General features: G+C 42.5%; 1 protein-coding gene across 1 annotated transcript; it reads right to left on the bottom strand.

Annotated features, from left to right (window-relative positions):
- Positions 1–7633: 7633 nt before the first annotated feature.
- LOC118966147 (low affinity immunoglobulin gamma Fc region receptor III-A-like) lies at positions 7634–59483 on the bottom strand. The gene is made up of 6 exons (XM_090185657.1): positions 59390–59483; positions 29370–29414; positions 26581–26856; positions 25660–25902; positions 11564–11704; positions 7634–8223 (listed from the first exon to the last, which is right to left on the bottom strand). Exons 1-6 carry the CDS (start codon positions 59481–59483, stop codon positions 8195–8197), a joined length of 828 nt encoding a protein of 275 aa, XP_090041783.1. The 3' UTR covers positions 7634–8194.
- Positions 59484–60948: the final 1465 nt, after the last annotated feature.

Below are 60948 nucleotides of genomic sequence, written 5' to 3' on the forward strand. Positions count from 1 at the left end.
AGTAGGATAAGGGTACGGCTAAAAACTATACGAACTGGCCGTCTAGCACGTTCAGAACAGAGAGTAAAAGGAGCAGGTTTCTGGGCACGATAGCATAGATTCAAGGCATAGTGTACAGACAAAGGTAAGGTAGGATGTGAGTACATTGGAGGTAAACCTAGGTATTGAGTAATGAAGAGAGATATTTAGTCTCTGGAGATGTTTAAACCAGGTGATGTCATCGCATATGTAGGAGGTGGAACAACATGGTTGGTTAAGGCATATTGAGCAGGGCTAGAGGCTCTACAGTTAAATAAGACAGTAATCACTAACCAGGACAGTAATGGACAAGGCATATTGATATTAGAGAGAGGCATGCGTAGTCAAGTGAACATATGGGTCCAGTGAATGGTTGGGCTGGCTGGGGACACATCGATTCAGACAGTTAGCAGGCCGATGCTAACAAGCTAACAGTTAGTAGGCTGGGGCTAAACAAGCTAGCAGCTAGTAGACCGGGGCAAGCTATCAGTTAGCAGGCCAGGTTAGCAAGCACGCAGTTAGCATGGGCTAGCAGTTACAGACCGGGCAGGTAAGCTAGCAGTTAGCAGGCCAGGCCGGCAGCTAGCAGTTAGTAGACCGGGGCAAGCTAGCAGTTAGCAGGCCCGGGTTAGCAAGCAGTTAGCAGGGGGCAAGCAGTTAGCAAGGGCTAGCAGTTAGCAGACCGGTTTAGCAAGCAAGCAGTTAGCAAGGGCTGGCAATTAGCAGACCGGGGAGGCAAGTTAGCAGTTAGCAGACCGGGCCCGGCAAGCTAGCAGTTAGCCAACCGGGTTAGCAAGCAAGCAGATAGCAGGGGCTAGAAACTTAGCCTTTGGGGGACATCGTGATGGGGATAAGTCTGTTCTTGCCTCTTCGTGCGGTGACGTCGATAGACCAGTCGTGGAATTAGTAGGGTTCCAAGTAGCTCTAGGTAGCTAGCAGGCCTAGCAGGTTAGCATAACGGGCCTTCAGCGGGCGTCGCGCCTGAGGGGCCTGTTGGGAGTCCTTGGGCAGATTATGTCGGTATTCCAGTTGTAGGGGATCTGCGGGGTTCCATGCCCCGTACCGGCTGTAGAAGGGGCCCGGATATTGTAGACCAGGAGTATACTTCGGTGGTAGCACAGGAGTATACTTCGGTGGTGGCACAGGAGCCCTGGCCGGGCTAGCTTCAAGCTAATTGGTGCTTGCTCTGGGATGGAAACGCTAGCCAGGAGTCGTCATCCGGTATTGCGGTTAGCTAGTTGTGAAGACCCAGATGAAAATGGTCAATTTGCGGTAGGAATCCGGGGATTAAAATAACAGGTCCGTTATGCTCTGGTTAGAGTCACGTTGTTCGAACTGACGAGAGCTTTCCGAGCTGAAGGTGCTGACCGCTAGCAATGGTTTGCTGACTGATAGCTGGTAGTTAGCTGGCTAGCTTCAGTTGAGGGATTCCAGATCCGAAGTAAATATAAATACTTTAGGAAAAAAAAGCAGATCCACACCACATTGGGTGAGGCGGGTTGCAGGAGAGTATTTAGATTTTGAGGTTTATGGAAATATTTTAAAGGACATGCAAAAAAATTGATGCAAAACGATATATACAAGGGACACGACAGGAAAAAGACGTCTGACTGCTACGCCATCTTGGATTCGAAAACGAGATGGCAGTGCTCCATGTGTTGTATCATGATCTGTCCACTAGATGGCAATGCTCCATGTGTTGTATCCTGACTTGTCCACTAGATGGCAGTGCTCCATTTGTTGTATCCTGATGTGTCCACTAGATGGCAGTGCTCCATTTGTTGTATCCTGATTTGTCCACTATATTGCAGTGCTCCATGTGTTCTGACTTGTCCACTAGATGGCAGTGTTCCATGTGTTGTATCCTGATATGTCCACTAGATGGCAGTGTTCCATGTGTTGTATCCTGATATGTCCACTAGATGGCAGTGCTCCATGTGTTCTGACTTGTCCACTAGATGGCAGTGCTCCATGTGTTGTATCCTGATATGTCCACTAGATGGCAGTGCTCCATGTGTTCTGACTTGTCCACTAGATGGCAGTGCTCCATGTGTTGTATCCTGATCTGTCCACTAGACGGCAGTGTTCCATATGTTGTATCCTGATCTGTCCACTAGATGGCAGTGCTCCATGTGTTGTATCCTGATATGTCCACTAGATGGCAGTGTTCCATGTGTCCACTAGATGGTAGTGATACATGTGTCCACTAGATGGCAGTGTTCCATGTGTTGTAATGGTGTAATACTGAACACTGTGATACATCGATTACATTCCCTGGCTGCAGACATGAATGAAACTTTAAATCGAAGTTGTGCCTAACCACAGATCTAGGATCAGATTCCTCTACCTCCAATCCCGATGCCATGCTATCAAATCAAATAACAGTGTATTTGTCACATGCTCCGAATACAACAGGTGTCGACCTTGACCCTGAAAAGTTTACTTACAAGCCCCTAACCAACAATGTAGTTCAAGAAATAGAGTTAAGAAAATATTTACTAAATAAACTAAAGTAAAAAAGAAAATATAAAGTAACACAATAAAATTACATAACAATAACGAGGCAGGGGGTGCCGGTACCAAGTCAATATGTGGAGATACAGGTTAGACCAGGTAATTTATACTGTAGGTAGGGGTAAAGTGACTATGATATATAGATAATAAACAGTAGTACAGGTTAGACCAGGTAATTTGTACTGTAGGTAGGGGTAAAGAGACTATGATATAGATAATATACAGTAGTACAGGTTAGACCAGGTAATTTATACTGTAGGTAGGGGTAAAGTGACTATGATATATAGATAATATACAGTGGTACAGGTTAGACCAGGTAATGTATACTGTAGGTAGGGGTAAAGTGACTATGATATATAGATAATATACAGTGGTACAGGTTAGACCAGGTAATTTATACTGTAGGTAGGGGTAAAGAGACTATGATATATAGATAATATACAGTGGTACAGGTTAGACCAGGTAATTTATACTGTAGGTAGGGGTAAAGAGACTATGATATAGATAATAAACAGTAGTACAGGTTAGACCAGGTAATTTGTACTGTAGGTAGGGGTAAAGATAATATGCAGCAGTGCAAAACAAATGTAAATGTCCGGGTGGCAATTTTATAAATTTTTCAGCAGTCTTATAGCTTGGGGGTAAAAGCTGTTAAAAGAAGCCTTTTGGACCCAGACTTGGTGCTCCGGTACTGCTTGTCATGTGGTAACATGGAGAACAGTCTAAGACTTGATGACTGGAGTCTCAACCCATTTTATGGGCTTTCCTCTGACAACGGCTGGTATATAGGTCCTGGATGGCAGGAAGCTTGCTTCCCCAGTGATGTACTGCGCCATACGCACTACCCTCTGTAGTGCCTTGCTGTCGCAGGCCGATCAGCTGCCATACTAGGTAATGATGCAACCAGTCAGGATGCACCCGCTGCACTACAGCCCCGTCGATGTTAATGAGGGCCTGTTCTGCCCTACTTTTCCTGTAGTCTACGATCCTCTCCTTTGTCTTGCTCACATTGAGGGGAGCTTGTTGTCTTGGCACTATACTGCAGGTCTCTGACCTCTTCCCTATAGGCTGTCTCATCGTCGTCGGTGATCAGGCCTACCACCGTTGTGTCGTCAGCAAACTTAATGATGGTGTTGGAGACCTGCGTGGACAATCAGTTGTGGGTGAACAGGGAGTACAGGAGGGGACTAAGCATGCACCGCTGTGGGTTCCCGGGGTTGAGGATCACTAAGCTAAGGACCCGGGGACTAAACACTTCCCTCTAAAACTGGATCCTGGACTTCCTGACGGGCCACACCCAGGTGGTAAGGGTAGGCAACAACACATCTGCCACGCGCGGCACTATGGTGTTGAACACTGAGCTGTAGTCAATGAACAGCATTCTCACATAGGTGTTCATTTTGTCCAGGTGGGAAAGGGCAGTGTGGTGTGCGATTGAGATTGCGTCATCTGTGGATCTGTTGGGGCGATATTCCAATTTGGGTAGGTATAGGGTTTCCGGGATGATGGTGTTGATGTGAGCCATGACCAGCTTTTCAAAGCACTTCATGGCTACATGAGTGCTACTGGGCGGTAGTCTTTTAGGCAGGTTACCTTCGCATTCTTGGGCACAGGGACGATGGTGGTCTGCTTGAAACGTGGGTATTACAGACATGGTCAAGGAGAGGATGTACAAAAACACACAATAGCACAATTGGTTAGGGGACTGTAAAATGGCAGCCATTCTCCTCTCCTCTCTTGACACCGACAACAGTGTCTGTTCAGTGTTTATGGAAACAGTGTTGATTGTTGTGTTGTGACAAGGTAGGGGTGGTATACAGAAGATATCCCTATCTGGTAAAAGACCAAGTCCATATTATGGAAAGAACAGCTCAAATAAGCAAAAAGAAACAACAGTCCATCATTACTTGAAGACATTAAAACCTCTAGTGACTCCCCATCACGCACGAGGGAGCGTAATCGTCGACTGACACTAATTAGCATAATGCAACGGACATACATATTCCTAGAAAATATTCCTATTCATGAAAATCACAAGTGAAATATATTGAGACACAGCTTAGCCTTTTGTTAATCACCCCGTCATCTCAGATTTTCAAAATATGCTTTACAGCCAAAGCTAGACAAGCATTTGTGTAAGTTTATCGATAGCCTAGCATAGCATTTTGTCCAGCTAGCAGCAGGTAACTTGGTCACGGATATCAGAAAAGCAATCAAATTAAATCGTTTACCTTTGATGAGCTTCAGAGTTTTTCACTCACGAGACTCCCAGTTAGATAGCCAATGTTCCTTTCTTCCAAAAATATTATTTTTGTAGGCGAAATAGCTCCGTTTGTTCTTCACGTTTGGCTGAGAAATCAACCGTAAATTGCAGTCTCAAAAACGCTGAAAAATATTTCAAATTAGCTCCATAATATCGACAGAAACATGGCAAACGTTGTTTATAACAATCCTCAAGGTGTTTTTGAAATATCTATTCGATAATATATCCACCGGGACAATTAGCTTTTCAGGAGGACCGATTGGAATAATGGCTACCTCTGTATTTTACGCGAGAATCTCTCTGGGAGCATCAGGTGACCACTTGCGCAATGTCGCCCCTTACGGGTATTCTTCAACATAAATGCGTAACACTACGTCACAATGCTGTAGACACCTTGGGGAATACAGAGAAAAAGTAATCTGGTTGATAGCCCATTCACTGCTCAATAGGGACACATTGGAATGCAGCTTTCAAAACATGAGGCACTTCCGGGTGGATTTTTCTCAGGCTTTCGCCTGCAACATCAGTTCTGTTATACTCACAGACAGTTTTTTTTACAGTTTTGGAAACTTTAGAGTGATTTCTATCTCAAACTGTCAATTATATGCATATTCTAGCATCTTGTCCTGACAAAATATCCCATTCACTACGGGCATGTTATTTTTCCAAAAATGAAAATACTGCCCCCTAGTCACAAAAGGTTATTAAAGTTTTTTTATCTTAGCACCACCTGGCGCACTAGCCAAAATACAGAGGAGGGTCCTACCTATCTACCCACTACTGACCTATCTTAGCACCACCTGGCGCGCTAACCAAAATACAGGGGAGGGTCCTACCTATCTACCCACTACTTACCTATCTTAGCACCACCTGGCGCGCTAGCCAAAATACAGAGGAGGGTCCTACCTATCTACCCACTACTTACCTATCTTAGCACCGCCTGGCGCGCTAACCAAAATACAGGGGAGGGTCCGGCCAGGTCTTACCTTGTGACAGAGTACATACTACGGGTATATGTATGCCCGTAGGCCTCTTGCCTAAGCACTCCCAAGGTGCCTTCCCCCTTTGGGAACAAATGAAACGGAATAATACACACTTAAAGTGAACAATTTCGATAATCAAAAACAAAGAGTCCTATTGGCACACACATACCTCAGAAGGACCTGCTACAAAATAACTTACAGACCAACAACAAAACACAGCTCAAAACAAAGCTCTCTCTCCTAACAAAGGAACACTGGCTTTTCAAGCTGCAGAAGGAGTCCTCATTGTAATAGAAACTCTATTGGCGAGAGGGCGGGGTTAGAGCTACAATCAACAGGGAGGACCAATCAGCTGCTTGGAATCCAGAAAGCCATTTCCTGAAACGCACACATACACAAAAACTACAAACCCAAAACACAGAAACTGGGGAAAGTAACAATTGATCATATAAAATAAATGTTGTGGATTAGCTAGATAGTTGAGCAGTATGGCACAAATGACTGGGGATGTAGGTGAAACCTGGAATGGAGTATTTAGAATGCCCTGGGGGCTGTAGGGGAAACCTGGAATGGAGTATTTAGAAGATACTCAAGACCCTGGGGGCTGTAGGGGAAACCTGGAATGGAGCATTTAGAAGATACTCAAGGCCCTGGGGGCTGTAGGGGGAACCTGGAATGGAGTATTTAGAATGCCCTGGGGGCTGTAGGGGAAACCTGGAATGGAGTATTTAGAAGATACTCAAGGCCCTGGGGGCTGTAGGGGGAACCTGGAATGGAGCATTTAGAAGATACTCAAGGCCCTGGGGGCTGTAGGGGGAACCTGGAATGGAGTATTTAGAACGCCCTGGGGGCTGTAGGGGAAACCTGGAATGGAGTATTTAGAAGATACTCAAGACCCTGGGGGCTGTAGGGGGAACCTGGAATGGAGTATTTAGAAGATACTCAAGGCCCTGGGGGCTGTAGGGGGAACCTGGAATGGAGTATTTAGAAGATACTCAAGGCCCTGGGGGCTGTAGGGGGAACCTGGAATGGAGTATTTAGAAGATACTCAAGGCCCTGGGGGCTGTAGGGAAACCTGGAATGGAGCATTTAGAAGATACTCAAGGCCCTGGGGGCTGTAGGGGGAACCTGGAATGGAGTATTTAGAATGCCCTGGGGGCTGTAGGGGGAACCTGGAATGGAGCATTTAGAAGATACTCAAGACCCTGGGGGCTGTAGGGGAAACCTGGAATGGAGTATTTAGAAGATACTCAAGGCCCTGGTGGCTGTAGGGGAAACCTGGAATGGAGTATTTAGAAGATACTAAAGGCCCTGGGGGCTGTAGGGGAAACCTGGAATGGAGCATTTAGAAGATACTCAAGGCCCTGGGGGCTGTAGGGGAAACCTGGAATGGATCATTTAGAAGATACTCAAGGCCCTGGGGGCTGTAGGGGGAACCTCGAATGGAGTATTTAGAAAATACTCAAGGCCCTGGGGGCTGTAGGGAAACCTGGAATGGAGCATTTAGAAGATACTCAAGGCCCTGGGGGCTGTAGGGGACACCTGGAATGGAGCATTTAGAAGATACTCAAGGCCCTGGGGGCTGTAGGGGGAACCTGGAATGGAGCATTTAGAAGATACTCAAGGCCCTGGGGGCTGTAGGGGGAACCTGGAATGGAGCATTTAGAAGATACTCAAGGCCCTGGTGGCTGCAGGGGGAACCTGGAATGGAGCATTTAGAAGATACTCAAGGCCCTGGGGGCTGTAGGGGGAAACTGGAATGGAGCATTTAGAAGATAAATAAAGGAAGTGAATGAAATGAAAAATAAAGTGGTTGTGATGTCATTCAGAACTGATTAAAAAACAGGCTACATGATTGAGGAAAATCATTATTTTAATTCTATATGCTACCAAGACAAAAGCAATATCTTACCAGGATTATTCATTGAAAAATAATGATTTTGCACTATAAAACAAAAGCCTACATTAGTTATGTTTAAACAAAATAAAGTAAATAATTGTAATAATTGAATTCTCCTCTCCTGTATGTTTTCTATCTCTGTAACATGTAAAGGTATAACATTATACTGAACCTGTAACAATAATGCCTGAACCTCAACACCTATCAGTTGATCTGTATAGACATGAAAAGTTAAGGCATTTACAATGTATCAACCATAAGGCTATAGAGTATATGACCAGTATATGACTGATGTTGAAGGACAGCTGCTGAATGAATAATACAACACACATTATATTAAAACACATTCCAATCAGAATAATACATGTATCAGTTAATAGATCACATTTGATCAAATGCCACTATTGTTCCAGCAGGTGGAGCTACAATGTAACAACATACAGCATTGTGACTCACAGTTCTATATTAGAATTCCATGAGTTCCATTCTGATGGTTGTTATGGTGATCAGGTGATCTCAGCCTCTCTTTTCTTCAACACGATCACCTGTTCAACACAGAAGTCGTTCATCAGTGTGGCCATGTATTTACTTATCCAATACAGTAACATTTAGATATTTAAATCATATATAATGATTTACTAGTCAATACTGTGTTACTTAGAATTCAATCAAAATCTCTTCCAATGGGGGTCCTGCTTATGTCCAGTTCTCCGTTATCAATACCAGGGCAATTTACTAATTATCAATATCAGGGCATTTACCATTTATCAATACCAGGGATATTTACTATGTATCAATACCTGGGCAATTTACTCCTTGTCAATACCAGGGCAAATGACGAATTATCAATAGCAGGGCTATTTAACATTTATCAATAACAGGGGAATTAACTATTTATCAATACCAGGGCTATTTACCATTTATCAATACCAGGGCCATTTACTATTTATGAATACCAGGACTATTTACTATTTATCAATACCAGGGAGTACAGTTATCAACACTAAACATGGTTCAATCAGAGATACAGTTATCAACACTTCACAACATGGTTCAATCAGAGCTACAGTTATCACCACTTTAAACATGGTTCAATCAGAGATACAGTTATCAACACTTTACAACATGGTTCAATCAGAGATACAGTTATCAACACATTACAACATGGTTCAATCAGAGATACAGTTATCAACACTTTACAACATGGTTCAATCAGAGATACAGTTATCAACACTTTACAACATGGTTCAATCAGAGATACAGTTATCAACACATTACAACATGGTTCAATCAGAGCTACAGTTATCAACACTCTACAACATGGTTCAATCAGAGATACAGTTATCAACACTTTACAACATGGTTCAATCAGAGCTACAGTTATCAACACTTTACAACATGGTTCAATCAGAGATACAGTTATCAACACTCTACAACATGGTTCAATCAGAGATACAGTTATCAACACTTTACAACATGGTTCAATCAGAGATACAGTTATCAACACATTACAACATGGTTCAATCAGAGATACAGTTATCAACACTCTACAACATGGTTCAATCAGAGATACAGTTATCAACATGGTTCAATCAGAGATACAGTTATCAACATGGTTCTATCAGAGATACAGTTATCAGCATGGTTCAATCAGAGATACAGTTATCAACACTTTACAACATGGTTCAATCAGAGATACAGCATGGTTCAATCAGAGATACAGTTATCCACACTTTAAACATGGTTCAATCAGAGATACAGTTATCAACACTTTACAACATGGTTCAATCAGAGATACAGTTATCAACACTTTAAACATGGTTCAATCAGAGATACAGTTATCAACACTTTACAACATGGTTCAATCAGAGATACAGTTATCAACACTTTACAACATGGTTCAATCAGAGCTACAGTTATCAGTCAACATTGATAGGACCATGAGTAAGTCAACTGTGATAGGACCATTAGTCAGTCAACATTGATAGGACCATTAGTCAGTCAACATTGATAGGACCATTAGTCAGTCAACATTGATAGGACCATGAGTAAGTCAACATTGATAGGACCATTAGTCAGTCAACATTGATAGGACCATGAGTAAGTCAACATTGATAGGACCATGAGTCAGTCAACTGTGATAGGACCATTAGTCAGTCAACATTGATAGGACCATGAGTAAGTCAACATTGATAGGACCATTAGTCAGTCAACATTGATAGGACCATGAGTAAGTCAACATTGATAGGACCATTAGTCAGTCAACTGTGATAGGACCATTAGTCAGTCAACATTGATAGGACCATTAGTCAGTCAACATTGATAGGACCATGAGTAAGTCAACATTGATAGGACCATTAGTCAGTCAACATTGATAGGACCATTAGTCAGTCAACATTGATAGGACCATTAGACAGTCAACATTGATAGGACCATTAGTCAGTCAACATTGATAGGTCCATTAGTCAGTCAACATTGATAGGACCATTAGTCATACAACATTGATATGACCATTAGTCAGTCAACATTGATAGGACCATTAGTCAGTCAACATTGATATGACCATTAGTCAGTCAACATTGATATGACCATCAGTCAGTCAACATTGATAGGACCATTAGTCAGTCAACATTGATAGGACCATTAGTCAGTCAACATTGATAGGACCATTAGTCAGTCAACATTGATAGGACCATTAGTCAGTCAACATTGATAGGACCATTAGTCAGTCAACAGTGATAGGACCATTAGTCAGTCAACATTGATAGGACCATTAGTCAGTCAACATTGATAGGACCATTAGTCAGTCAACATTGATAGGACCATTAGTCAGTCAACATTGATAGGACCATTAGTCAGTCAACATTGATAGGACCATTAGTCAGTCAACATTGATAGGACCATTAGTCAGTCAACATTGATAGGACCATTAGTCAGTCAACATTGATAGGACCATTAGTCAGTCAACATTGATAGGACCATTAGTCAGTCAACATTGATAGGACCATTAGTCAGTCAACAGTGATAGGACCATTAGTCAGTCAACATTGATAGGACCAAAGAGTTAATCAATGTGATTTTTCCATAAATAGACAAGTATTTTCCTCTCCATGGTTGCAGAATTGTTTCTATTTTTGTTAACTATCGATTTAAATGAATTGTGGTCAGTTAATTTAATTTTTGTAGGTGTGAATACCAAGTATGTCTACTTCACCATCCACCCATTTTATTGGTAAACTACAAGGTGGTGTAAACACTGTATTTTAATGATCCAATACATAATACGATACAATACATACAATATAATACATACTTGTCATAATTAGGTTTTAGTCCAGAGAGGCTAGAAAAGTGACCAAGATCTTCAATGAGACTGTGCAGGGATCCAGATTGGGGACTAGACTCATCAACATACATTGAGACTCTGCAGGGATCCAGACTAGAGTCATCAACATACATTGAGACTCTGCAGGGATCCAGCCTAGAGTCATCAACATACATTGAGACTCTGCAGGGATCCAGACTCATCAACATACATTGAGACTCTGCAGGGATCCAGACTAGACTCATCAACATACATTGAGACTCTGCAGGGATCCAGACTAGACTCATAAACATACATTGAGACTCTGCAGGGATCCAGACTAGACTCATCAACATACATTGAGACTCTGCAGGGATCCATTCTAGACTCATCAACATACATTGAGACTCTGCAGGGATCCAGACTAGACTCATCAACATGCATTGCCACTTTTGTTTTTCCCCCTGGATTTCCCTTGTTGTTCTTGTTGGATCTAATTTTAATAGCCAGCATTTCAATGGCCATAATAATATAATTCTGATTTACAAATGAGGCAATCCTGTATAAACTCAGGATCTCACCTTGAGCACTGCTCCTGCAGCCTTTCACCAGCAGTATGATGGTCACCAGCAGGTAGGGAGACCCCACCAGTAGACTACACAGCAGCCTGGGTAGAGACATGGACAACACTGGGACTGCTGGAGATGGAATGGGAGTTGGAACTGCAGTTGGAGAAAGAAAACAATTTAACACTGGAGATGGTGCTGGGCAGAGAGATGGACAACACTGGAGATGGTGCTGGGCAGAGACATGGACAACACTGGGATGGTGCTGGGCAGAGAGATGGACAACACTGGGATGGTGCTGGGCAGAGACATGGACAACACTGGGATGGTGCTGGGCAGAGAGATGGACAACACTGGGATGGTGCTGGGCAGAGAGATGGACAACACTGGGATGGTGCTGGGTAGAGACATGGACAACACTGGAGATGGTGCTGGTAGAGACATGGACAACACTGGAGATGGTGCTGGTAGAGACATGGACAACACTGGAGATGGTGCTGGTAGAGACATGGACAACACTGGAGATGGTGCTGGTAGAGACATGGACAACACTGGGATGGTGCTGGGCAGAGACATGGACAACACTGGAGATGGTGCTGGGCAGAGACATGGACAACACTGGAGATGGTGCTGGTAGAGACATGGACAACACTGGGATGGTGCTGGGCAGAGACATGGACAACACTGGAGATGGTGCTGGGCAGAGAGATGGACAACACTGGGATGGTGCTGGGCAGAGAGATGGACAACAATGGGATGGTGCTGGGCAGAGACATGGACAACACTGGGATGATGCTGGCCAGAGACATGGACAACACTGGGATGGTGCTGGGCAGAGACATGGACAACAATGGGATGGTGCTGGGCAGAGACATGGACAACACTGGGATGGTGCTGGGCAGAGACATGGACAACACTGGGATGGTGCTGGGCAGAGACATGGACAACACTGGAGATGGTGCTGGGCAGAGATGGACAACACTGGGATGGTGCTGGGCAAAGACATGGACAACACTGGGATGTTGCTGGGCAGAGAGATGGACAACACTGGGATGTTGCTGGGCAGAGACATGGACAACACTGGAGATGGTGCTGGAGAGAGACATGGACAACACTGGAGATGGTGCTGGAGAGAGACATAGACAACACTGGGATGGTGCTGGGCAGAGACATGGACAACAGTGGAGATGATGCTGGTAGAGACATGGACAACACTGGAGATGGTATTGGTAGAGACATGGACAACACTGGGATGGTGCTGGGCAGAGACATGGACAACACTGGGATGGTGCTGGGTAGAGACATGGACAACACTGGGATGGTGCTGGGTAGAGACATGGACAACACTGGGATGGTGCTGGAGAGAGACATGGACAACACTGGGGATGGTGCTGGGCAGAGAGATGGACAACACTGGGATGGTGCTGGGCAAAGACATGGACAACACTGGGATGTTGCTGGGCAGAGAGATGGACAACACTGGGATGGTGCTGGGCAGAGACATGGACAACACTGGAGATGGTGCTGGAGAGAGACATGGACAACACTGGAGATGGTGCTGGAGAGAGACATAGACAACACTGGGATGGTGCTGGGCAGAGACATGGACAACAGTGGAGATGGTGCTGGGGGGAGACATGGACAACACTGGGATGGTGCTGGGGGGAGACATGGACAACACTGGGATGGTGCTGGGCAGAGACATGGACAACACTGGGACTGCTGGAGATGGAATGGGAGTTGGAACTGCAGTTGGAGGAAGATTGAATAAACCCCCAGTGCAATCAGCTAACATGCAATCAATGGAAAATAAAATTGACGACCTACGAGGAAGATGAAACTACCAACGGGACATTAAAACTGTAATATCTCATGCTTCATTGAGTCGTGGCTGAACGACGACATGACCAACATACAGCGGGATGGTTATACGCTGTATCAGCAGGATAGAACAGCAGAGTCTGGTAAGACAAGGGGGGAGGGGTCGGACTATGTATATTTGTAAACAACAGCTGGTGTACGATATCTAAGGAAGTCTCGAGGTTTTGCTCGCCTGAGGTAGAGTATCTCATGATAAGCTGTAGACCACACTATCTACCTAGAGAGTTTACATCTGTATCTGTCTACATACCAGCACAGACCGATGCACTAAGACCACACTCAATGACTTGTATTACACCATAAGCAAAGAATATGCTCATCCAGAGGCGGCACTCCTAGTGGCCGGGGACTTTAATGCAGGGAAACTTAAATCTGTTTTACCTAATTTCTATCAGCATGTTAAATGTGCAACCAGAGGGGAAAAAACTCTAGACTACCTTTACTCCACACACAGAGACGCGTATAAAGCTCTCCCTCGCCCTCCATTTGGCAAATCTGACCATAATTCTATCCTCCTGACTCCTGCTTACAAGCAAAAATTAAAGCAGGAAGCACCAGTGACATGGTCAATAAAAAAGTGGTCAGATGAAGCAGATGCTAAGCCACAGGACGTTTTTGCTAGCACAGACTGGAATATGTTCCCGGGATTCTTCCGATGGCATTGAGGAGTACACCACATCAGTCATTGGCTTCATCAATAAGTGCATCGAGGACGTCGTCGTCACAGTGACTGTACATACATAACCCAACCAGAAGCCATATAGGCAACATTCGCACTCAGCTAAAGGGTAGAGCTGCCGCTTTCAAGGAGCGGGACTCTAACCCGGAAGCTTATAAGAACTCCCTCTATGCCCTCCGACAAACCATTAAACAGGCAAAGCAACAATACAGGACTAAGATCGAATCTGTACTACACCATCTCCTACGCTCGTAGGATGTGGCAGGGCTTGATAACCATTACAGAGGGCAGCACTGCCGAGAGCTGCCCAGTGACACGAGCCAACCAGACGAGCTAAATCACTTCTATGCTCACTTCAAGGCAAATAGCACTGAAACCCACATGAGAGCACCAGCCGTTCCGGATGACTGTGTGATCACACTCTCCTTAGCCGATGTGAGTAAGACCTTCAAACAGGTCAACATTCACAAAGCCGCAGGGCCAGACAGATTACCAGGACGTGTACTGCGAGCATGCGCTGACCAACTGGCAAGTGTCTTCACTGACATTTTCATCCTCTCCCTGTCCGAGTCTGTAATACCAGCATGTTTTAAGCAGACCACCGTAGTCCCTGTGCCCAAGATCACTAATGTAACCTGCCTAAATGACTACGGGGCGGCAGGGTAGCCTAGTGGTTAGAACTAGGCTACCCGAAAGGTTGCAAGTTCGAATCCCCGAGCTGACAAGGTACAAATCTGTGGTTCTGTCCCTGAACAGGCAGTTAACCCACTGTTCCTAGGCCGTCATTCAAAATAAGAATTTGTTCTTAACTGACTTGCCTAGTTAAATAAAGGTAAAATTAAAAATTAAAAAACAGACCCGTAGCACTCACGTCTGTAGCCATGGAGTGCTTTGAAAGGCTAGTGGCTCACATCAACACCATTATCCCAGAAACCCTAGACCCACTCCAATTTGCATACCACCCAAACAGATCAACAGATGATGCAATCTCTATTGCACTCCACACTGCCCTTTCCCACCTGAACAAAAGGAACACCTATGCGAGAATGCTATTCATTGACTACAGCTCCGCGTTCAATACCATAGTGTCCTCAAAGCTCATCACTAAGCTAAGGACCCTAGGACTAAACACCTCCCTCTGCAAATGGATCCTGGACTTCCTGACGGGCAGCCCCCAGGTGGTAAGGTTAGGTAACAACACATTTTCCACGCTGATCCTCAACACAGGGGCCCCTCAGGGGTGCGTGCTCAGTCTCCTCCTGTACTCACTATACATTCATGACCACACGGCCAGGCACGACTTCAACACCAACATTAAGTTTGCCGATGACACAACAGTGGTAGGCTTGATCACCGACAATGACGAGACATCCTAGGGAGGAGGTCAGAGACCTGGCCATGTGGTGCCAGGACAACAAACTCTCCCTCAACGTGAACAAGACAAAGGAGATGATTGTGGACTACAGGAAAAGAGGACCGAGCACGCCCTCATTCTCATTGAAAGGGATGTAGTGGAGCAGGTCGAGAGCTTCAAGTGTCAACATAACAAAAAAAATAACATGGTCCAAGCACACCAAGATAGTCATGAAGAGGGCCCAACAAAACCTATTCCCACTCAGGTGATTTGGCATGGGTCCTCAGATCCTAAAAAGGTTCTACAGCTTCACCACCGAGAGCATGGTTGCATCACTGCAACTGCTCGGCATCTGACCGTAAGGACTCTGTACCGGTACCCCATGTATATAGCCTCCACATTGACTCTGTACCGGTACCCCCTGTATATAGCCTCCACATTGACTCTGTACCGGTATTCCCTGTATATAGACTCCACATTGACTCTGTACCGGTATCCCCTGTATATAGCCTCCACGTTGACTCTGTACCGGTATCCCCTGTATATAGCCTCCACACTGACTCTGTACCGGTACACCCTGTATATAGCCTCCACATTGACTCTGTACTGGTACCCCCTCCCCTGTATATAGCCTCCACATTGACTCTGTACCATAATAACCTGTTTATAGCCTCCACATTGACTCTGTACCAGTACCCCCTGTATATAGCCTCCACATTGACTCTGTACTGGTACCCCTCCCCTGTATATAGCCTCCACATTGACTCTGTACCGGTATCCCCTGTATATAGCCTCCACACTGACTCTGTACCGGTACCCCCTGTATATAGCCTCCACATTGACTCTGTACCGGTATTCCCTGTATATAGACTCCACATTGACTCTGTACCGGTATCCCCTGTATATAGCCTCCACGTTGACTCTGTACCGGTATCCCCTGTATATAGCCTCCACACTGACTCTGTACCGGTACACCCTGTATATAGCCTCCACATTGACTCTGTACTGGTACCCCCTCCACTGTATATAGCCTCCACATTGACTCTGTACCATAATAACCTGTATATAGCCTCCACATTGACTCTGTACCAGTACCCCCTGTATATAGCCTCCACATTGACTCTGTACCGGTACCCGATGTATATAGCCTCCACATTGACTCTGTACCGGAACCCCCTGTATATAGCCTCCACATTGACTCTATACTGGTTCCCCCTGTTTATAGTATCCACATTGACTCTGTACTGGTACCCCCTGTATATAGCCTCCAAAATGACTCTGTACCGGTACCCCCTGTATATAGCCTCCTTATTGACTCTGTACCGGTACCCCTGTATATAGCCTCCACATTGACTCTGTACCAGTACCCCCTGTATATAGCCTCCACATTGACTCTGTACCGGTACCCCCTGTATATAGCCTCCACATTGACTCTGTACCGGTACCCCCTGTATATAGCCTCCACATTGACTCTGTACCATAATAACCTCTATAAAGCCTCCACATTGACTCTGTACCAGTACCCCCTGTATATAGCCTCCACATTGACTCTGTACTGGTACCCCTCCCCTGTATATAGCCTCCACATTGACTCTGTACCGGTATCCCCTGTATATAGCCTCCACGTTGACTCTGTACCGGTATCCCCTGTATATAGCCTCCACACTGACTCTGTACCGGTACACCCTGTATATAGCCTCCACATTGACTCTGTACTGGTACCCCCTCCCCTGTATATAGCCTCCACATTGACTCTGTACCATAATAACCTGTATATAGCCTCCACATTGACTCTGTACCAGTACCCCCTGTATATAGCCTCCACATTGACTCTGTACCGGTACAAGATGTATATAGCCTCCACATTGACTCTGTACCGGAACCCCCTGTATATAGTATCCACATTGACTCTGTACTGGTACCCCCTGTATATAGCCTCCAAAATGACTCTGTACCGGTACCCCCTGTATATAGCATCCTTATTGACTCTGTACCGGTACCCCCTGTATATAGCCTCCACATTGACTCTGTACCAGTACCCCCTGTATATAGCCTCCACATTGACTCTGTACCGGTACCCCCTGTATATAGCCTCCACATTGACTCTGTACCGGTACCCCCTGTATATAGCCTCCACATTGACTCTGTACCATAATAACCTCTATAAAGCCTCCACATTGACTCTGTACCGGTACCCCCTGTATATAGCCTCCATATTGACTCTGTACCGGTACCCCCTGTATATAGTCTCCACACTGTCTGTGTACCGGTACCAACCTGTATATAGCCTCCACATTGACTCTGTACCAGTACCAACATGTATATAGTCTCCACATTTACTCTGTAACAGTACCCCCTGTATATAGCCTCCACATTGACTCTGTACCGGTACCCCCTGTATATAGCCTCCACATTGACTCTGTATCGGTACCCCCTGTATATAGCCTCCACATTGTCTCTGTACCGGTACCCCCTGTATATAGCCTCCACATTGTCTCTGTACCGGTACCCCCTGTATATAGCCTCCAAATTCACTCTGTACCGGTACCCCCTGTATATAGCCTCCACATTGTCTCTGTACCAGTACCCCCTGTATATAGCCTCCACACTGACTCTGTAACGGTACCCCCCTGTATATAGCCTCCACATTGACTCTGTACCGGTACCCCCTGTATGTAGTCTTCACATTGACTCTGTACTGTAACACCCTGTATATAGCCTCCACACTGACTCTGTACCGGTACCCCCTGTATATAGCCTCCACATTGACTCTGTACCGGTACCCCCTGTATATAGCTTCCACATTGACTCTGTACTGGTACCCCCTGTATATAGCCTCCATATTGACTCTGTACCGGTACCCCCTGTATATAGCCTCCACATTGACTCTTTACCGGTACCCCCTGTATATAGCTTCCACATTGACTCTGTACTGGTACCCTTGTATATAGTCTCCACATTTACTCTGTAACAGTACCCCCTGTATATAGCCTCCACATTGACTCTGTACCGGTACCCCCTGTATATAGCCTCCACATTGACTCTGTATCGGTACCCCCTGTATATAGCCTCCACATTGTCTCTGTACCGGTACCCCCTGTATATAGCCTCCACATTGTCTCTGTACCAGTACCCCCTGTATATAGCCTCCACACTGACTCTGTACCGGTACCCCCCTGTATATAGCCTCCACATTGACTCTGTACCGGTACCCCCTGTATGTAGTCTTCACATTGACTCTGTACTGTAACACCCTGTATATAGCCTCCACACTGACTCTGTACCGGTACCCCCTGTATATAGCCTCCACATTGAATCTGTACCGGTACCCCCTGTATATAGCTTCCACATTGACTCTGTACTGGTACCCCCTGTATATAGCCTCCATATTGACTCTGTACCGGTACCCCCTGTATATAGCCTCCACATTGACTCTGTACCGGTACCCCCTGTATATAGCTTCCACATTGACTCTGTACTGGTACCCTTGTATATAGCCTCCACATTGACTCTGTACCGGTACCCCCTGTATATAGCCTCCACAATGACTCTGTACCGGTACCCCATGTATATAGCCTCCACATTGACTCTGTACTGTAATACCCTTTATATAGCCTCCACAATGACTCTGTACCAGTACCAACCTGTATATAGCCTCCACATTGACTCTGTACCAGTACCAACCTGTATATAGCCTCCACATTGACTCAGTACCAGTACCCCCTGTATATAGCTTCCACATTGACTCTGTACTGGTACCCCCTGTATATAGCCTCCACATTGCCTCTGTACCGGTACCCCCTGTATATAGCCTCCACACTGACTCTGTACCGGTACCCCCTGTATATAGCCTCCACATTGAATCTGTACCGGTACCCCCTGTATATAGCTTCCACATTGACTCTGTACTGGTACCCCCTGTATATAGTCTCCACATTGACTCTGTACCGGTACCCCCTGTATATAGCCTCCACATTGACTCTGTACCAGTACCCCCTGTATATAGCCTCCACATTAACTCTGTACAGGTACCCCCTGTATATAGTCTCCACATTGACTCTGTACTGGTACCCCCTGTATATAGCCTCCACATTGACTCTGTACCAGTACCCCCTGTATATAGCCTCCACAATGACTCTGTACCGGTACCAACCTGTACATAGCCTCCACATTGACTCTGTACCAGTAACCCCTGTATATAGCTTCCACATTGACTCTGTACCGGTACCCCCTGCATATAGCCTCCACATTGACTCTGTACCGGTACCCCCTGTATATTGCCTCCACATTGCCTCTGTACCGGTACCCCCTGTATATAGCCTCCACATTGACTCTGTACCGGTACCCCATGTATATAGCCTCCACATTGACTCTGTACTGTAATACCCTGTATATAGCCTCCACATTGACTCTGTACCGGTACCCCCTGTATATAGCCTCCACCTTGACTCTGTACCAGTACCCCCTGTATATAGCCTCCACATTGACTCTGTACCGGTACCCCCTGTATATAGCCTCCACATTGACTCTGTACCGGTACCCCCTGTATATAGCCTCCACATTGACTCTGTACCGGTACCCCCTGTATATAGCCTCCACATTGACTCTGTACCGGTACCCCCTGTATATAGCCTCCACATTGACTCTGTACCGGTACCCCCTGTATATAGCTTCCACATTGACTCTGTACCGGTACACTTGTATATAGCCTCCACCTTGACTCTGTACCAGTACCCCCTGTATATAGCCTCCACATTGACTCTGTACCGGTACCCCCTGTATATAGCCTCCACATTGACTCTGTACCGGTACCCCCTGTATATAGCCTCCACATTGACTCTGTACCGGTACCCCCTGTATATAGCCTCCACATTGACTCTGTACCGGTACCCCCTGTATATAGCCTCCTTATTGACTCTGTACCGGTACCCCCTGTATATAGCCTCCACATTGACTCTGTACCGTACTACCCTGTATATAGCCTCCACATTGACTCTGTACCGGTACCCCCTGTATATAGCCTCCACATTGACTAACTACCGTAATACCCTGTATATAGCCTCCACATTGACTCTGTACTGGTACCCCTTGTATAAAGCCTCCACATTGACTCTGTACCGGTACCCCCTGTATATAGCCTCCACAATGACTCTGTACCGGTACCCCTGTATATAGCCTACACATTGACTCTGTACCAGTACCTGATGTATATAGCCTCCACATTGACTCTGTACCAGTACCCCCTGTATATAGCCTCCACATTGACTCTGTACCGGTACCCCCTGTATATAGCCTCCACATTGACTTTGTACCAGTACCCCCTGTATATAGCCTCCACATTGACTCTGTACCGTAATACCCTGTATATAGCCTCCACATTGACTCTGTACTGGTACCCCCTGTATATAGCCTCCACATTGACTCTGTACCGGTACCCCCTGTATATAGCCTCCACATTGACTCTGTACCGTAATACCCTGTATATAGCCTCCACATTGACTCTGTACTGGTACCCCCTGTATATAGCCTCCACAATGACTCTGTACTGTAATACCCTGTATATAGCCTCCACATTGACTCTGTACCGGTACCCCATGTATATAGCCTCCACATTGACTCTGTACTGTAATACCCTGTATATAGCCTCCACATTGACTCTGTACCGGTACCCCCTGTATATAGCCTCCACATTGCCTCTGTACCGGTACCCCCTGTATATAGCCTCCACATTGACTCTGTACCAGTACCAACCTGTATATAGTCTCCACATTGACTCTGTACCGGTACACTTGTATATAGCCTCCACATTGTCGTCTCTGTACCGGTACCCCATGTATATAGCCTCCACATTGCCTCTGTACCGGTACCCCCTGTATATAGCCTCCACATTGACTCTGTACCAGTACCAACCTGTATATAGCTTCCACATTGACTCTGTACCGGTACACTTGTATATAGCCTCCACATTGTCGTCTCTGTACCGGTACCCCATGTATATAGCCTCCTTATTGACTCTGTACCGGTACCCCCTGTATATAGCCTCCACATTGACTCTGTACCGTACTACCCTGTATATAGCCTCCACATTGACTCTGTACCGGTACCCCCTGTATATAGCCTCCACATTGACTAACTACCGTAATACCCTGTATATAGCCTCCACATTGACTCTGTACCGGTACCCCATGTATATAGCCTCCACATTGACTCTGTACTGTAATACCCTGTATATAGCCTCCACATTGACTCTGTACCGGTACCCCCTGTATATAGCCTCCACCTTGACTCTGTACCAGTACCCCCTGTATATAGCCTCCACATTGACTCTGTACCGGTACCCCCTGTATATAGCCTCCACATTGACTCTGTACCGGTACCCCCTGTATATAGCCTCCACATTGACTCTGTACCGGTACCCCCTGTATATAGCCTCCACATTGACTCTGTACCGGTACCCCCTGTATATAGCCTCCACATTGACTCTGTACCGGTACCCCCTGTATATAGCTTCCACATTGACTCTGTACCGGTACACTTGTATATAGCCTCCACCTTGACTCTGTACCAGTACCCCCTGTATATAGCCTCCATATTGACTCTGTACCGGTACCCCCTGTATATAGCCTCCACATTGACTCTGTACCGGTACCCCCTGTATATAGCCTCCACATTGACTCTGTACCGGTACCCCCTGTATATAGCCTCCACATTGACTCTGTACCGGTACCCCCTGTATATAGCCTCCTTATTGACTCTGTACCGGTACCCCCTGTATATAGCCTCCACATTGACTCTGTACCGTACTACCCTGTATATAGCCTCCACATTGACTCTGTACCGGTACCCCCTGTATATAGCCTCCACATTGACTAACTACCGTAATACCCTGTATATAGCCTCCACATTGACTCTGTACTGGTACCCCTTGTATAAAGCCTCCACATTGACTCTGTACCGGTACCCCCTGTATATAGCCTCCACAATGACTCTGTACCGGTACCCCTGTATATAGCCTCCACATTGACTCTGTACCAGTACCTGATGTATATAGCCTCCACATTGACTCTGTACCAGTACCCCCTGTATATAGCCTCCACATTGACTCTGTACCGGTACCCCCTGTATATAGCCTCCACATTGACTTTGTACCAGTACCCCCTGTATATAGCCTCCACATTGACTCTGTACCGTAATACCCTGTATATAGCCTCCACATTGACTCTGTACTGGTACCCCCTGTATATAGCCTCCACATTGACTCTGTACCGGTACCCCCTGTATATAGCCTCCACATTGACTCTGTACCGTAATACCCTGTATATAGCCTCCACATTGACTCTGTACTGGTACCCCCTGTATATAGCCTCCACAATGACTCTGTACTGTAATACCCTGTATATAGCCTCCACATTGACTCTGTACCGGTACCCCATGTATATAGCCTCCACATTGACTCTGTACTGTAATACCCTGTATATAGCCTCCACATTGACTCTGTACCGGTACCCCCTGTATATAGCCTCCACATTGCCTCTGTACCGGTACCCCCTGTATATAGCCTCCACATTGACTCTGTACCAGTACCAACCTGTATATAGTCTCCACATTGACTCTGTACCGGTACACTTGTATATAGCCTCCACATTGTCGTCTCTGTACCGGTACCCCATGTATATAGCCTCCACATTGCCTCTGTACCGGTACCCCCTGTATATAGCCTCCACATTGACTCTGTACCAGTACCAACCTGTATATAGCTTCCACATTGACTCTGTACCGGTACACTTGTATATAGCCTCCACATTGTCGTCTCTGTACCGGTACCCCATGTATATAGCCTCCTTATTGACTCTGTACCGGTACCCCCTGTATATAGCCTCCACATTGACTCTGTACCGTACTACCCTGTATATAGCCTCCACATTGACTCTGTACCGGTACCCCCTGTATATAGCCTCCACATTGACTAACTACCGTAATACCCTGTATATAGCCTCCACATTGACTCTGTACTGGTACCCCTTGTATAAAGCCTCCACATTCACTCTGTACCGGTACCCCCTGTATATAGCCTCCACAATGACTCTGTACCGGTACCCCTGTAGATAGCCTCCACATTGACTCTGTACCAGTACCCGATGTATATAGCCTCCACATTGACTCTGTACCAGTACCCCCTGTATATAGCCTCCACATTGACTCTGTACCGGTACCCCCTGTATATAGCCTCCACATTGAGTTTGTACCAGTACCCCCTGTATATAGCCTCCACATTGACTCTGTACCGTAATACCCTGTATATAGCCTCCACATTGACTCTGTACTGGTACCCCCTGTATATAGCCTCCACATTGACTCTGTACCGTAATACCCTGTATATAGCCTCCACATTGACTCTGTACTGGTACCCCCTGTATATAGCCTCCACATTGTCTCTGTACCGTAATACCCTGTATATAGCCTCCACATTGACTTTGTACCGTAATACCCTGTATATAGCCTCCACATTGACTTTGTACCGTAATAACCTGAATATAGTCCCGTTATTGTTATTTTACTGCTGCTCTTTAATTGTTCGTTTTATTTCTTATTATTTTTAGTAATTTATTTAAATGCATTCTACACCTGTTGGTTAAGGGCTGGTCAGTCAGCATTTCACTGTGAGGTCTAAACCAGTTGGTTAAGGGCTGGTCAGTCAGCATTTCACTGTGAGGTCTACACCTGTTGGTTAAGGGCTGGTCAGTCAGCATTTCACTGTGAGGTCTACACCTCTTGGTTAAGGGCTGGTCAGTCAGCATTTCAATGTGAGGTCTACACCTGTTGGTTAAGGGCTGGTCAGTCAGCGTTTCACTGTGAGGTCTACACCTGTTGGTTAAGGGCTGGTCAGTCAGCGTTTCACTGTGATATATAACATCATATATAAACAGGTCTCTCCAGGATCACAGCTCCAGCTGTATATAATATATAAACATCATATATAAACAGGTCTCTCCAGGATCACCGCTCCAGCTGTATATAACATATAAACATAATATCAGCTACCTGAAACCAGATGAACCACTAGACACTATAATGTTAGTAGATGGTTTTTGTGGACATACCATGTACTGTGATGTTGACAGCATTGCTGTGTTCTCCAGACCCAGACTCACACCAGTACACTCCACTGTGTGATGGTATCAGTGACACGATGCATGAAGACCCTTGTGGTTTTCCCCATTTTCTTCCACAATCTGAACGCTCCCCAGAGACTGTGTATCTCTTCACTCTCCATCCAGCAGAGTTCCCCTGAACCTCACAGTTCAGAGAGACAGACTCAAATTCAAAGAACTGAGATCTGTCAGGACTGATGATCAGAGATGCTGGATAAGAGAGAACTGAGAGAGAGAGAGAGAGAGAGAGAGAGAGAGAGAGAGAGAGAGAGAGAGGGAGATAGAGAGGAAGAGGAAGGTAGAGAGGAGGAGAGAGAGAGGAAGGTGGAAGGAGGAGAGAGAGAGAGAGAATGAGAAGAAGAGCTCCGTTTAGCATAAAAATAAATGCTTTGTCAGACAGACAAACAGACAGACAGGCTTTGTAATACCCGTGCTATTCGTTTCTCATATACCATTGCTTCCAGCCAATCAGCATTCAGGACTGGAACCCCCCAGTTTATAATGCAGGTTTCAGCACCTCTTAACAGTGTAAAGAAGAACCACCCAGTTTATAATGCAGGTTTCAGCATCTCTTAACAGTGTAAAGAAGAACCACCCAGTTTATAATGCAGGTTTCAGCACCTCTTAACAGTGTAAAGAAGAACCACCCAGTTTATAATGCAGGTTTCAGCACCTCTTAACAGTGTAAAGAAGAACCACCCAGTTTATAATGCAGGTTTCTGCACCTCTTAACAGTGTAAAGAAGAACCACCCAGTTTATAATGCAGGTTTCAGCACCTCTTAACAGTGTAAAGAAGAACCACCCAGTTTATAATGCAGGTTTCAGCACCTCTTAACAGTGTAAAGAAGAACCACCCAGTTTATAATGCAGGTTTCAGCACCTCTTAACAGTGTAAAGAAGAACCACCCAGTTTATAATGCAGGTTTCAGCACCTCTTAACAGTGTAAAGAAGAACCACCCAGTTTATAATGCAGGTTTCAGCATCTCTTAACAGTGTAAAGAAGAACCAGATCATCTGAATGTCAAGGTTTCTCATATTCTCACCTGTCACAGTCATCCAGCTCTCTGGTGATTCTCCTTCAGATTTGTTACACTTGTAGAGTCCTTCATCTGACTTGGATACTGCAGGGATGGTCATCTCTCCTGTAGTCTCAGTCCTGATGAAGGATCCATCTTTGTAGAAATCAGCTGTGAGGTCAGAGGGAGTTCCCTGATATCTGCAGCGCAGAGTCACAGAATCTCCCTCAGTCACAGGAAGGGCTGGGCTCTCCAGGATCACAGCTCCAGCTGTATATAATATATAAACATCATATATAAACAGGTCTCTCCAGGATCACAGCTCCAGCTGTATATAATATATAAACATCATATATAAACAGGTCTCTCCAGGATCACAGCTCCAGCTGTAAATAATATATAGACAGGTCTCTCCAGGATCACAGCTCCAGCTGTATATAATATATAAACAGGTCTCTCCAGGATCACAGCTCCAGCTGTATATAATATATAAACAGGTCTCTCCAGGATCACAGCTCCAGCTGTATATAATATATAAACATCATATATAAACAGGTCTCTCCAGGATCACAGCTCCAGCTGTATATAATATATAAACAGGTCTCTCCAGGATCACAGCTCCAGCTGTATATAATATATAAACATCATATATAAACAGGTCTCTCCAGGATCACAGCTCCAGCTGTATATAATATATAAACATCATATATAAACAGGTCTCTCCAGGATCACAGCACCAGCTGTATATAATATATAAACAGGTCTCTCCAGGATCACAGCTCCAGCTGTATATAATATATAAACATCATATATAAACAGGGCTCTCCAGGATCACAGCTCCAGCTGTGTATAATATATAAACATCATATATAAACATAATATCATCTATCTGAAACCAGATGAACCATTAAACACTATAATGTTAGTAGATGGTGTTTGTGGACATACCAGGTACTGTGATGTTGACAGCATTGCTGTGTTCTCCAGACCCAGACTCACACCAGTACACTCCACTGTCTGATGGTATTGGTGACACGATGCATGAAGACCCTTGTGGTTTTCCCCAGGTAGAATTACACTCTGAAAGGATTCCTCTCTCTGTGGTCCTCACCACTCTCCATCCAGCAGAGTTCCCCTGAACCTCACAGCTCAGAGAGACAGACTCAAATTCAAAGAACTGAGATCTGTCAGGACTGATGATCAGAGAGGCAGGAAGAGAGAGATCTGAGACAGAGAGAGAGAGAGAGAGAGAGTTTCATTGTCTAAAGTCAATTTTAAAATACCCTAACAGAGATACTGAAACACAGCAGAGAGGCTATTCTCTAGCTGTTTAACCTGGTGATGAGGGTAGGATACTATCCTGAGACAAGGCTTTATATTCTAACAGAGATACTGAAACACAGCAGAGAGGCTATTCTCTAGCTGTTTAACCTAGTGATGAGGGGAGGATACCTGCCACCCCAATATACAGTGTCCTCTGTAATTATTGGGACAGTGAAGGGTAGGTAGGAGAGTAGAATAAGGACTGACATCTCTGTCGTAGGAGTAGGTAGGTAGGAGGTAGTTTAGGGTAGTTCATAGATTCTGTGGTATATACAGGGTCCTCTGTAATTACTGGGACAGTGAAGGGTTGGTAGGTTTAGTGCGCAGTAGGTAGGAGGTAGTTTAGGGTAGGTGGGGTTAGTGTAGGTGTAGGAAGGGTTAGTGTGGGGTAGGTAGGGGTAGTGTAGGGGTAGGTATGGTTAATGTTGAGGAAGGTAGGGTTAGTGTAGTGTTAGGTAGGATTAGTGTAAGGTAGGTGGGGTTAGTGTAGGTGTAGGAAGGGTTAGTGTGGGGTAGGTAGGGGTAGTGTGGGGTAGGTAGGGTTAGTGTGGGCTATTTAAGGTTAGTTTGGGGTAGGTAGGGTTAGTGTGGGGTAGGTAGGGTTAGTGTGGGCTCTTTAAGGTTAGTTTGGGTAGGTCGGGTTAGTGTGGGGTTGGTAGGGTTAGTGTGGGCTCTTTAAGGTTAGTTTGGGGTAGGTCGGGTTAGTGTGGGGTTGGTAGGGTTAGTGTGGGGTAGGTAAGGTTAGTGTGGGGTAGATAGGAGGTAGTTTAGGGTAGATATTATGGTATATGTGGTGTTCTCTGTAATTATTGGGACAATTTTCATTTCCACAGAAGGTTCTACCTGGAACCAAAAAGGGTTCTACCTGGAACCAAAAAGGGTTCTACCTGGAACCAAAAACGGTTCTACCTGGAACCAAACCAAAGGAGAAACCTTTTGGAACCATTTTATATAAGTGTGCAGGACATCATAGAACAACATGGAGGGTCAGAGAAACGCTTTGGTTCAGGTGACTAGAGACTGAGCAGGACTTCCTTCTCCAAATATGACTCAGAGGTATTTATCTCCTGAAATGTAATACACATTTTAAAAAGATAATTTGAAAAAAATCTTAAACAACCTGTTCAGGAGAAAATCTGCATTTCGTTTGATGAAAACATAGAGACAGTAAATCTAGCTGGTCTGTCATAATATAATAGAGACAGTAGATCTAGCTGGTCTGTCATAATATAATAGAGACAGTAGATCTAGCTGGTCTGTCATAATATAATAGAGACAGTAGATCTAGCTGGTCTGTCATAATATAATAGAGACAGTATATCTAGCTGGTCTATCATAATATAGTAGAGACAGTAGATCTAGCTGGTCTGTCATAATATAATAGAGACAATAGATCTAGCTGGTCTGTCATAATATAATAGAGACAGTCGATCTAGCTGGTCTGTCATAATATAATAGAGACAGTAGATCTAGCTGGTCTGTCATAATATAGTAGAGACAGTAGATCTAGCTGGTCTGTCATAATATAATAGAGACAGTAGATCTAGCTGATCTGTCATAATATAATAGAGACAGTAGATCTAGCTGGTCTGTCATAATATAATAGAGACAGTCGATCTAGCTGGTCTGTCAAAATATAATAGAGACAGTAGATCTAGCTGGTCTGTCATAATATAATAGAGACAGTAGATCTAGCTGGTCTGTCATAATGTAACAGAGACAGTAGATCTAGTTGGTCTGTCATAATATAATAGAGACAATAGATCTATCTCCAGACAGAGAGACAGGGAGGGAGACAGGGAGGGAGACAGGGAGGGAGGGAGGGAGAGAGGGAAACAGGGAGACAGGGAGGGAGGGAGGGAGGGAGGGAGGGAGGGAGGGAGGGAGGGAGGGAGGGAGGGAGAGCCAGTTGGTGTCAGACTGTCCTATTGTAGTATGGAATCTAAGATTCTGCAGACTTGATTAGTAAAACTCCCCACAGAGTGATAGTCAACATAGATAGTCAAAAAGTTAGAACAGGTGGAGATCCATTATGGAACCTTCTTTACTAAGAGAATAAGGACTGGAGACTGACATGAAGTCACAACCAATGACGAGACCAGGAAGACATGTTACTATTATAGAACAGGTGATGAATATAGAGAAATATTACTATTATAGAACAGGTGATGAATATTGATAAATGTTACTATTATAGAACAGGTGATGAATATAGAGACATGTTACTATTATAGGACAGGTGATGAATATAGAGAAATGTTACTATTATAGAACAGGTGATGAATATAGAGAAATGTTACTATTATAGAACAGGTGATGAATATAGAGAAATGTTACTATTATAGAACAGGTCATGAATATAGAGAAATGTTACTATTATAGAACAGGTGATGAATATAGAGAAATGTACTCACCTCCACCTTGTCCGAGGCTACAGTATACCAATGTACTCAACAGCACTGAAACACACAGAGAGAACTACATGATGTAAACACAGAGTGCTGGACCACAGATATCAATTTCCTTAGTAGTCAGAGTTAGTAAGAATCTGTTGGACTCCATCTGCAGTGGAAAGTGCATTTTGCTCGACGACCCCCAAAGTGTCAAGGGATTCATCTGAAGTCAGTCAGCTCTTCAGTCAGAACTGTTTGGGCTACAAACTAATATGACCCCACTATGGAAAGAGGAGACTCTCAGATACAAACTAATATGACCCCACCATGGAAAGAGGAGACTCAGATACAAACTAATATGACCCCACCATGGAAAGAGGAGACTCAGCTACAAACTAATATGACCCCACCATGGAAAGAGGAGACTCAGATACAAACTAATATGACCCCACCATGGAAAGAGGAGACTCAGATACAAACTAATATGACCCCAGTATGGAAAGGGGAGACTCAGCTACAAACTAATATGACCCCACCATGGAAAGAGGAGACTCAGCTACAAACTAATATGACCCCACTATGGAAAGGGGAGACTCTCAGCTACAAACTAATATGACCCCACTATGGAAAGGGGAGACTCTCAGATACAAACTAATATGACCCCACAATGGAAAGAGGAGACTCAGATACAAACTAATATGACCCCACTATGGAAAGAGGAGACTCTCAAATACAAACTAATATGACCCCACTATGGAAAGGGGAGACTCTCAGATACAAACTAATATGACCCCACTATGGAAAGAGGAGACTCAGATACAAACTAATATGACCCCACTATGGAAAGAGGAGCCTCTCAGCTACAAACTAATATGACCCCACTATGGAAAGAGGAGACTCAGCTACAAACTAATATGACCCCACTATGGAAAGAGGAGACAGATACAAACTAATATGACCCCACTATGGAAAGGGGAGACTCTCAGATACAAACTAATATGACCCCACTATGGAAAGAGGAGACTCAGATACAAACTAATATGACCCCACTATGGAAAGAGGAGCCTCTCAGCTACAAACTAATATGACCCCACTATGGAAAGAGGAGACTCAGCTACAAACTAATATGACCCACTATGGAAAGAGGATACTCAGATACAAACTAATATGACCCCACTATGGAAAGAGGAGACTCTCAGCTACAAACTAATATGACCCCACTATGGAAAGAGGAGACTCTCAGCAACAAACTAATATGACCCCACTATGGAAAGGAGAGACTCTCAGATACAAACTAATATGACCCCACTATGGAAAGAGGAGACTCAGCTACAAACTAATATGACCCCACTATGGAAAGGGGAGACTCTCAGCTACAAACTAATATGACCCCACTATGGAAAGGGGAGACTCTCAGCTACAAACTAATATGACCCCACTATGGAAAGGGGAGACTCTCAGCTACAAACTAATATGACCCCACTATGGAAAGAGGAGACTCTCAGCTACAAACTAATATGACCCCACTATGGAAAGGGGAGACTCTCAGCTACAAACTAATATGACCCACTATGGAAAGAGGATACTCAGATACAAACTAAAGGGACTCGTCTGAAGGTAAATTATTACCCATATAATAAATGGAATATACAAATATATTTCCTTCGTTTTCTTATAACTCGGAGAGGATAGACTCTCCAAAACCATATAGATATTAAACCATATAGATATTAAACTACATAGATATTAAACTATATAGATATTAAACTATATAGATATTAAACTATATAGATATTAAACCATATAGATATTAAACTATATAGATATTAAACTATATAGATATTAAACTACATAGATATTAAACTATATAGATATTAAACTATATAGATATTAAACTACATAGATATTAAACCATATAGATATTAAACCATATAGATATTAAACCATATAGATATTAAACTATATAGATATTAAACTATATAGATATTAAACTACATAGATATTAAACTATATTGATATTAAACCATATAGATATTAAACCATATAGATATTAAACCATATAGATATTAAACTATATAGATATTAAACTACATAGATATTAAACTATATTGATATTAAACCATATAGATATTAAACCATATAGATATTAAACCATATAGATATTAAACCATATAGATATTAAACTATATAAATATTAAACCATATAGATATTAAACTATATTGATATTAAACTATATATAGATATTAAACCATATAGATATAAAAACATATAGATTTTAAACCACATATATATATCAATCCATTTAGATAGTATTCAACTCACAGAGTTGAAGACATGCTCGTTCCATCTCAATGTGTCGATCACTAACTGTATCTAAACTCTAGTGACTTGTAGCCTGTCCATCCCCCCACCCACCTCTCCTCTCTACCCATCTACACTTCCTCTTGAGAAGGAGAGAGAGAGATGTCTTTATTATTTTGGAAATTCTGTGAGTGTAATGTAATGTTTACTGTTCATCTTTATTGTTTATTTCACTTTTGTATATTATCTACCTCAATTGCTTTGGCAATGTTAACATATGTTTCCCATGCCAATAAAGCCCATTGAATTGAGATGTGAGAGGGGAAAGAGAGAGAGAGGGAGAGAGAGAGAGAGAGAGAGAGAGAGAGAGAGAGAGAGATGAAGACAAAGAGACACAGCTGCATGTGAGCATTTTCAGCATGTTTTTACAAAAAGATAGATTTAGAGTTAGATAAACATGACATTTTCCACAAGGACATACCCTCCACAACATAAAATTCACTATGTCACCAGTTTAGTTTAGTCTGAAGTCCAACCTGGAACTGAGTGAGTCATGTTTAGTCTGAAGTCCAACCTGGAACTGAGTGAGTCATGTTTAGTCTGAAGCCCAACCTGGAACTGAGTGAGTCATGTTTAGTCTGAAGTCCAACTTGGAACTGAGTGAGTCATGTTTAGTCTGAAGTCCAACCTGGAACTGAGTGAGTCATGTTTAGTCTGAAGTCCAACCTGGAACTGAGTGAGTCATGTTTAGTCTGAAGTCCAACCTGGAGCTGAGTGAGTCATGTTTAGTCTGAAGTCCAACCTGGAACTGAGTGAGTCATGTTTAGTCTGAAGTCCAACCTGGAACTGAGTGAGTCATGTTTAGTCTGAAGTCCAACCTGGAACTGAGTGAGTCATGTTTAGTCTGAAGTCCAACCTGGAACTGAGTGAGTCATGTTTAGTCTGAAGTCCAACCTGGAACTGAGTGAGTCATGTTTAGTCTGAAGTCCAACCTGGAACTGAGTGAGTCATGTTTAGTCTGAAGTCCAACCTGGAACTGAGTGAGTCATGTTTAGTCTGAAGTCCAACCTGGAACTGAGTGAGTCATGTTTAGTCTGAAGCCCAACCTGGAACTGAGTGAGTCATGTTTAGTCTGAAGTCCAACCTGGAACTGAGTGAGTCATGTTTAGTCTGAAGTCCAACCTGGAACTGAGTGAGTCATGTTTAGTCTGTAGTCCAACCAGGAACTGAGTGAGTCATGTTTAGTCTGAAGTCCAACCTGGAACTGAGTGAGTCATGTTTAGTCTGAAGTCCAACCTGGAACTGAGTGAGTCATGTTTAGTCTGAAGTCCAACCTGGAACTGAGTGAGTCATATTTAGTCTGAAGCCCAACCTGGAACTGAGTGAGTCAGGTTTAGTCTGAAGTCCAACCTGGAACTGAGTGAGTCATGTTTAGTCTGAAGTCCAACCTGGAACTGAGTGAGTCATGTTTAGTCTGAAGTCCATCCTGGAACTGAGTGAGTCATGTTTAGTCTGAAGTCCAACCTGGAACTGAGTGAGTCATGTTTAGTCTGAAGTCCAACCTGGAACTGAGTGAGTCATGTTTAGTCTGAAGTCCAACCTGGAACTGAGTGAGTCATGTTTAGTCTGAAGTCCAACCTGGAACTGAGTGAGTCATGTTTAGTCTGAAGTCCAACCTGGAACTGAGTGAGTCATGTTTAGTCTGAAGTCCAACCTGGAACTGAGTGAGTCATGTTTAGTCTGAAGCCCAACCTGGAACTGAGTGAGTCAGGTTTAGTCTGAAGTCCAACCTGGAACTGAGTGAGTCATGTTTAGTCTGAAGTCCAACCTGGAACTGAGTGAGTCATGTTTAGTCTGAAGTCCATCCTGGAACTGAGTGAGTCATGTTTAGTCTGAAGTCCAACCTGGAACTGAGTGAGTCATGTTTAGTCTGAAGTCCATCCTGGAACTGAGTGAGTCATGTTTAGTCTGAAGTCCAACCTGGAACTGAGTGAGTCATGTTTAGTCTGAAGTCCAACCTGGAACTGAGTGAGTCATGTTTAGTCTGAAGTCCAACCTGGAACTGAGTGAGTCATGTTTAGTCTGAAGTCCAACCTGGAACTGAGTGAGTCATGTTTAGTCTGAAGCTACTATTAAATCTTAAAGAAAATACATTACAATGATATATTTTACTTTATAAGGACTGAATGCTAAGTTCAGGCTACCAAGCTTGTTAGGACAGCTACCAAGCTTGCTAGGACAGCTACCAAGCTTGTTAGGACAGCTACCAAGCTTGCTAGGTCAGCTACCAAGCTTGCTACAGTGGTTCTTCCAGTAAACGTTGTGTCGAACTGCAGCACACCTTGCAGGCTGCCTCAGAATTCTATGGCACGTTATTTCATTATTTAGTATGTTTTAAGTTCCTCTGCGTACACATTACAGACAAACTGAATTGGTCCACCCACACAGACAGCATTGTGAAGAAGGCGCAGCAGCGCCTCTTCAACCTCAGGAGGCTGAAGAAATTTGGCTTGTCACCAAAAGCACTCACAAACTTCTACAGATGCACAATCGAGAGCATCCTGTTGGGCTGTATCACCGCCTGGTACGGCAACTGCTCCGCCCACAACCGTAAGGCTCTCCAGAGGGTGGTGAGGTCTGCACAATGCATCACCGGGGGCAAACTACCTGCCCTCCAGGACACCTACACCACCCGATGTCACAGGAAGGACATAAAGATCATCAAGGACAACAACCACCCGAGCCACTGCCTGTTCACCCCGCTATCATCCAGAAGGCGAGGTCAGTACAGGTGCTTCAAAGCAGGGACCAAGAGACTGAAAAACAGCTTCTATCTCAAGGCCATCAGACTATTAAAGCATTAGACCTCACACTAAAGGCTTCAGTCATACAAAAGGTAAACTTAAATCCGAACTGGTTGGAGATTATAAGAGTACAAGGTCATAAAGGAGATTATAAGAGTACAAGGCCATAAAGGAGATTATAAGAGTACATGGCCATAAAGGCCAGATTCATTTTTCAAGCTGTTCAAACATTTATAGATGACCAGCAGGGTCTAATAATATAAACAGTGGTTGTAGAGGGTGCAACCGGTCAGCACCTTAGGAGTAAATGTCAGTTGGCTTTTCATAGCCGAGCATTCAGAGGTCAAGACAGCAAGTGAGTGAAAGAGAGACAGAGAGAGAGAGAGAGAGAGCTGCATGTGAGCTGAGAGAGTATCAAAACACACACAGTAATGTGTGGAATGTAGCAATAAGAATGGCAGTTTAATATGCAGATCACCACCCTTCCCAGAGTTTAAAGAATGGTCTGTGTTCAATTATTAGTGACATTGTGGCATTTAAGGCATGTGGCCAACTATTTCACCACCGTTTCACTCTGCTCTGAGACAAGCATGGGGACTGGTCTTGATAAATAAATGAGATTTTATTTGTCACTGAATCTCTGTTGAGGTATTGGTTAGACTACAATTAGGGTGTGGAAATGTTAGGATTATTTTACTCTTAGTACTGTAGCCTACTCCCGACCGTCACGTTGTACAGCGCCATAGGGGTTTTGAAACCCTGCAGGTTTCATTTTTGTTTTCTTGGAATAGAATATCACCATAATATTAATCAAATGAATTAAGCTACATTTCTTAAAATCATTCCCATATACTATGTTCTTACAAAAAAAGGTTTTAAATTCTCTAGTACAGACAATATTTAAAAAAATCTACTGCTTCTCAAAGATGCCCTCTTGTGGTGACACTAGCACTAACTAAAAGTAACAATGGCTGACACTTAAATCAAATCAAATCAAATTTTATTTGTCACATACACATGGTTAGCAGATGTCAATGCGAGTGTAGCGAAATGCTTGTGCTTCTAGTTCCGACAATGCAGTAATAACCAACGAGTAATCTAACCTAACAATTCCAAAACTACTACCTTATACACACAAGTGTAAAGGGATAAAGAATATGTACATAAAGATATATGAATGAGTGATGGAACAGAACGGAATAGGCAAGATGCAGTAGATGATATAGAGTACAGTATATACATATGAGATGAGTAAATGTAGGGTATGTAAACATATATTAAGTGGCATAGTTTAAAGTGGCTAGTGGTACATGTATTACATAAAGATGCAGTAGATGGTATCGAGGACAGTATATACATATGAGATGAGTAATGTAGGGTATGTAAACATATTAAGTGGCATAGTTTAAAGTAGGTAGTGATACTTTTTTTTTTTACATCCATTTCCATCAATTTCCATTATTAAAGTTAGCTGGAGTTGAGTCAGTGTGTTGGCAGCAGCCACTCAATGTTAGTGGTGGCTGTTTAAAATGTAATAATATTTAAATAATTTCTGCCCTCCGATCTCATATTCATTATATAAATAGGCCCATGTGCTCCTCCATCAGATGAACTGCACTAAAGCGATTTTATTAAAGTTTGTAATATTGTCATAGTGCCCCATCTGTTATCCCAACTATTATTATTATTATTATTAACCCTGCATTATAATTATATAAAAGCCCCTTAGGTATTCTGTGTTTTTATTTTCAGTAGTGATGGACAGCTAGATCAAATTACATTTAGAGGATTCTAAATTCATATCCAATTATAATGCAGGGTTAGTAAGGGTTAGTAATACATTAATATATTAGTTGATGCATCTTTTTGTTGGGGCAAATCTGCTTTTAGAGTACTTAATTAAGCATCAAATACGTGGCCCATTTGGCCGTTAGGCTACACTTTACAATAGGACAACTATATTATTGAATTAGATTTTTAAAAATTGTGCGCCACCCTATGGGGCTCCCAATCACGGCCGGTTGTGATACAGCCTGGAATTGAACTGCAGTGACGCCTCAAGCACTGAGGTGCAGTGTTATAGACCACTGCACCAAATTTAGCTTAATTAATTTGATTCATATTATGGTGAAAGCATAAAGATGTTGAAGAAATACTGTACACTGCTTTACTGTACTGTATATGTATATGTGCTTTATCCAACATTTAGCAGTTGCATGAGGTTTCCCACAAGCACCTTAAACATTGTGAAAGCATTTAAATCATATTGAAGATAAAGCCTCCTGCATGCAGTATGTTTATTGAGCTACTGTGCCGTCTGACATGTAAACAAGTTAACATAGCCAACAGTACATAGTAAACATGGTAACATGCTAAATTCCTTACATAAGGGAGAGCAAGCCATGTCCAGACTTTATCTCTGACCTCAAGTACTCATTAACTCTGTCTTCAATTATTTTTCTGGGCTCCATCAGTCATGGACAGAAACTTCTGAGACACAGTATTAATGATGAACACCCAGAGGTTCAAAACACAGCCTACAGCACATACTGTAGTAAACATGGCCTACAGTACATACTGTAGTACACACAGTCTACAGTACATAGTAAACATGGCCTACATTACATACTGTAGTAAACATGGCCTACAGTACATATTGTAGTAAACATAGCCTACAGCCTACAGTACATATTGTAGTAAACATGCCCTACAGTACATAGTGTAGTAAACATGGCCTACAGTACATACTGTAGTAAACATGGCCTACAGTACATACTCTAGTAAACATGGCCTACAGTACATACTCTAGTAAACATGGCCTACAGGACATACTCTAGTAAACATGGCCTACAGGACATACTCTAGTAAACATGGCCTACAGGACATACTGTAGTAAACATGGCCTACAGGACATACTGTAGTAAACATGGCCTACAGTACATACTGTAGTAAACATGGCCCACAGGACATACTGTAGTAAACAAGGCCTACAGGACATACTCTAGTAAACATGGCCTACAGGACATACTGTAGTAAACATGGCCTACAGGACATACTGTAGTAAACATGGCCTACAGTACATACTGTAGTAAACATGGCCTACAGTACATACTGTAGTAAACATGGCCTACAGTACATAGTAAACATGGCCTACAGTACATAGTAAACATGGCCTACAGTACATAGTAAACATGGCCTACAGTACATACTGTAGTAAACAGAGTCTACAGTACATACTGTAGTAAACATGGCCTACAGTACATACTGTAGTACACATGGCCTACAGTACATACTGTAGTACACATGGCCTACAGTACATACTGTAGTAAACATGGCCTACAGTACATACTGTGGTACACATGGCCTACAGTACATACTGTGGTACACATGGCCTACAGTACATACTGTAGTACACATGGCCTACAGTACATACTGTAGTACACATGGCCTACAGTACATACTGTGGTACACATGGCCTACAGTACATACTGTAGTACACATGGCCTACAGTACATAGTAAACATGGCCTACAGTACATACTGTAGTAAACATGGCCTACAGTACATAGTAAACATGGCCTACAGTACATACTGTAGTAAACATGGCCTACAGTACATAGTAAACATGGCCTACAGTACATACTGTAGTAAACATGGCCTACAGTACATACTGTAGTAAACATGGCCTACAGTACATACTGTAGTAAACATGGCCTACAGTACATACTGTAGTAAACATGGCCTACAGGACATATTGTAGTAAACATGGCCTACAGTACATGCTGTAGTAAACATGGCCTACAGTAGATACTGTAGTAAACATGGCCTACAGTACATACTGTAGTAAACATGGCCTACAGTACATACTGTAGTAAACATGGCCCACAGTACATACTCTAGTAAACATGGCCTACAGGACATACTCTAGTAAACATGGCCTACAGTACATACTGTAGTAAACATGGCCCACAGTACATACTGTAGTAAACATGGCCTACAGGACATACTCTAGTAAACATGGCCTACAGGACATACTCTAGTAAACATGGCCTACAGGACATACTCTAGTAAACATGGCCTACAGGACATACTCTAGTAAACATGGCCTACAGGACATACTCTAGTAAACATGGTCTACAGGACATACTCTAGTAAACATGGCCTACAGTACATAGTAAACATGGCCTACAGTACATAGTAAACATGGCCTACAGTACATACTGTAGTACACATGGCCTACAGTACATACTGTAGTAAACAGAGTCTAAAGTACATACTGTAGTACACATGGCCTACAGTACATACTGTAGTACACATGGCCTACAGTACATACTGTAGTAAACATGGCCTACAGTACATACTGTAGTAAACATGGCCTACAGTACATACTGTAGTACACATGGCCTACAGTACATACTGTAGTACACATGGCCTACAGTACATACTGTGGTAAACATGGCCTACAGTACATACTCTGGTACACATGGCCTACAGTACATACTGTGGTACACATGGCCTACAGTACATAGTAAACATGGCCTACAGTACATACTGTAGTAAACAGAGCCTACAGTACATACTGTAGTAAACATGGCCTACAGTAAATACTGTGGTAAACGTGGCCTACAGTACATACTGTAGTAAACGTGGCCTACAGTACATACTGTAGTAAACGTGGCCTACAGTACATACTGTGGTAAACATGGCCTACAGTACATACTGTGGTACACATGGCCTACAGTACATACTGTGGTACACATGGCCTACAGTACATACTGTGGTACACATGGCCTACAGTACATACTGTAGTACACATGGCCTACAGTACATACTGTGGTACACATGGCCTACAGTACATACTGTAGTACACATGGCCTACAGTACATAGTAAACATGGCCTACAGTACATACTGTAGTAAACATGGCCTACAGTACATAGTAAACATGGCCTACAGTACATACTGTAGTAAACATGGCCTACAGTACATAGTAAACATGGCCTACAGTACATACTGTAGTAAACATGGCCTACAGTACATACTGTAGTAAACATGGCCTACAGTACATACTGTAGTAAACATGGCCTACAGTACATACTGTAGTGAACATGGCCTACAGTACATACTGTAGTAAACATGGCCTACAGGACATACTGTAGTAAACATGGCCTACAGGACATACTGTAGTAAACATGGCCTACAGTACATAGTAAACATGGCCTACAGTACATACTGTAGTAAACATGGCCTACAGGACATACTCTAGTAAACATGGCCTACAGGACATACTCTAGTAAACATGGCCTACAGGACATACTCTAGTAAACATGGCCTACAGGACATACTCTAGTAAACATGGCCTACAGGACATACTCTAGTAAACATGGTCTACAGGACATACTCTAGTAAACATGGCCTACAGTACATACTCTAGTAAACATGGCCTACAGTATGTACTGTAGTAAACATGGCCTACAGTACATAGTAAACATGGCCTACATTACATAGTAAACATGGCCTACAGTACATACTGTAGTAAACATGGCCTACAGTACATACTGTAGTAAACAGAGTCTAAAGTACATACTGTAGTAAACATGGCCTACAGTACATACTGTAGTACACATGGCCTACAGTACATACTGTAGTAAACAGAGTCTAAAGTACATACTGTAGTAAACATGGCCTACAGTACATACTGTAGTACACATGGCCTACAGTACATACTGTAGTAAACATGGCCTACAGTACATACTGTAGTAAACATGGCCTACAGTACATACTGTAGTACACATGGCCTACAGTACATACTGTGGTAAACATGGCCTACAGTACATACTGTGGTAAACATGGCCTACAGTACATACTGTGGTACACATGGCCTACAGTACATACTGTGGTACACATGGCCTACAGTACATAGTAAACATGGCCTACAGTACATACTGTAGTAAACAGAGCCTACAGTACATACTGTAGTAAACATGGCCTACAGTACATACTGTGGTAAACGTGGCCTACAGTACATACTGTAGTAAACGTGGCCTACAGTACATACTGTAGTAAACGTGGCCTACAGTACATACTGTAGTACACGTGGCCTACAGTACATACTGTAGTAAACGTGGCCTACAGTACATAGTAAACATGGCCTACAGTACATACTGTAGTAAACATGGCCTACAGTACATACTGTAGTAAACATGGCCTACAGTACATACTAAACATGGCCTACAGTACATAGTAAACATGGCCTACAGTACATAGTAAACATGGCCTACAGTACATACTGTAGTAAACATGGCCTACAGTACATACTGTAGTAAACATGGCCTACAGTACATACTGTAGTAAACATGGCCTACAGTACATAGTAAACAGAGCCTACAGTATATACTGTAGTAAACATGGTCTACAGTACATACTGTAGTAAACATGGCCTATATTACATACTGTAGTAAACATGGTCTACAGTACATACTGTAGTAAACATGGCCTACAGTACATAGTAAACATGGTCTACAGTACATACTGTGGTAAACATGGCCTACAGTACATACTGTAGTAAACATGGCCTACAGTACATACTGTAGTACACATGGCCTACAGTACATACTGTAGTACACATGGCCTACAGTACATACTGTGGTAACCATGGCCTACAGTACATACTCTGGTACACATGGCCTACAGTACATACTGTGGTACACATGGCCTACAGTACATAGTAAACATGGCCTACAGTACATACTGTAGTAAACTGAGCCTACAGTACATACTGTAGTAAACATGGCCTACAGTAAATACTGTGGTAAACGTGGCCTACAGTACATACTGTAGTAAACGTGGCCTACAGTACATACTGTAGTAAACGTGGCCTACAGTACATACTGTAGTACACGTGGCCTACAGTACATACTGTAGTACACGTGGCCTACAGTACATACTATAGTAAACATGGCCTACAGTACATACTGTGGTAAACATGGCCTACAGTACATACTGTGGTACACATGGCCTACAGTACATACTGTGGTACACATGGCCTACAGTACATACTGTGGTACACATGGCCTACAGTACATACTGTAGTACACATGGCCTACAGTACATACTGTGGTACACATGGCCTACAGTACATACTGTAGTACACATGGCCTACAGTACATAGTAAACATGGCCTACAGTACATACTGTAGTAAACATGGCCTACAGTACATAGTAAACATGGCCTACAGTACATACTGTAGTAAACATGGCCTACAGTACATAGTAAACATGGCCTACAGTACATACTGTAGTAAACATGGCCTACAGTACATACTGTAGTAAACATGGCCTACAGTACATACTGTAGTAAACATGGCCTACAGTACATACTGTAGTAAACATGGCCTACAGGACATATTGTAGTAAACATGGCCTACAGTACATACTGTAGTAAACATGGCCTACAGTAGATACTGTAGTAAACATGGCCTACAGGACATACTGTAGTAAACATGGCCTACAGTACATAGTAAACATGGCCTACAGTACATACTGTAGTAAACATGGCCTACAGTACATACTGTAGTAAACATGGCCTACAGGACATACTCTAGTAAACATGGCCTACAGGACATACTCTAGTAAACATGGCCTACAGGACATACTCTAGTAAACATGGCCTACAGGACATACTCTAGTAAACATGGCCTACAGGACATACTCTAGTAAACATGGCCTACAGTACATACTCTAGTAAACATGGCCTACAGTATGTACTGTAGTAAACATGGCCTACAGTACATAGTAAACATGGCCTACATTACATAGTAAACATGGCCTACAGTACATACTGTAGTAAACATGGCCTACAGTACATACTGTAGTAAACAGAGTCTAAAGTACATACTGTAGTAAACATGGCCTACAGTACATACTGTAGTACACATGGCCTACAGTACATACTGTAGTAAACAGAGTCTAAAGTACATACTGTAGTAAACATGGCCTACAGTACATACTGTAGTACACATGGCCTACAGTACATACTGTAGTAAACATGGCCTATAGTACATACTGTAGTAAACATGGCCTACAGTACATACTGTAGTACACATGGCCTACAGTACATACTGTGGTAAACATGGCCTACAGTACATACTGTGGTAAACATGGCCTACAGTACATACTGTGGTACACATGGCCTACAGTACATACTGTGGTACACATGGCCTACAGTACATAGTAAACATGGCCTACAGTACATACTGTAGTAAACAGAGCCTACAGTACATACTGTAGTAAACATGGCCTACAGTACATACTGTGGTAAACGTGGCCTACAGTACATACTGTAGTAAACGTGGCCTACAGTACATACTGTAGTAAACGTGGCCTACAGTACATACTGTAGTACACGTGGCCTACAGTACATACTGTAGTAAACGTGGCCTACAGTACATAGTAAACATGGCCTACAGTACATACTGTAGTAAACATGGCCTACAGTACATACTGTAGTAAACATGGCCTACAGTACATACTGTAGTAAACATGGCCTACAGTACATACTGTAGTAAACATGGCCTACAGTACATACTGTAGTAAACATGGCCTACAGTACATACTGTAGTAAACATGGCCTACAGTACATAGTAAACAGAGCCTACAGTATATACTGTAGTAAACATGGTCTACAGTACATACTGTAGTAAACATGGCCTATATTACATACTGTAGTAAACATGGTCTACAGTACATACTGTAGTAAACATGGCCTACAGTACATAGTAAACATGGTCTACAGTACATACTGTGGTAAACATGGCCTACAGTACATACTGTAGTAAACATGGCCTACAGTACATAGTAAACATGGCCTACAGTACATACTGTAGTAAACATGGCCTACAGTACATACTGTGGTAAACATGGCCTACAGTACATACTGTAGTAAACATGGCCTACAGTACATAGTAAACATGGCCTACAGTACATACTGTAGTAAACATGGCCTACAGTACATACTGTAGTAAACATGGCCTACAGTACATACTGTAGTAAACATGGCATACAGGACATACTGTAGTAAACATGGCCTACAGGACATACTGTAGTAAACATGGCCTACAGGACATACTGTAGTAAACATGGTCTACAGTACATACTGTAGTAAACATGGCCTACAGTACATACTGTAGTAAACATGGCCTACAGTACATACTGTAGTAAACATGGTCTACAGTACATACTGTAGTAAACATGGCCTACAGTACATACTGTAGTAAACATGGCCTACAGTACATTCTGTAGTAAACATGGCCTACAGCACATACTGTAGTACACATGGCCTACAGTATATACTGTAGTAAACATGGTCTACAGTACATACTGTAGTAAACATGGCCTATATTACATACTGTAGTAAACATGGCCTACAGTACATACTGTAGTAAACATGGTCTACAGTACATACTGTAGTAAACATGGCCTACAGTACATAGTAAACAGAGCCTACAGTACATACTGTAGTAAACAGTCTACAGTACAAACTGTAGTAAACATGTCCTACAGTACATAGTAAACATGGTCTACAGTACATACTGTGGTAAACATGGCCTACAGTACATACTGTAGTAAACCAGGCCTACAGTACATAGTAAACATGGCCTACAGTACATACTGTAGTAAACATGGCCTACAGTACATACTGTAGTAAACATGGCCTACAGTACATACTGTAGTAAACATGGCCTACAGGACATACTGTAGTAAACATGGCCTACAGGACATACTGTAGTAAACATGGCCTACAGGACATACTGTAGTAAACATGGCCTACAGGACATATTGTAGTAAACATGGTCTACAGTACATACTGTAGTAAAAATGGCCTACAGTACATACTGTAGTAAACATGGCCTACAGTACATACTGTAGTAAACATGGCCTACAGTACATACTGTAGTAAACATGGCCTACAGTACATACTGTAGTAAACATGGCCTACAGTACATACTCTAGTAAACATGGTCTACAGTACATACTGTAGTAAACATGGCCTACAGTACATACTGTAGTAAACATGGCCTACAGTACATTCTGTAGTAAACATGGCCTACAGTACATACTGTAGTAAACATGGCCTACAGTACATAGTAAACATGGCCTACAGTACATACTGTAGTAAACATGGCCGACAGTACATACTGTAGTAAACATGGTCTACAGTACATACTGTAGTAAACATGGCCTACAGTACATACTGTAGTAAACATGGCCTACAGTACATTCTGTAGTAAACATGGCCTACAGTACATACTGTAGTAAACATGGCCTACAGTACATAGCCTACAGCCTACAGTACATACTGTGGTAAACAGTCTACAGTACATACTGTGGTAAACATGGCCTACAGTACATACTGTAGTAAACATGGCCTACAGTACATACTGTAGTAAACATGGCCTACAGCACATACTGTAGTACACATGGCCTACAGTACATACTGTAGTAAACATGGCCTACAGTACATAGTAATGGAATGGTTCCAGACACTGCCATCCTCCTCTCCCCAATGGGAAAAGTAGGGCGTGACAGCACAGAGACACAGTGGAGCCAAGAGATAATTCGTTCCCCATCAACCATCCCTTCACATGGTTTAAAATATATGTTTACACATGATGACACCTTGACCTCTCCCCTCTCTGCGGCCCAAGCAACTTAGTCCTGACAGAGAACAGATAACTGCAAATGGCCACCACTATAGTACAACAAAATATATTCTTATGAGAAATAACTCATAAGCATATCATGAAAATAAAACATCTTATCTATGTTACCCAATTAATTCTGATTAATCCCCAACAGTGGCCCTTGCTGTGCCTGGCTTCGCAGTTCGTCAAGTTCTGTTGTCAGAAGAGGAATGGAAATGTCAGGGTGAACCTGACGATCTCGCCACATATGAGCAGAATGGTACCTCCCTGAGCCACCATTGATTACAGTGGCCTATGATAGAAATGGTAGATCAATTAAGCATTAAAAGTGACTCCAACACACAAAAGCTGAGTACAGAAACACATGTTAAGAATCTAGCAAAACTAACTGCTTTCTTGGAAATCATGCGTTTTTTTTCGGTGCGGCCCGTTGTCCAGCCCTTTGTCCACTGATCTCCACGGATGGTTGTCGGCATGGTTGTATGCTCTGCAAAAACACATTCACGTCTTTAGTACACAATTATCGATTTTATTACACAGTATGCCTAGACATTGATAGGCTATATATATAAACATTTTTAAGAGTACAAGGACAGAGAGCTGTTTGGCATCTGTGTTGGCTCTAAGACCATTTAACACTTCAACTAAGGCTGTTTCTGTGCTGTGGTGGGCACCAAAACTAGATAGGATTTTTTTTTAAACATTTGGCAATTAAAAAAAAAACAATGTAGCTGTTGGAACACCAACTAATCCAGAACTCTGCTTAAGAGGTTGCAGATTGGCCGATAATGTCTAAGAGCTGAGGAATCTAGATTCCTTTTCCCCAGAAAGGGTTTCACCATAACAGATTTTAGTGCAGTGGGGAAAGTGTCTGTGAACAGGGAGTGATTAACAACAACTTGTACTTCTTCTGATATACAATTAAAAACTGTTTTGAGGAAGGTGGTGGGGATAGGATGGAGAAGGCAGGTAGAAGGTGGTGGGGATAGGATGGAGAAGGCAGGTAGAAGGTGGTGGGGATAGGATGGAGAAGGCAGGTAGAAGGTGGTGGGGATAGGATGGAGAAGGCAGGTAGAAGGTGGTGGGGATAGGATGGAGAAGGCAGGTAGAAGGTGGTGGGGATAGCATGGAGAAGGCAGGTAGAAGGTGGTGGGGATAGCATGGAGAAGGCAGGTAGAAGGTGGTGGGGATAGGATGGAGAAGGCAGGTAGAAGGTGGTGGGATAGAATGGAGAAGGCAGGTAGAAGGTGGTGGGGATAGGATGGAGAAGGCAGGTAGAAGGTGGTGGGGATAGGATGGAGAAGGCAGGTAGAAGGTGGTGGGGATAGGATGGAGAAGGCAGGTAGAAGGTGGTGGGGATAGGATGGAGAAGGCAGGTAGAAGGTGGTGGGGATAGGATGGAGAAGGCAGGTATAAAGTTAAGTTGTGATGTCACTTTCCTGAACATGTCTGTATCGACCATGGAAAATAAATCCATATTGCCTTTGTGTGGTAGTCTACTACACATATCATCAGACTTCTAGTCAGGTCTTGACTGATACCCAGTCTAATGTTGAATCTTATCTCTGAAATATGGTGCATTTAGATGTGTAGAGTTCACATAGGTTTGCGGGGTAGGATTTTCATTCAGTATTACCCTGAGCTGTGGGCAACAAGGTAGTATAAATCCATCAGATAAAGCAACATAAAAAATAGAGGATATGTCAATAGAAAACCCCTTGGTAACAACCAGGTCCAAAGTATGGCTGTGGTTATGGGTGGGCCCAGAAGAAAGCCCCTTGGTAATAACCAGGTCCAGTAGAAAGCCCCTTGGTAATAACCAGGTCCAGTAGAAAGCCCCTTGGTAATAACCAGGTCCAGGGTATGGCTGTGGTTATGGATGGGCCCAGTAGAAAGCCCCTTGGTAATAACCAGGTCCAGCGTATGGCTGTGGTTATGGGTTGGCCCAGTAGAAGGCCCCTTGGTAATAACCAGGTCCAGAGTGTGGTTATGGGTGGGCCCAGTTGAAAGCCCCTTGGTAATAACCAGGTCCAGAGTATGGCTGTGGTTATGGGTGGGCCCAGTAGAATGCCCCTTGGTAATGACCAGGTCCAGGGAATGGCTGTGGTTATGGGTGGGCCCAGTAGAAAGCCCCTTGGTAATAACTAGGTCCATAGTATGGCTGTGGTTATGGGTGGGACCAGTAGAAAGCCCCTTGGTAATAACCAGGTCCATAGTATGGCAGTGGTTATGGGTGGGCCCTGTAGAAAGCCCCTTGGTAATAACCAGGTCCATAGTATGGCTGTGGTTATGGGCGGGCCCAGTAACATGTTGGATAAAGTCCATATAGCTAAAAAGATTCTTAAATTCAACAGTCAGTCTCTTTTTCAACATGAATATTAAAATCACCCAACACAATGATTTTATCATAGATCTAAAGGACAATAGACAATAGTTCAGAGAAATCAGTAAAGATAGTGGGCTATACAGTGTTATGGCCAGCACCGGTGGCTGACATTTAAACAGTATAACATGATGCTCTGGTCTGGTGGCTGACATTTAAACAGTATAACATGATGCTCTGGTGGCTGACATTTAAACAGTGTAACATGATGCTCTGGTCTGGTGGCTGACATTTAAACAGTATAACATGATGCTCTGGTCTGGTGGCTGACATTTAAACAGTATAACATGATGCTCTGGTCTGGTGGCTGACATTTAAACAGTATAACATGATGCTCTGGTGGCTGACATTTAAACAGTATAACATGATGCTCTGGTCTGGTGGCTGACATTTAAACAGTATAACATGATGCTCTGGTCTGGTGGCTGATATTTAAACAGTATAACATGATGCTCTGGTCTGGTAGCTGACATTTAAACAGTATAACATGATGCTCTGGTCTGGTGGCTGATATTTAAACAGTATAACATGATGCTCTGGTGGCTGACATTTAAACAGTATAACATGATGCTCTGGTCTGGTGGCTGACATTTAAACAGTATAACATGATGCTCTGGTCTGGTAGGCTGACATTTAAACAGTATAACATGATGCTCTGGTCTGGTGGCTGACATTTAAACAGTATAACATGATGCTCTGGTTTGGTGGCTGACATTTAAACAGTATAACATGATGCTCTGGTCTGGTGGCTGACATTTAAACAGTATAACATGATGCTCTGGTCTGGTGGCTGACATTTAAACAGTATAACATGATGCTCTTGTCTGGTGGCTGACATTTAAACAGTATAACATGATGCTCTGGTGGCTGACATTTAAACAGTATAACATGATGCTCTGGTCTGGTGGCTGACATTTAAACAGTATAACATGATGCTCTGGTCTGGTGGCTGATATTTAAACAGTATAACATGATGCTCTGGTCTGGTAGCTGACATTTAAACAGTATAACATGATGCTCTGGTCTGGTGGCTGATATTTAAACAGTATAACATGATGCTCTGGTGGCTGACATTTAAACAGTATAACATGATGCTCTGGTCTGGTGGCTGACATTTAAACAGTATAACATGATGCTCTGGTCTGGTAGGCTGACATTTAAACAGTATAACATGATGCTCTGGTCTGGTGGCTGACATTTAAACAGTATAACATGATGCTCTGGTTTGGTGGCTGACATTTAAACAGTATAACATGATGCTCTGGTCTGGTGGCTGACATTTAAACAGTATAACATGATGCTCTGGTCTGGTAGGCTGACATTTAAACAGTATAACATGATGCTCTGGTCTGGTGGCTGACATTTAAACAGTATAACATGATTGTAACGGTTTTCTTTATGAGAAGGAGAGTCGGACCAAAATGCGGCGTGTAGATTACGATCCATGTTTATTGTGACTATAGCAACACGAATCTAAATACAAACAGTGCAAAATAATAAATGTAATGAAAACCGAAACAGCCTAAACTGGTGCAAACTAACACTAAGGACAGGAACAATCACCCACAAACACACAGTGAAACCCAGGCTACCTAAATATGGTTCCCAATCAGAGACAATGACGAACACCTGCCTCTGATTGAGAACCATATCAGGCCGAACATAGAACTAGACAAACTAGACATGTAACATAGAATGCCCACTCAGATCACACCCTGACCAACCACAACATAGAAATATACAAAGTAAACTATGGTCAGGGTGTGACAATGATGCTCTGGTTTGGTGGCTGACATTTAAACAGTATAACATGATGCTCTGGTAGCTGACATTTAAACAGTATAACATGATGCTCTGGTCTGGTGGCTGACATTTAAACAGTATAACATGATGCTCTGGTCTGGTGGCTGACATTTAAACAGTATAACATGATGCTCTGGTTTGGTGGCTGACATTTAAACAGTATAACATGATGCTCTGGTCTGGTGGCTGACATTTAAACAGTATAACATGATGCTCTGGTCTGGTGGCTGACATTTAAACAGTATAACATGATGCTCTTGTCTGGTGGCTGACATTTAAACAGTATAACATGATGCTCTGGTGGCTGACATTTAAACAGTATAACATGATGCTCTGGTCTGGTGGCTGACATTTAAACAGTATAACATGATGCTCTGGTCTGGTGGCTGATATTTAAACAGTATAACATGATGCTCTGGTCTGGTAGCTGACATTTAAACAGTATAACATGATGCTCTGGTCTGGTGGCTGATATTTAAACAGTATAACATGATGCTCTGGTGGCTGACATTTAAACAGTATAACATGATGCTCTGGTCTGGTGGCTGACATTTAAACAGTATAACATGATGCTCTGGTCTGGTAGGCTGACATTTAAACAGTATAACATGATGCTCTGGTCTGGTGGCTGACATTTAAACAGTATAACATGATGCTCTGGTTTGGTGGCTGACATTTAAACAGTATAACATGATGCTCTGGTCTGGTGGCTGACATTTAAACAGTATAACATGATGCTCTGGTCTGGTAGGCTGACATTTAAACAGTATAACATGATGCTCTGGTCTGGTGGCTGACATTTAAACAGTATAACATGATTGTAACGGTTTTCTTTATGAGAAGGAGAGTCGGACCAAAATGCGGCGTGTAGATTACGATCCATGTTTATTGTGACTATAGCAACACGAATCTAAATACAAACAGTGCAAAATAATAAATGTAATGAAAACCGAAACAGCCTAAACTGGTGCAAACTAACACTAAGGACAGGAACAATCACCCACAAACACACAGTGAAACCCAGGCTACCTAAATATGGTTCCCAATCAGAGACAATGACGAACACCTGCCTCTGATTGAGAACCATATCAGGCCGAACATAGAACTAGACAAACTAGACATGTAACATAGAATGCCCACTCAGATCACACCCTGACCAACCACAACATAGAAATATACAAAGTAAACTATGGTCAGGGTGTGACAATGATGCTCTGGTTTGGTGGCTGACATTTAAACAGTATAACATGATGCTCTGGTAGCTGACATTTAAACAGTATAACATGATGCTCTGGTCTGGTGGCTGACATTTAAACAGTATAACATGATGCTCTGGTCTGGTGGCTGACATTTAAACAGTATAACATGATGCTCTGGTCTGGTGGCTGACATTTAAACAGTATAACATGATGCTCTGGTGGCTGACATTTAAACAGTATAGCATGCTCAAAATACCCAAAGTCACCAAGCCAAATATTCTTACAACTGAAAGCATTACTAAAAATAGAGGTTGTCTCCACCCCACATAGACGTATCAGAGCAGTAGATCTGTGTCTGTTTGAGGTTGTAGCTGTATGTGAACAACATCATGTTAAACACCTCTGTTCCTCTGTCACACATTTCACATATATTTTTGGTCATTTAACTCTTGTCCAGAGCAACTTACAGCAGTGAGTTGATACATTATTGAACTTTTTCCTGTACTGGTCCCCCGTGGGAATCAAACCCACAACCCTGCATTGCAAGGGCCATTCTCTACCAACTGAGCCACACTGGAAACAGACAAACACACAAACACACACAGACAGATTGGGGTGTATAAATGTATCTAACTACACATTAAACACTGAGACCTGTTGGGGTCTATAACTGTTCCTGTGGTGTTGGAGGTCTTCACTGTAGCAGACAGGATCAGCTCCTCTGTCCCTCACTCATCTCTCTCTCCTCTCTCTTTACCTCGTGACCCTGTTCATCAGAACATCATGGTGTTGGAGGTCTTCACTGTAGCAGACAGGATCAGCTCCTCTGTCCCTCACTCATCTCTCTCTCCTCTCTCTTTACCTAGTGACCCTGTTCATCAGAACATCATGGTGTTGGAGGTCTTCACTGTAGTAGACTGGATCAGCTCCTCTGTCCCTCACTCATCTCTCTCCTCTCTCTTTACCTAGAGACCCTGTTCATCAGAACATCATGGTGTTGGAGGTCTTCACTGTAGTAGACTGGATCAGCTCCTCTGTCCCTCACTCATCTCTCTCCTCTCTCTTTACCTAGTGACCCTGTTCATCAGAACGTCATGGTGGATGGAAAAAGATGCTCTCTTCAGCAGCGGTGAATAACCACAACCCTGTCAGTCCATCTCTGTACTTCTCCTTTCTCTTCTCTCTGATGTGAAGACTTCATTACTACTAACAGAAGGAAAGTTGTAGTGTTATGTCCATGATGAATGATGTAAAGACTTCATTACTACTAACAGAAGAAAAGTTGTAGTGTTATGTCCATGATGAATGATGTAAAGACTTCATTACTACTAACAGAAGGACAGTTGTAGTGTTATGTCCATGATGAATGATGTAAAGACTTCATTACTACTAACAGAAGGACAGTTGTAGTGTTTTGTCCATGATGAATGATGTAAAGGCTTCAATGTGTTTTATATTGAGCTGCTCTGTTAAATTCTGTTTGTTCATGTGAAATTGGAAAGTGTATTTTTCTATAATGTCGTTGTGGGTGTTTATCTTGAGCAACACCGTTGTATGGCTGCCAACTTGTCAAATAAAGCTTCCTAAAATGTGTTAGAAAATGTGTCAGTTTGTCACTTTCATGAGTTTGGAGTAATAACATGTTCCACTACTGAAGACATTGTCTCTAATCTAATGGAGTAATAACATGTTCCACTACTGAAGACATTGTCTCTAATCTAGTGGAGAAATAACATGTACCATTACTGAAGACATTGTCTCTAATCTAATGGAGTAATAACATGTTCCACTACTGAAGACATTGTCTCTAATCTAGTGGAGTAATAACATGTTCCACTACTGAAGACATTGTCTCTAATCTAATGGAGTAATAACATGTTCCACTACTGAAGACATTGTCTCTAATCTAATGGAGTAATAACATGTTCCACTACTGAAGACATTGTCTCTAATCTAATGGAGTAATAACATGTTCCACTACTGAAGACATTGTCTCTAATCTAGTGGAGAAATAACATGTTCCACTACTGAAGACATTGTCTCTAATCTAGTGGAGTAATAACATGTTCCACTACTGAAGACATTGTCTCTAATCTAATGGAGTAATAACATGTTCCACTACTGAAGACATTGTCTCTAATCTAGTGGAGAAATAACATGTTCCATTACTGAAGACATTGTCTCTAATCTAGTGGAGTAATAACATGTTCCACTACTGAAGACATTGTCTCTAATCTAGTGGAGTAATACCATGTTCCATTACTGAAGACATTGTCTCTAATCTAGTGGAGTAATAACATGTTCCACTACTGGAGAAATTGTCTCTAATCTAGTGGAGAAATAACATGTTCCATTACTGAAGACATTGTCTCTAATCTACTGGAGTAATAACATGTTCCACTACTGGAGAAATTGTCTCTAATCTAGTGGAGTAATAACATGTTCTACTATTGAAGACATTGTCTCTAATCTAGTGGAGTAATAACATGTTCCACTACTGAAGACATTGTCTCTAATCTAGTGGAATAATAACATGTTCCACTACTGAAGACATTGTCTCTAATCTAGTGGAGTAATAACATGTTCCACTACTGAAGACATTGTCTCTAATCTAGTGGAATAATAACATGTTCCACTACTGAAGACATTGTCTCTAATCTAGTGGAGTAATAACATGTTCCACTACTGGAGATCTGGGTTGTGCCTTTAAATTTCTAGAAAATGAACGACTAAGGAAGTATGTTTCACTTCTCTTTGTGACTTCTCTAACCCCAAACCCCGGCCTGGTCTGATTGGTCTGTTTTACAAGCATTCCCCGAAATCTTGCGATATTGTCCCTCTGAATTTAGACATATCTGGTGGGTTTTAGCACCATCAGAGAAGGTTTAAATGTACAGACTGAGGTAGGTGAAGATCACTGTATCACTAGCCCTAATGTACAGACTGAGGTAGGTCCAGATCACTGTATCACTAACCCTAATGCTCAGACCGAGGTAGGTCCAGATCACTGTATCACTAACCCTAATGTACAGACTAAGGTAGGTCCAGATTACTGTATCACTAACTTCAACCTTCTTCAACTCTAACTTCAATTATGTCCCTAAATTCAAGCCCAATCCTAATTTCAACTCTAACCCTTAAACCTTAACTTCAAAATGAATAGTTTGTTATAAATGATGTAACATGTTGTGGTTGTTATGAATGATGTAACATGTTGTGTTTGTTACTAATGATGTAACATGTTGTGTTATGAATGATGTAGCATGTTGTGTTATGAATGATGTAACATGTTGTGTTTGTTACTAATGATGTAACATGTTGTGTTATGAATGATGTAGCATGTTGTGTTATGAACGATGTAGCATGTTGTGTTATGAATGATGTAGCATGTTGTGTTATGAATGATGTAGCATGTTGTGTTATGAATGATGTAACATGTTGTGTTTGTTACTAATGATGTAACATGTTGTGTTATGAATGATGTAGCATGTTGTGTTATGAACGATGTAGCATGTTGTGTTATGAATGATGTAGCATGTTGTGTTATGAATGATGTAGCATGTTGTGTGTGTTAATAATTATGTAACATGTTGTGTTATGAATGATGTAGCATGTTGTGTTATGAATGATGTAGCATGTTGTGTTATGAATGATGTAGCATGTTGTGTTATGAATGATGTAGCATGTTGTGTTATAAACGATGTAGCATGTTGTGTTATGAATGATGTAGCATGTTGTGTTATGAATGATGTAGCATGTTGTGTTTGTTAATAATGATATAACATGTTGTGTTATGAATTATGTAGCATGTTGTGTTATGAATGATGTAGCATGTTGTGTTATGAATGATGTAGCATGTTGTGTTATGAATGATGTAGCATGTTGTGTGTGTTAATAATGATGTAACATGTTGTGTTATGAATGATGTAGCATGTTGTGTTACGAATGATGTAGCATGTTGTGTTATAAACGATGTAGCGTGTTGTGTTATGAACGATGTAGCATGTTGTGTTATGAATGATGTAGCATGTTGTGTTATGAATGATGTAGCATGTTGTGTTATAAACGATGTAGCGTGTTGTGTTATGAACGATGTAGCATGTTGTGTTATGAATGATGTAGCATGTTGTGTTATAAACGATGTAGCATGTTGTGTTATGAATGATGTAGCATGTTGTGTTATGAATGATGTAGCATGTTGTGTGTGTTAATAATGATGTAACATGTTGTGTTATGAATGATGTAGCATGTTGTGTTATGAATGATGTAGCATGTTGTGTTATGAATGATGTAGCATGTTGTGTTATGAATGATGTAGCATGTTGTGTTATGAATGATGTAGCATGTTGTGTTATGAACGATGTAGCATGTTGTGTTATGAATGATGTAGCATGTTGTGTTATGAATGATGTAGCATGTTGTATTATGAATGATGTAGCATGTTGTGTTTGTTAATAATGATATAACATGTTGTGTTATGAATTATGTAGCATGTTGTGTTATGAATGATGTAGCATGTTGTGTTATGAATGATGTAGCATGTTGTGTGTGTTAATAATGATGTAACATGTTGTGTTATGAATGATGTAACATGTTGTGTTATGAATGATGTAGCATGTTGTGTTATGAACGATGCAGCATGTTGTGTTATGAATGATGTAGCATGTTGTGTTATGAATGATGTAGCATGTTGTGTTATGAATGATGTAGCATGTTGTGTTATGAGTGATGTAGCATGTTGTGTTATGAATGATGTAGCATGTTGTGGTTGTTATGAATGATGTAGCATGTTGTGTTATGAATGATGTAGCATGTTGTGTTATGAATGATGTAGCATGTTGTGGTTGTTATGAATGATGTAGCATGTTGTGTTATGAACGATGTAGCATGTTGTGTTATGAATGATGTAGGATTTTGTGGTTGTTATGAATGATGTAGGATGTTGTGGTTGTTTTGAATGATGTAGCATGTTGTGTTATGAATGATGTAGCATGTTGTGTTATGTTGATGTAGCATGTTATGTTTGTTATTAACAATGTAGCAAGTTGTGTGTGTTATGAACGATGTAGCAAGTTGTGTTTGTTATGAACAATGTAGCATGTTGTGTTTGTTATGAACGATGTAGCAAGTTGTGTTTGTTAAGAACAATGTAGCATGTTGTGTTTGTTATGAACGATGTAAAATGTTGTCTTTGTTACGAATGATGTAGCATGTTATGCTATGAATGATGTAGAACGTTGTGTTTATTATGAAATGTAGCATGCTGTGTTTGTTATGAATGACGTAGCATGTTGTGTTTGTTGTGAATGACGTAGCATGTTATGCTATGAATGATGTAGCATGTTGTGGTTGTTATTAATGATGTGGCATGTTGTGTTATGAATGATGTACCATGTTGTGGTTGTTATTAATGATGTGGCATGTTGTGTTATGAATGATGTACCATGTTGTGGTTGTTATTAATGATGTGTTATGTTGTGTTATGAATGATGTAGCATGTTGTGGTTGTTATGAATGATATGGCATGTTCTGTTTGCTATGAATGATGTAGCATGTTGTGTTTGTTATGATTGATGCAACATGTTAAGCTATGAATGATGTAGCATGTTGTGTTTGTTACAATTGATGTAGAATTTTGTGTATGTTATGAATGATGTAGCATGTTTAGATTGTTATCAATGATATAGCATGTTGTAATGTTAATTAAATAAGAGTGATGTGGCATGTTGTGGTTGTTATGAATGATATAGCATGTTTTGTTTGTTATTAAGGATGTATCATGTTTTGTTTGTTATGAATGATGTAGCATGTTGTGTTATGAATGATGTAGCATGTTGTGTTATGAATGATGTAGCATGTTGTGTTATGAATGATGAAGCATGATGTGTTATGAATGATGTAGCATGTTGTGTTATGAATGATGTAGCATGTTTTGTTATGAATGATGTAGCATGTTGTGTTTGTTATGAATGATGTAGCATGTTGTGTTATGAATGATGAAGCATGTTGTGTTATGAATGATGTAGCATGTTGTGTTATGAATGATGTAGCATGTTTTGTTATGAATGATGTAGCATGTTGTGTTTGTTATGAATGATGTAGCATGTTGTGTTTGTTATGAATGATGAAGCAAGTTGTGTTTATTATGAACGATGTAGCATGTTGTGTTTGTTATGAATGATGTAGCATGTTATTTAAGGAATGATGTAGCATGTTGTGTTATGAATGATGTCACATGTTGTGTTTGTTATGAATGATGAAGCAAGTTGTGTTTATTATGAACGATGTAGCATGTTGTGTTTGTTATGAATGATGTAGCATGTTGTGTTATGAATGATGTAGCATGTTGTGTTGATGTAGCATGTTGTTTTTGTTACAATTGATGCAGCATTTTGTGTATGTTATGAATGATGTAGCATGTTTTGTTTGTTATCAATGATGTAGCATGTTGTGTTATGAATGATGTAGCATGTTGTGTTGATGTAGCATGTTGTTTTTGTTACAATTGATGTAGCATTTTGTGTATGTTATGAATGATGTAGCATGTTTTGTTTGTTATCAATGATGTAGCATGTTGTAATATTAATGATATAGCAAGTTATGTTAAGAATAATGTAGCATGTTGTGTTTGTTATGAATTATATGGTGTCTTTTGTTTGTTATGAATAATGTAGCATGTTTTGTTTTTTATTAATGATGTAGCGTGTTGTGTTATGAATGATGTAGCATGTTGTGTTGATGTAACATGTTGCGTTTGTTATGAACGATGAAGCAAGTTGTGTATGATATGAATGATGTAGCATGTTTTGTTTGTTATCAATGATGTAGCATGTTGTGTTTGTTATCAATGATGTAGCATGTTGTAATATTAATGATGTAGCAAGTTATGTTAAGAATGATGTAGCATGTTGTGTTGATGTAACATGTTGCGTTTGTTATGAATGATGTAGCATGTTTTGTTTGTTATGAATGATGTAGCATGTTGTTTTTATTACAATTGATGTAGCATTTTGTGTATGTTATGAATGATGTAGCATGTTTTGTTTGTTATCAATGATGTAGCATGTTGTAATATTAATGATGTAGCAAGTTATGTTAAGAATGATGTAGCATGTTGTGCTTGTTATGAATGATGTAGCGTGTTGTGTTATGAATGATGTCACATGTTGTGTTATGAATGATGTAGCATGTTGTGCTTGTTATGAATTATGTAGTGTGTTTTGTTTTATGAATGATGTCACATGTTGTGTTATGTTGATGTAGCATGTTGTGTTTGCTATGAATGATGTAGCATGTTGTTTTTATTACAATTGATGTAGCATTTTGTGTATGTTATGAATGATGTAGCATGTTTTGTTTGTTATCAATGATGTAGCATGTTGTAATATTAATGATGTAGCAAGTTATGTTAAGAATGATGTAGCATGTTGTGCTTGTTATGAATGATGTAGCGTGTTGTGTTATGAATGATGTCACATGTTGTGTTACGAATGATGTAGCATGTTGTGCTTGTTATGAATTATGTAGTGTGTTTTGTTTTATGAATGATGTCACATGTTGTGTTATGTTGATGTAGCATGTTGTGTTTGCTATGAATGATGTAGCATGTTGTGTTATGAATGATGTAGCATGTTTTGTTTTTTATTAATGATGTAGCATGTTGTGTTATGAATGATGTAGCATGTTGTGTTTGTTATGAATTACGTAGCATGTTGTGTTATCAATGATGGAGCATGTTGTAAAATTAATGATGTAGCAAGTCATGTTAAGAAATGTAGCATGTTGTGCTTGTTATGAATTATGTAGAATCGGCGTCCTATATCGCAACAAAGCATCCTTCACTCATGCTGCCAAACATACCCTCGTAAAACTGACCATCCTACCGATCCTCGACTTCGGTGATGTCATCTATAAAATATCCTCCAACACTCTACTCAACAAACTGGATGCAGTCTATCACTGTGCCATCCGTTTTTTCACCAAAGCCCCATACACTACCCACCATTGCGACCCGTAAGCACTCGTTGGTTGGCCCTCGCTTCATACTCGTCGCCAAACCCACTGGCTACAGGTTATCTACAAGTCTCTGCTAGGTATAGCCCGCCTTATCTCAGTTCACTGGTCACCATAGCAGCACCCACTCGTAGCACGCGCTCCAACAGGTATATCTCACTGGTCACCCCCAAAGCCAATTCCTCCTTTGGTAGTCTTTCATTCCAGTTCTCTGCTGCCCATGACTGGAATGAATTGCAAAAATCTCTGAAGCTGGAGACTCACATCTCCCTCACTAGCTTAAAGCACCAGCTGTCAGAGCAGTTTCCAGATCACCTGTACTTAGCCTATCTGTAAACAGCCTATCTATCTACCTACCTCATCCCCATACTGGTAAATACTGGTATTTATTATTTTGCTCCTTTGCACCTCCGTATCTCTACCTGCACGTTCATCTTCTGCCGGTCTACCATTCCAGTGTTTAATTGCTATATTGTAATTACTTCGCCACCGTGGCCTATTTATTTCCTTAACTTAACTCACCTCATTTATTATTGTTATTGACTGTATGTTTTGTTTACTCCATGTGTAACTCTGTGGTGTTGTATGTCGAATTGCTAAGCTTTATCTTGGCCAGGTCGCAGTTGCAAATGAGAACTTGTTCTTAACTAGCGTACCTGGTTAAATAAAGGTGAAAGAAAAAAAATGAGAGAAAAAAAAACATGTCGTGTGTTTTGTTTGTTATGAACGATGCGGCATGTTATGTTATGAATGATGTAACATGTTGTTTGTTATGAATGATGTAACAACCAGAACCCATAGGGCATTTCTCAGCGGTGGCAGCTCTGGTGAGGTACGTAGACCCCGCTCCACCTCTGGCTCGGCCCACTTAGGTGGCGGGGACCCACGCCGCCGAACCCTCGTAGCGGGCCTCGGACTGGGGACCCTCATTGCGGGGGCCGGATTGGGGACCCTTGTAGTGGGCCTCGGACTGGAGGGCGCCTCTGGAAGCTCCGGACTGAAAGGCGCCTCTGGAGGTTCCGGACTGGAGGGCGTCGCTGGAGGATCCGGACTGGAGGGCGTCGCTGGAGGCTCCGGACTGGAGGGCGTCGCTGGAGGATCCGGACTGGAGGGCGTCGCTGGAGGATCCGGACTGGAGGGCGTCGCTGGAGGCTCCGGGCTGGAGGGCGACTCTGGAGGGTTCGAACTGGAGGAAGACTCTGGAGGGAGGAGACGTCGAGACAGCCTGGAGCGTGGGGCTGCCACAGGGCCCACCAGGCTGGGGAGAACTACAGGAGGCCTGGTGTGTAGAGGAGGCACCGGATGAACAGGGCTATGGGGGAGCACTGGAGCTCTGGTGCGCAGCCTTGGCACCACTCCTCCAGGCTGAATGACCACTTTAGCCCGGCCCCTCCAGAGTGCTGTGGGAGAGCACTGGAGATCTGGTGCTTAACACTCGCACCTCTGCTCAATGCCCACTTTCGCCCAGCACCGGCGGAGCGCAGGCATAGGACGAACTGAACCCTCCCAACGCCCCGGAGACACAGTACGCAGAGCCGGTGGAGGATACCCTAGGCCGAAACGGCGCACCGGAGACCAAACACTCTGAGCTGGCACATTCCGCCCTGGCTGGATGCCCACTCTCGCATGGCACTTGCGGGGGGCTGGCATATAGCGCTCCGGGCTATGAGCGCACACTGGAGACACCGTGCGCTTCACCGCATAACACGGTGCCTGACCAGTTCCACGCTGCTTCCGGTAAGCACGGGGAGTTGGCTCAGGTCTATCGCCTGATTCCGCCAATCTCCCTGCTGCCTCTCGTGCCTGCTGCGCTGCCTTACCTCTTATCGTCGCCTCAGCTTTCGCTGCCTCTAGTTCTTCCTTCGAGCGGAAATATTCCCCAGCCTGTCTCCAGGGTCCCTGTCCGTCCAATATCTCCTCGCAAGTCCAGGAGTCCTGAACCCTCTGCTCCTCGTTACCACGCTGCTTGGTCCATTTGTGGTGGGTAGTTCTGTAACGCTCGTCTGATGAAGAAGGAGTCCAAGGTGCAGCGTGGTACGTGTTCATAATAATTTATTAAACCTGAAACACTGAAACAAAATAACAAAGTAGAACAAAATAAAACAGTTCTGTCTGGTGCAAACACAAAACAGAAAACAACTACCCACAAAACCACAGGTGGGAAAAAGCTACCTAAGTATGGTTCTCAATCAGAGACAACGATAGACAGCTGCCTCTGATTGAGAACCATGCCCGGCCAAACACAAAGAAATACAAACATAGAAAATTAACATAGACTGCCCACCCAAATCACACCCTGACCAAACCAAAATAGAGACATAAAAAGCTCTCTACAGTCAGGGAGTGACAGATTATTAGTGATCATGTTAGTAAAATGAGCCCATCTGGCATTTCT

This window comes from Oncorhynchus mykiss, chromosome 9 (assembly GCF_057628025.1).
Source record: "Oncorhynchus mykiss isolate SJ-2025 chromosome 9, ASM5762802v1, whole genome shotgun sequence".
Lineage (NCBI taxonomy): Eukaryota > Metazoa > Chordata > Actinopteri > Salmoniformes > Salmonidae > Oncorhynchus > Oncorhynchus mykiss.

Excerpts from the sequence above, each read along its gene's own strand:
- LOC118966147 (XM_090185657.1), bottom strand. The coding sequence starts at position 59,483 with ATGAGGGTCCCCAGTCCGAGGCCCGCTACGAGGGTTCGGCGGCGTGGG. Across the intron at positions 26,857-29,369 it reads TAGCCTCGGACAAGGTGGAG|ATCTCTCTCTTCCTGCCTCT; the intron begins GTGAGTACATTT and ends TCTCTGTCTCAG. Across the intron at positions 11,705-25,659 it reads GAGCTGGATGACTGTGACAG|TTCCAACTCCCATTCCATCT; the intron begins GTGAGAATATGA and ends CTCCAACTGCAG.